We start from the raw sequence: 72,089 nt of genomic DNA on the forward strand, positions 1-72,089 counted from the left end.
TAATATCTGGGCTATCTCTGTATCTGCTCTTATTGTTTGTTTGTTTTTTGTTTGTTTGTTTTCCTTTCCTTTGTCTCATTATTTTTTATTTATGCTGAATAGACTGGGTAAGGGAAGAGTCGAGATCAAAGTTAGTAATATTTATCTCCAGAAATGGCATGCTCCTTCTTGTCAGGCTTCTAGTATTGGGTAAACAATTCATTTCGATAGTATTTTTCTACTTTGTGCCTTAGTTCATCTTCAGATGGATTTATTTTATATTGGCTTTCAGAAGTGTTTGGAATTGGAAGACTAGCAAGACTTTGGAAATCAGTCCCTCTCTCTTTCTTTCTTCTCCCCCCCACCCCCACCTTTTTTGCTTTTTTAACCCAATTGCCAGCAGTTTGGATCACAGATGAGTTTTCCTCACTATCTAATCTTATTCCAGGTTTTTTTTGGTTTTTTGTTTGTGTGTTTTTTTTGTGTTTTTTACCATAGAACATCTTATCATTGCTTGCTGTCTTGTCCCTAGCTATTAGAAACTGCTGACTTAAGCTTGGTTAGGGATACAACTACATTGATGGGATTTCTGAGAACTCTGTGTGGTATACACACAACTTTTACCAGCCCACTGTTGTGCACTTAAGCAACTTCTCACAAATTTCCAATGGTTTCTTTCAGCTCTTAGGCCCAGGACTTTCAGAACAAAAGTATAATTTTTTCAGAGCAAAAGTATAATTAGGTAGGTGCAGGATTGTTGTGTGACTTATTGCATTGAGTAAAAAAAACCCCAAAAAACACACAAAAAAACCCAAAACTGTAATAATGTAGCTGGTCCAGATTCTTTTTATGGTAAGACTAAAGTCTCTTGCAACATTACACATCCTAATTAAAATGGAAATCTAAATCATGTCATGTGTTTGAAAGTAATGAAAAATTTGCTTTCTAATTATACCTTTCAATAAGCATGCAGCTCTTTTCATTTTTGGTTGTCTGTGTATTTAACAAGAATAATTTGTATATGTGCATCATAGGTATTAAAATACCCACCATTTCACAAGTAAGGAAAACTGGGATCCAAGGATGCTGAGAATCTACTTCATTCTTAATATAGAACTTGTAACAAAGGTAATTTAGAAAATTTAGCTTTTGTCAAAGCTTTGAGATGGCTAAACAAAGAAAAGCAAGGCTTGAGCAGTGGAGGCATTGGAAATACATTCTAAATCATGATGCGGTGCCCCTACATGACAAATCATAATAATAATTTGATTGCAGTTGAGTACCTCTCTGGAGGGACAAATTGAATGGCAGAGCATATACAATCTACATTTTTTACTTCTATAATAGAAACGCATATTAGCTTAAATGTAAATTCTGTTTCCTTCTAAGTTATAGGTATAAAAGAATAATACTAAGGAATCCTGTTCTACAACCCACCAAATAGTTCAGAATATGGGGTAACAAAGTTGTGGGCATTGTCCTAGTCAAGGTCCTATAATACCTAAAGTGGAAGTGGACTTAACATGATTATTTATATTTTTATTAAACTCATTTGACTATTAAGATACTTTTTTTGAGAGACAGAGAGAGAGAGAGAGAGGCAAGAGAGCAAATGGGGGATACAGTCTGAGGGAGAGGGGCAGAGGGAGAATCTTAAGCAGGCTACACGCTCAGCACAGAGCCCTGTGTGAAGCTCCACCCTGCCCCCCTGGGACCATGACCTGAGCCCAAATGAAGAGCTGGACACTCAGCTGACTAAGCCACCTAGGCGCCCCTGCAGTCTTTCGTTGTAGTAGCTAATAGCAAATTTTTTTCTTGGTCACAGCCATTTTGTGTAAAAAAAAAAAAAATGAAAAAAAGCAATTTGAGGAAAATAAGATGTTTCAAAGAACAAATTAACTAAAAAACTGTAGAAAATATAACCTATTTTTTCTATATTGTCTATTATCAAAAGGTTCAGAGCAGTATGGTAAGCATTTTTTCAGCTTTTTAATCATTTTATTGTTACCTATTTTTCAGATATGTTTAGATGATTTTATTTTCTTATTTCTAAATTTTCATGTCATATTTTCCATTTTAAGACTTTATAAATGTGATATATGACCAGTTTTTTCAATCACTAGTTCATAATATTTTAAGGATGTATTTTATTATTATTCATTAATGTAAAGATATTCTCAACTAATTTTATGTTAATGAAATTTTTGACTTAAATTTTTTTTTATAAATTCATCTGATAGTAATTAAAGTGGGAAGTAAAGAGGTAGGTAATATTTCTTTAAAAAAATAAATATTTTCAAAATTCAAATGTTTTTTATTTCCATTTATAAGATATAAAATTAAAAAAAACAATGAAGAAAAATGAACTGTGATTAGTATAGCTTCTTTCAACCAAACAGGCAAATCAGTATTTAAAATAGAAACTGTGTTGTCACTTCTATCCACAAAGAAATTCTGACAGTTGGCATGTAGTATATACTGAATAAAAATGAAAATGAGGAAAGAAAAAAAATGAATACATAAACAAAGGCTCAAGCTGGGATACACTTTCCTGGCAAACACTAATTCTATTTTATTTACAGACAGTATGTAGATTAAAGGAGAACATCATGATCAAGCACTATTAATTAACAAACTAAACAAAATGTAGTGGATAAGAATAGATCTTTGGAAGTGTTTTCCGTCACAAAACTATCGGTGTTTCATTGATACTGAATAGAGAGAAACATCTATCTTGAAAAAGCATAGTATATCTTCCTTTTCATGATTACCATTTGAATTCTCAAAAATGCCCAGTTCTTTAAAATCTTATAAATAGTTTGAATACTGAGAGAAGTTTAGGAGAAAATTACAGGATAAACTCCTCACCCTAACATATACATCCAGGTTTCCAAATACTTCAATGAGATAAAAGAAGAAATAAAGAAAAATGTCTTTTACATTGTGTATCAGTATGAAAAATTTCCATGAAAGTTATTTTTTGATGTAAATACATGAGTAGGTTTAACCAATGTTTCTAGATCATAATTTAGTCTAACTATGAGGTAAATAAGTAAAATGCATCAATTTGAAATAGACAATCTCATTTTTCACCCATTTCCTATACTCAGCACAAATAAAGGTTTACTGTAAGTATAAAAGTGGATAAATAGTGTTATTTCAAAGTACCTTATAAGTTCATAAATTTTAAATTAGTGCACAGCTTTCAAAAATCTCACTTTAGTAAAATAGACACCTAAGTTTTACAGTTTTTTTTAATGTTTTAATGTTTATTTTTGAGGGAGGGATGGTGGGAGGGAGGAGAGAGAGAGAGAGAGAGAGAGAGAGAGAGAGAGAGAGAGACAGAATCCAAAGCAGATTCAACACTCTGAGCTGTCAGCACAGGGCCTGATGCAGGGCTAGAACCCATGAGCCATGGAATCATGACCCGAGCTGTAGTCAGACACTTAACCAACTGAGCCACCCGGGTGCCCCAAGCACCTAAGTTTTAAAGTGTTGTTACCTTGAATGTGTAGATAGCTTTGGGTAGTATTGACATTTTGACAATATTCATTCTTCCAACCATCGAGGAATTGACTGTAAAAAACCTAACTCACAGAATCTTCATCACTGAATTTGTTCAGAAAGTAACTAAACATAATAATTTTGTAACTATGTGCTCATTTACTGGTAAAACTGGATTCTTCTTAAATATCTGGGATTGCATACTCAGCTTAGAATCAATATTTGCTCTTTTTTGCTTCAGCCAAATGGAAACCATTTGAAAATTCAAAATAATCTGAAAGGAGGAATACATCAATCATTAAATGTTGTTTCTAATCAGCTCAATCTAACAAACAAAAACACAAACAAATGGAATCTAGATGAAGCAGAGCAAATTGGTTGGGAAGAATCTAAGAAAAGTAATGGAGCTACAGATTGTGCTACCATCACATATAAGCAACTGGTGAGTAAGTGAAAAGTAAGCCAGGCAGCTACATTTCAGGAACTCCGATCCTCCAGCTTTACTTGGCTACTCCAACCATAGCTGGGCCAGCTTCATGAACAGGTGAGTTATGCAGCACCACGGGGTCCTGGGCTCCGAAAGGTCCCACACTGAGTTTAATCCTCTACTTTCCCTACCTTTACATTCTTAATAATTTAATCTTTGAACTGCGTTTTGTCAGGGACGTCTGCTGGGACAATGAAACAAAAGCATGAGCAGAGGAGATGTGTACAGTAAATGTTTCATCCACATGAAAGACACCTTCTAGTTCCTTTTCCCTCCTGTCTTTCCTTACTCATTAGTATGCTGAAGGTAGAGAGTGTTGGTAGAATTTACATAACCAAAAGATGAAACATAAACAGCTGATTAAGGTCTGTAGGGCATTTTCATGATTCTGGTAAGAAAAAACACATGTGTAATCTTAGTACATGTACATAATAATTGGGCAATTTGGTTATTCCACATTATCAGCAAAATATTCTTACATTTGCATTTAAAATTGGAATTGCACAATATAAGATGAACAGTCAAAGTCATGGTAATTATCTAAAATTTTCATTTTTCTTTTCTTTGAATGACTTTCAATAGCAAGTAAAAAGCTCCATGACCATTTGAAAGGGGGAGGGGGAGGCACCTGGGTGGCTCAGTCAGATAAGCCTCTGACTTTTGATTTCAGCTCAGATCATAATCTCATGGTTCATGGTTTGTGAGCTCGAGCCCTGCCTGGGGCTCTGTGGTGACAGCGCAGGAGCCTGCTTGGGATTCTCTCTGCCCTTCCCCTACATGTCTGCAAGCATACTCGTGCATATGCACACACTCTCTCTCCCTCTCTCTCAAAATAAATGAATAAACTTAAGAAAAGTTTAAAAAAAAAAGGGAGAGAGACCATGGAAGAATGGGGAAAAAACCTTTATTATTATTATTATCATTAACAGTGTTTTTCTTGGATTTTAAAATAAGGGACCTATATTTTTATTTTGGACTGAGTCCTATAAATTGTATAGCCAGCCTTGAAACTTATCCATGGCTTGTGTTGAGTTTGGCTAAGCCACTTCATGGTATTAATGCCTCAGCGTTCATTTTGTTTGGCCAGAAAGCCTGCAGGGATCTTCACTGACATTAGCCCCTCACTCAAGAGCATGACCTACAGAAAAGACTGTAAAGTCATAAATACTCTTATGACTTCCCCAATAGCCTTTGATCAACAGTCTCTCTGCCTTCCAGGGCCTTCTCCGTTTGTACCCTTACAGAGTGCAAACTCCTTCTGGAGTTTACCAAAACTCTGCTCTTTTTAGTTTGAATTGACCAATCCAGTCTTAATCCAGGAACCCCCAAGAACTCCACCCAGAGACCTTAATAAAAGCATGTGCCCCAGATCCTGACTCTCTGCTGGCTCCCTGTCTTGATCTCTGTGAATGGTACCCTCAAGGGGTGCTGTGTATTTCCTCCGGGACTGAGAGTGATGAACTTGTCTATTTCACTTTCTCTTGTGGTCTGTTGTTGAAGTGCCTTTCACCATCCGGCACCCTGTGTTCCAAGTAATGAATGTTAATTTAACAAAGTCATAACAGCTTGTTTTAAGGTTTGTAATCCACCTCTGTTTATTATTCATTCTAGTCCCAGGGTAAAGTACGTCACCATTGTTTTAGTATCTCCATACTAATGCTGGTATTTCCTTAAGGACAATTTCAAGTTTTTATGGACAAGTTTCTGAACAAGTTTCTGAACAAGTTTCATTTTACTTCTTTTCTGACTTTCTTTCATGGCCCTTCTTCTACTGCCTGACACTTAAATAAATGTTTCTTTCATCATCCTGGCCTTGTGCTTTCTCTGATTTCCTAATATCCTCACAAATTTATTTTCCACTCCCTTGACCTCAACTAAATCTTGTTCCTCCATGTATCCTTATCACATATCTTTACTTCAAACTTATATTGTCTATTCAACACTCAAAGTTTTTGATTTACATTTTACTATTCCAGAATCATTATTACCAATATTTGTCTATCTCTTTATTTACCTTGTGTAAAAAAAATCTCCTGCATAATTCCGTGGGCAATAAAATATTAAAAGTTTAATTAAATACCCTTCCTTCAGTAATATAGTGATTTAATGCAATCCTTGTCAAAGTACCAGCAGGTGTTTTGTGTCAAGGAGATTCCAAAATTCATCTGGAAACAAATGGTCTAAACACAGCTAAAGCAATCAAGATTTATTATAAAATTAACATAATTAAGGCAGTGTGATATTTGTGTAAGGCTAAACAAAACAGACCAAAATAAGGAAAAGAAAAATTTCACTTCATTTATGGTAAGAAATAATAACACTGTATACCAGTGTCTTTTCCAAATGGAAAACATGAATTTTGACCATGAATTTTACTCCATGCACCACAATTGCAAATTGATGTTAGGTCCAAACGGACACATAATCAGCAAAGTTTCTAAAAGAAAACATTAGATGGCTACCATGATGCTGTTAATTTTCTTATACAAGTGAAACAAGGCAATAACCACAAAGGAAAGATAACCCTGTGTTAAAATTTAAAACTTCCAGTAAAAGACATGATGGACAGAGTGAAAATGAGCTTCAATGTGATAAATGTATTTGCAAGAGAATAAACATCAGAGGACATATATACTAAAGTATAAACAACTAATATTGATGAAAGAGACAGATAGAAAAATAATTTCTTTTTAATGCATAGTGGGTGATGGCCCATCCTAACTTATCAAAGAGTTAAACTGACACTGACTTAAAATGAGAGCAGGCAAGGTAATTACCAGAAATAAACAGATTCATAGGAGGAGAGAATAGTAGATAGGTAAGTACAAAAACAAAAGTCAATAGATAAGTATTGTATTAATAATCAGCTAGTAATAAAATTGGTAATTATTAATAAATAAAATTATTAGTTGTTTATAGCCATTACTTATTCTTGTATTATCAACCAAATTGTAATTAAAAATAAATAAAATGATTAATAATCTTAAGGTCATTACTTATTCATGTGCATTGTTGAAGTATATCTTCAACAAAACAAAAGTTTGAATATAATTTCTACATGTCAAACAAGTCATTTATTGTCTGATTTTCTAGTTCTACCTTGTACCTGTGTTACCAAATTAGTGGCATTGGATTTCTGATTATAGAATATTGGATATTTATTGGGAAGAACACATGCATTATTTTACCTTAGCCTAAATTTTAAAACTGCCAATACATAAACTGTTGTGAAATATTCTTCCTAGTGCTTCCCATGTTTACTGAAACTTAAAAAAATCATCAGACATCAAAATCACTAAAGAATCAGAAATTAGGAAATGTAGCAAAATGGAGAATATCAAGGCATGTATACAGATATTGAATTGCATGTAATACCTAATCCTTTTTGTCCATTGAACAGATTTTCTCTTAAAATTTTTTTAAGTTTATTTATTTATTTTTTTGGGGGGGAGGGGAGGGACAGGGAGAGAAGGAGAGAGAGAATCCCAAGCAGGCTCTGTACTATCTGCGTGGAGCCAATGTGGGGCTTGAACTCACAAACCACGAGATCATGACCTGAGTGGAAACCAAGTATTCAATGCTTAACCAACTGAGCCACCCAGGCACCCCTAACGTCTGATGATTTGATTCTTCCTGTTTCACTCCATTGATACTTATTGATGGTCCCAACACACAAAACTTCTGACTGAAAATCTCACTGCACCTTTGGGCTTATACTCTAAGATTAACTGCTTTCATATTGTCCTGAGCTCCCTCAAACAACCATGCTTATTTAGGAAGTATTGTATGCAGAGTCCTGCCCTAGATGCTATTAAAATCTACGTGGAACTGAAACTAACCTAGAAGATGACTCATGTTAGTTCACAAATAATACAAATACTATTCATCAATTGAGGCTTTAATTATTTAATGCTAAGAGCTTTTCCAGATGATGTCATAGATGTCATCCATTTTAAATTACCTATATTTGTTTACTTCAGGGAAGAATAAGCTTTCTAAATATAACTCCATAGTACATAATTATGTACTTTTTTGTGTTTTCAAATAGAGACATGCGACTTTAGACTCAGAAAAATTTTTTTTTTTCAACTTTTCCTTTCACACTCTTTTCAAAAGTTCTTTCAAGTGAGATTTTAAAAATTGAAATATAATTGACATCTACCATTATATTGCTTTTAGGTGTACAACATAATGATTTGACATTTGTACGTATTACAAAATGATCACACAGTAAGTCTAGTTGAACATCCATCAACACATAGGATTCAATTTTGTTTTTCCATCTGATAAGAACTTTTAAGGTCTCTCAGCAATTTTAAAATACACAATGTATTCATTATTAGCTATAGTCACCATACTGCACATGACATCCTGGAACTTATTTATTTTATAACTGGAAGTTTTTACCTTTTGACCCCCTGCACCCATGTCACCCACCCCTCATCCTCTGCCTCAGGCAACCACCAATCTGTTCACTGTATTTATGAGCTCCTATTTTTTTTTTTCTGTCTGTATTTTAGATACCACATATAAGTGAGATCATACAACAGTTGCCTTTCTCTGTCTGAGCATAATACTTTCAAGGTATATCCATGGTATCACCCGGCAAGATATCCTTCTTTTTATGGCTGAATAATATTCTATTCCATTGTAGACACTGTAGATATATACCACATTTTATTTTTATCTATTCCTCCACTGATGAATACTTAGGTTGCTTCTGTGTTTCAAGTATTGTACATAATACAGTAAACATGGGGGTTCAGATCTCTTTAATAGAACACATTCTTAGGTTTATCCTTTGCTTTACCTACTACCCTGTTTCCTCTGCTTTTCGATGATCTTATTCCTCGAATAACTATTAATAATTAAATGTCTTTTCTAAAAGAATAAAAATATCAAATGCTTTTTAGGTTCATAAAGAGCATCTTACATGTTATGCTTCATTCAATAATCCAGCACAGTTACTCAAGTGTAGAAAACCAGTCACTACAAAATTTCATTCTCCCTTAGCAATTAATATGAAAATAATGATTATGGAAAAATATTCCTTTATTTTCTTCCCTCTGTACACCAACTAGTCTATCTGACATTTTATATTTTACAATTTTGTTTTGGTGTAGCTGAAAAACAATTAAGGGGTTTTAAAAATCTTCTAAAATTGTAAAAACAAAGTTTATTATGCATAATTACACAATATATTTACCTTAACACATATGTTTATAACATTTAAGTATAATAAAAACTCATATGAGCTAATAATCTACTATACGATTTAATATTTAATATCCTTTATAATTTAATTTCATCTAAAAAGTCTAGTGATATCTCTAAAGCAAACTAAGTTTTCATTGTTTCATTTTGCTGCTAATCTATCTGTTTTGCTCTGGCTTCTGCTATACACATCTCTAGACTATAATGGCATTCAATTCTTAAAATTGCTAATATTTATTTACCTGTCATTCTCGACCTCTCCTCTATGAGACTCTTGAGAGCAAGAAACGAATGTTAGTTGGGTTTTCATAATTCACACAGCACTGCATATAATAAGTCTTCTGCTAAGTTTTGATTAATGAATGAATGAATGCATGAATGGGAATCAATATCTGTCCCCTGCCTATGGGGTTTGTGTAACATTTTTTATGCATTTTAAATTGAACTAAAAATGTCATAGGGGATTTAAGGAATTATCTTTTTGGAGTACAGTCTACATGAAAGCGTGCTGGATATAATTTCATATTTACCCAAATATATAGCATTCCAAGAATGCCAAATTGATTTTGTAGCCTTTAATTGTACCAAATGTATTCTTGCTCATATTTTTTTTAATACTTAAAATTCAATTTCTTTCTTAAATACACAAAAGCAATTCAGGCTATTTGCACTCAACGGAGTGTTTTTGGGAGTTGGAGGAGGACAGAAGCAGGGATGTGATGAGATATATAGGCATATCCTGGGATGCTGCTAATATTCTGGGTGCTGGTTATATACATACATATGTTCACTTTGTAAAATAAATCATTATGCAGTGTATACTTAGAGATTGGGGACTTTTCTGTAAATATATTTTAATAAAAATTATAAGAGAAAGTATTCCCTTTATTTCTTTAAAAAATACTACAAATCATTTGATGTTGAATTTTTTTGATACTGTTTTCATAATGTGGCTTCATCAGAAATAGAGAAAATGCTCTTAGGCAGAGAATAACTATTAGTAAATTCACTAATTAAGAATAATTATTATAATTGCAAATATGACCATAAAAATATGTTTCTTCAAACTGATGGCTACTAAACTTATGGCTAATAGCCTTTTAAAGATAATGCAATTTCGTCTCTCACATTCCCCATTTATACTATCTGCTTCTCAGTCTGCAATCAAGATTTTCAAATAATTTCTCAAAAACTTCAAAAAAGAATTTCTTATTTGTTTAAAAATTTTTTATGTTGGTAAGAACACTTACTCTTTACCAAATTAAAATTCTTAAAAATTTTGATTTTATGCTGGTAAGAACACTCTATCCTTACCAAAGACCTACCCTCTTAACCATTTTTTTTAATGTATAATATATGATGATTTTCTGTAGGTACAATTTTGTCTTGCAGTCCCTATGAAAAATCATACTGGGGTGCCTCAAAAAAAATAAAAATAGAACTATCATATGATCCAGCAATCCCTCTTTCTTTCTTTCTTTCTTTCTTTCTTTCTTTCTTTCTTTCTTTCTTTTTCTTTTATCCAAAGGAATTGAAATCAGGATCTCAAAGAGATATAAGCACCATCATGTTCACTGTAGTACTATTCACAATAGCAAAGGTGTGGAAGCAACCTAAATGTTCATTGACAGATAACGGGATAAAGAAAATATGATATGCACATACAGTGGAAAAATTTTCAGCCTTAAAAAAAGGAAAAAGGATTCTACAGTATGCCATAACATGGATGAGCCTTGAGGGTGCTGGTCACAGAAAGACAGGTGCTACATGATTCCACTTATGTGAAGTACCTAAAATAGTCAAATTCATAGAAACAAGAGTAGTATGGTGGTTCCAAGAGGCTGGGGAAAAGGAAAACTGGGTAGTTGCTAAGATATTAGGTTATTTTTAATCTTAATATATTTTATTTTTCTTATGTTCTTTATAATTAGTACTAGAATGAATCAATTTGCTCCTGGTTACCCCCTTTTTAGAAACAAATAACCAGTTTTCATTGTATGTTTCATCATCTTATCAGTAAATGAAAAAACAAATAAAATTCTAGTTCCAGTCCTATGCTTGTGTTATTTCAGTGATAAATGCATCACTGTTACTAATTTTAAATGTTCATCCTGGCACTAAACAAGGATAATACAAACCTAGAGACTATCACTTGTGAAATGAATGTTATTAACTAAAGTTTCTTTGTATAACCACTGATATATAATTGAGAGTATAATTTTACCTATGAAAATTGCTTTCTACAATTTGTCATAGTTTTACACACATATGGGATAATTACATATTTCTTTTCTATGAAAGGAAATTGTAAAAATGCAGGAATGAGTTCACTCTGGAAGTTATAATCACTTAGAATGATTTAGTCCAAAACATATGGATAAACTTATGCATGAAATGTTCCATTACATATGAATAAAGTGTTTATTTTGACAGTTCTGGGTACAGAGATTGTCCATAAACATAATTTCAAACACACACACACACACACACACACACACACACACACACACACAAATCCATAAGCATAAAGTAAATTGTTTAATGATAGAGACTGTATCTAATATTCTGCATTATTTTTTCACCTCTCTTTGTACATTGGTTTACTCTACTTGTCCAAATGGCCTTTGATGACTACAAATTTTCCTTCCAGATTCAGCTCCATTCTCTCATTTTCTGAGAATAAATCATCTATTTTTCTGCTTTGCTATTGCACCTTACACACACTTCTGTAATAGTGTGGAAATACAATAACGCCATATCAAGTGAAATTTATGCATCAGATTCCCCTCGATATTAGTTACAATCACTGCTAGGTTATACATCTCATTCCTGTTTATATTCCTAGCTCTAAGGACACAGCTTGGCCTATGCTTGTTCAACAAGTATTTACTGACTAGATTCATATTCACTCTAAATACACAAGGACATAACATTTAAAAAACAATAACTTTCCAAAATTGATTCTATATTCATGTCATATTCATATCACTTCAATTATTATTTTATCAACATTATGATGTGGTATAAGTACATACACATTAGAATGATACAAACTCAAGGCACACATGACACATATGCTAAATATTATATACAAATGTAATCAAACATGGGAAATGGGGCCACCATACAATATCATCACGGATGATATCAGTACTGGGAATGGTCAAAATAGCACAAAAAGAGAATCCACTCATCTGAGATTCATTTACAAAGCAAGACTATAAGTGCTTATTATGAAAGCACAGAGTTTTTATTTTCTTTAAATGAAAATAAATAACTCATAGATTCACCATCTTATTTTTTCTACTCTTTTAAAGTAAAAGTAATATACATCCATTGGTGAGAAATGCACAAAATATAAAACAGAATAAAGAAGCAATTTTAAAAATCAACTGTACTCCTACAATATAGAGATATACATTCTAATTAAACACTTGGTGTGTTTCAATGTAAACATTTATCTGTGCATAGGTATATGTGTGTTCGCATGTATTCACAAAATTGTTGGCATAATGTGACTCATATGGAAGAAAAGCTTTTTGTAGCCTATTCTCATTATCAAGCTCGTATCTCAAAGTAAAATTAAAAGTAATAATATCAATATAAAGCTAAATTTAAAATCTTTAAATATTTAAAAATTATGTCGTATTTTAATATCTGCATTATAATTTATTATATGTATGAAGTATAATTTAACCGACTCCTTTATTTAGAGTTTGCACATATATTGGTGTATGTAGGTTATACTCTAATTATTTTGGTGTATTTTGGTGTATGTAGGTTATACTCTAATAATTTTGCATTAATCTATGATGAGATTTCTAAGGTAATCCTTTATGCAACTCAGATGTAAGCCTATCTCCCTTTTTTTTTTTTAAGTTTTTATTTATTTTTGAGACAGAGAGAAACAGAGCATGAGCAGGGGAGGGGCAGAGAGAGAGGGAGACTAATCTGAAACAGGATCCAGGCTCTGAGCTGTCAGCACAGAGCCTGGTGCGGGGCTTGAACTCACAGACTGTGAGATCATGACCTGAGCCGAAGTCAGCCACTCAACTGACTGAACCACCCAGGTGCCCCGCCTATCTCCCTTTTAATATAAGGGTATCTTTAATTTAAGGGTATCTACTTCTGCAATTATAAGATTCAATGGTTTCACTATAAAGATCCATAAGCATGACTACGCATGTATTGTTGTGACGTATCTGAATCCTGCAATGAAACCTGAGTCCAAATGTTAATGAAAATGTTTTACGGATGCTCCAAATATTGTTAATCATAGACTAAATTAAATATATAGCATGTTTTCCAGAGTCCCAGTTTGATTTTCATCAGAAGTGATGGCTATGGAAATCAATGTCAGGCTTCTTTATGACGCAGGCAAGATGCAGTTCATTCTAAGAAAATCTATTCACCTTTATTTCCTTAAGCCTTAATGTAAATAGTGTGAACCACGCTAACAGCAAAAGACATGATAGGAAGTAACAAAAAATATACTAAGTATACAAGAATTGGGTATATCCTAACACTGTGTGAGACACATAATGTTAGCTGGTTTTCTTGTTTGTTTGATTTTCTTTTATTTCAGTTTTAGTGCCTCTTTTCTTATATGTTAGAAACTATTTCCAATAGCAGGAAATTGTAATGAAGGAATCTCTAGTTGAAATCTTCACAGTACATAATGACACAAATGGCACCCTCATTTTGTGATTTCCTGTTAGAAAGATTAAGTTCAAATTGTCTTAAATCCAAACCTAGCATATAATAAAATGAATGAGAAAAAATATTTTTGAGTGACTGGTAAGATTTACACTGTTTTTTTTTTTAATTTTTTTTTTAACGTTTATTTATTTTTGCGACAGCGAGAGACAGAGCATGAACGGGGGAGGGTCAGAAAGAGAGGGAGACACAGAATCTGAAACAAGCTCCAGGCTCTGAGCAGTCAGCACAGAGCCCGACACGGGGCTCGAACTCACATACCGCGAGATCGTGACCTGAGCCGAAGTCGGACGCTTAACCGACTGAGCCACCCAGGCGCCCCGATTTACACTGTTTTTAATAAAGAAACAGATTAATAATTGCATAATTCAATTGTATCTGTGCTAACTGAAAAACATCTTGTAACACAGATTACCTATTACTGTTTTTCTAGTACTTTTCATAAGAGATCATGGAACAAAATTTATCTCAGAGGCTTGTCTTTCTATACTCTACACCCACTGCATCTATTTCTTTATACAAAAAGAAAATGTGAAAGCGTCCTGAGTAACTGAGCACACGATGTGAAAATACAATTATACAAAAAAATGCATTTTTCTTCCAGTTTTAAAATTACTCTGGTGTTAAACTACTGGAGAGCAAGGGATGTAATATAGGTTCAATTGCACAGCTCTTTGACATCATGGAAAATAAACATTAAAATTAGATCCAAGCTGAACAAGGACAGGTCACTGGTGTGGAGTGAGAATTTTGATGCAAATGGACAGAGAAAGACTTCCTGTAATAGTGAAAGGAGCACTGAATCTGAGCAAAGAGTGACTGTCCATGAGAATCTTGAACTCACATAGAGAATACACAACCCCATCTCCTCTTCGGGTCTGTCCAAACTCATTAGAAACTAATTGCAACTGTCTGTTCAAATACTGGAGAACAGCAATTGCTTCCTCCCCCCTTTCCTTCCTATTCCATTCACAGATAATCTCTCTACTATGTCGGCTTCTGATAAGGGAAAAACATGTAAACCTTGAATTCCCTGTAACCATTGGGCTACTGGCTGCTAGAATGAAATAGAATCATTGTATTTAAAGTAGGTTTAATTTTTCAAGGCACCGTAATTCTTGGTGGGAGTTAGGGTATATTAACGGTAAAACTGTTGGGAGAGGATTACTTTTCTGTCTGAGAAGCCAAATCAATGCAAGTCATTTTTAAACAGTCTTGGCATTCACAGACTTAATCCTTTAAACATGCTCCATTGCAAACTTTTGCTTCTATCCCAGACATTTAACAGTGTATTATTCTTCACAGAGATTATGACTGTAACTTAACTGTCATCATCATGACAACTGTAGTTTTATTACTAACTTTCTAATATAATTATCATCATTACTAAGTCATTTTTATGTAGATAAAATGTGTGATATGGTAAGCATATTAAAATAGTATGTAAATGTAAGATAAAGGTGTGTTCCTTAATAAAAATTAAAAATGATATAGCAGAATAACAAGAGCTTTGGAGTTAGAGTCCTAGCTCTAATACCTTCTGTGTGACAGTTCATCACCTTTCAAATGGAAATAAGATACCAGCAACATAATATTATCTCAAATTAAATAAGGCATCTCCCACAACATCAGACATAGAGCAATTTCATATCATATATATTTTTATATTTTTACAATCTTGAAGCCCTTTCTCCAACTTCTCTTCCGTGCACCAAATGCTGTTTCCGTTATGATAGTCACTAGTCACATGAGGTTGTGGACCACTAGAGACACGGGAAATGTGACTGAGGGACTGATTTTGTAAAAATTGTACTTAATTTAATACTTAAACAGCTATATGTGTCTCATTTCTACTGCATTGGAAAGCTTAGGTAAAGCATTCTTAAAATAAAATACAGAATTCTAGATACAATGTGACTAGTCCTTATTCTAGACATATATTTATATTACTGTGCTACTAGTCAGTTCTCTGTAAGGAGACACTGAGGAGTTTGGCATTCTGGGTGTTCACTGGGAATTAACACCTGCAGAAGGAAGAGGAAATAAGTAGGATTGAGTAGCTAGGGTAGCCAACATGTGATGTAGGCTTGAGAAGTCCTAAGCCGAACCACTGAGGAGTTCTGGGCAGGCAATTTCCATTTCTGCTGCTCAGATACACTTTTTCATACACATATAGAGAAGAGCATCTACAACATTCTAGTTGGCCTTGCTCCCTGGGGGGAACTTAGAAGAAGAAGACTAGTGAGAAAAATCATAACCCTATCACTGAAACTAGTCTTGAGGTGTCAACTTAGATTACTTTCCTATCCTTTCCAGATTCCCCTTATCAGGTAACACTTTAATTGATTTTTATGACCTAACCAGTGGCACAGTTTAGACCCTCTAACCCAAGGAGTCTGTGCTCCTGGCCATCATGCCTATTTATGGCCAAGGTTGCTGTGCTGGTTCATTCACATTGAAATTGGCAATGAAATACCAGTGGATCACTTGAATACCACACATATATTTTCTTACCTTCTCCCATTGTATAACAGCAGGCCTGCCTCATCCTGACAATCTGATCCATTAGGCCAGCCAGGATAGTGAATTATTTACTTCCCTGCTTCCCACTGGATGTAAGGAACCCAAAGTACTCAGGAAGTAGGCATAATTTATAGATCAGTGGGACTTTTTCTGTTATCCTGGAGAAAGTGTGCCTGCTACAGGGACCAGGGGATCTAACCCTTCAAAAGCCAGATTCATGGGCACGAAACACCACAAAATACTCTAGTGGGTCATTGGGGGTGATGATAAGGGTAAGTGGGGACTTCTTCCACAGTTTCTACTCTTTGGTTCTGGAAATCACATATTCTTTCTGTTAAAAACTGGGTATTCAATATATATACTGAATCCTGGAAGACAGTGTGCCATTCTTATAGCTTATCTGTTCTGAACTGGCATTTCATGTGCACCTTTACAGACCATTCCAGCCACAGACCATCAGCCTGATGATTTTGGGGGGATAGTATGTGAAATGTCTAGTGGGATCCTTTTATCTTCCAGTTTCAGGATTTATTAGCCTCTATAAACTGATCAAAATAAATCCCCCATGGGGTCAGAGGAATGAGTTAAGGTGCAAAAGAAGGGTGGACAATAGGAGTCTGGATTACTTGCTCATACATTTTGCATGAAGGAAAACTCAGGTCATGCTTGTGCCCAATCCTGGATGTTCCACTCCAAATTTAAAGTGGATTGCCCCTGAATCCACTCAAAGTCATGACTGGATTGGTCTGACAGAACTGACTCATTTTAGGTAAGTTGGGCTGCATGGTCATTTGGTGTACTGTGGCCTTCTATCAGGGCTCAAAATCAAGCCAAGGAAACTTTTAAAAATGAATGTACTTTTGAACTCTTCCTAAATATCCCAGAAATTGACCTGAAGACTGACAGAACAAACTCCACAACTATAAAGAGAGAAGAGTCCATATCAAAGAAGGTAAGGAAGTGAAGAGACATAGTTTAGGGGAGAAATGGATCAGGAGGGCTGTGGAGGGGAGGGACCTGTGGTCATGGAGAAAGATATGACAGAGAGAGAGAGAGAGAGAGAGAGAGAGAGAAGCATACAGGGGAAAGCACAAGAATAGCCATCGGCTTAGAAAACAAGAGGGACTGAATTGTGACAGTTTTTGAACCACTGGGGTTTAAAGCCTGGAGTTTTAAAGGTCAGTGGGCTTGGCTGACATAGAGCCTGGAGGGCACTGCTCTACTCTGCCAGAAAAGGCAGGCAAACAATCTGGCGGAAGACAGCATGGAAACAACAATCTGAAGAAAATACCTAGGGTACACAGTGGGAAGATTATTGCTCCTTTTGGAAAGCATCTCTGAGAGGGAGAATTCACAGAGACATCTCTCAGGAGAAAAAGAACTGACTGGTGCCATTTCCCTTTCCCACCCCTCTCAGCACAGACAAAGAGCCACCTGAGGGAAGCAACTGAGTATGGACCTTGGCTGAAAGTCAGGCTGACACCAAGCACTCCCCACCCTGTGCTTTGGAGGACCTGCCCTTCTCAGTCAAGCTTGCCTCAGTCCCGGTATGCAGGGCCCCTCTGCCAAAAGACCAGCACAAACTTCTGCCCATACCATGTCTACCAACCAGAGAGCTGTGCAAGGCCTCAGTTCTGGTGGAGTTGGTGTCAGAGCAGAGCACAAGCAGACCAGAGGATACCTAGTTAAAACTTGCCACATTCATTTCAGGGCCCAAACACTGCTCATAGCAGACAAGGAAAGCCTCAGAAGAGGACTGGCCTGAAGGATAAAGCAGAAAACACAACAGCAGAGCTCTTGCAGCACACACTGGAGACATTCCCTGAAGCACCAGGCCCTGGGCACGACATGACCTCTTCTTCCTAAAGCCATTACTGTCAGGAGCAAGAGACATAACTGGCCTTTCTAATACACAGAAGGCAGAAACTTGGACAAAATGCCAAGATAAAGGAATTTATCCCAAATGAAAGAACAAGATATGGCTACGGTCAGAGATCTAAGTGAAGCAGATATAAGTAGTATGCCTGATGGAGAATTTAAAGCAACATTCATAAGAACACTCACTGGGCTCGAGAAAGGCATAGAAGACATAAGTGAGACCCTTACCCCAGAGACAAGGGTGTTAAAAAGAATCAATAAGAGATGAAGAATGCAATAAATGAGATTGGAAACAAGCTTAATGCAATGAAGAGCAGGCTATAAGAAGCAGAGGAACAAATTAGTGACCTAGAAGGCAAAATAATGGAAAATAATGGAGCTGAACAAAAGAGAGAAAGAAAAATTATGCAACACGAGAATAGATTTAATGAACACAGTGACTCCATCAAATATAATAACGTCTGTATTATAGGAGTTGCAGGAGAAGAAGAGAGATAAGGGGGGAAGGAAAACTTTAAGAAAAATTATTTTAAGAGAAAATTTCCAGATCTAGGAAAAGAAACAGACATCCAGATCCAGGAAGCACAGAGACTTTACATCAAAATCAACAAAAGCAGATTAACACCAAGATATATTGTCATTAAATTTGCAAAATAAAATGAAAAGGAAAAAAATTTTAAAGCAGCAAAACAAAAGAAGTCCTTAACTTACAAGGAATTTCCATAAAGCTGGCTTGAGATTCTCAACAGAAATTTGGCAAGCCAGAGGGGAGCAGCATGTTATATTCAAAGTGCTGAATGGGAAACATCTGCAGCCAAGAGGACTCTACCCAGCAAGGCTATCACTCAGAATAGGAGAGATAAAGACTTTCCAAGACAAAAACAAACAAACAGAGAAAACCACCACCACAACAATAACAACAACAAAAAACCCTAAAGGAGTTTGTAACCACAAAACTAGCCCTGCACAAAATATTACAGGAGTGCAAAGGAGAGTCCAAATGAGAGACCAAAAGTGACAAAGACAAGAAAGGATCAGAGACATCTCCAGAAACAATGACAAAACAAGTAATAAGATGGCACTAAATACATATCTGTTGATAATTACTTTGTTTTTAAATTTTTTTTTTACTGTTTATTTTTGAGAGAGAGAGAGAGTGTGAGTGCAGCAAGGGCAGAGATAAAGGGAGACACAGAATCTGAAGCAGGCTCCAGGCTCTGAGCTGTCAGTAGAGAGCCCCATATGGGGCTTCAACCCACAGACAGTGAGTTCATGACCTGGGCCAAAGTCAGATGCTCAACTGCTGAGCCACCCAGGCACCCTGAACTATCAATAATTACTTTGAATATAAACGGACTGAATGTTCCAATAAAAACAGAGTGTCAGAATGGATAAAAAAAGCAACACCCATCTATATGCTGCCTACCAGAGACTTATTTTAGATCTAAAGTGCCAATTCAAAGTGAGGGGATGAAAAAAAAATGTATAATCCAATTTGAAAAGGTCAGAAGACATGAATATGCATTTGTCTAAAGGAGACATATAGCTGGTCAATAGACATATGAAAATGTGTTCAACATCACTCATCATCAGGGAAAAACAAATCAAAACTACAATGAGATACCACCTCACATTTTCATAATGACTAAAGTCAACAACACATGAAACAACGGGTGTTGGTGAGGATGAAGAGAAAGGAGAATCTTCTTGCACTGTTGGTGGGAATGCAAACTGGTGCAGCAATTTTGGAAAACGGAATAGTTTCTTCAAAAAGTTAAAAATAGAACCACCCTATAGCAATTGCACCATAATTACTCAAAGAAAGCAAAAATACTACGTTAAAGTGATATATGCACCCCAACACTTACAGCAACATTATCTACAATAGCACAATCATGAAATCAGTCCAAGAGTCTATCACCTGATGAATGGATAAAGAAGTGGTGTGTGTGTGTGTGTGTGTGTGTGTGTGTGTGTGTATACATGTTACTCAGCCATTTAAAAGAATGAAATCTTGGGATCAAGGGGAAGATGGCAGTGTAGGAGGACGCTGGGCTCACCACGCATCCTGCTAATCACTTACATTCCACCTACACCTGCCTAAATAACCCAGAAAACCACCAGAAGACTAGCAGAACGGAGTCTCAGAGCCAAGCGCAAACGAGAGGCCCACGGAAGAGGGTAGGAAGGCCGGAGTGGCGGTGCGCGCTCCACGGACTGGCAGGAGGGAGGGAGACGGGGCGGAGGGCGGCCCGCCAGCCAAGCAGAGCCCCTGAGTCTGGCTTGCAAAAGCGGAGGGGCTGAACACAGTGTGTTCTGACAGCAAGCGCGATTTAGCATCTGGGAGGTCATAAGTTAACAGCTCTGCTGGGAAAGCGGGAAGGCTGGAGGACAAAGGGAGGGAGAATTGCTGAGCCCCCGGACGACAGAGCTCAGTTAGGCGGGGAACAAAGGCGCTCCCCAGCGCCATCTCCCTCGCCCATCCCCCAGCCAAAATCCAAAGGGAACCAGTTCTTGCCAGGGAACTTGCCTGCTCTGCGCAGACACCCAACTCTGTGCTTCTGTGGAGCCATCTCTCTGGCGGTGCGTCTGACTCCCTCCTGCTGCCACAGGGCCCCTCCTGAAGTGGATCACCTAAGGAGAAGCGAGCTAAGCCTGCCCCTCCTGCCCCCCTGCACCTTGCCTACCCACCCCAGCTAATACGCCAGATCCCCAGCATCACAAGCCTGGCAGGGTGCAAGTAGCCCAGTCAGGCCACGCCACCCCACAGTGAATCCCGCCCCTAGGAGAGGGGAAAAGAAGGCACACATGAGTCTGACTGTGGCCCCAGTGGTGGGCTGGGGGCAGACATCAGGTCTGACTGTGGCCCCGCCCACCAACTCCAGTTATACACCACAGCACAGGGGAAGTGCCCTGCAGGTCCTCACCACGCCAGGGACTATCCAAAATGACCAAACGGAAGAATTCCCCTCAGAAAAACGTCCAGGAAATAACAACAGCTAACAAACTGATCAAAAATGATTTAAACAATATAACAAAAAGTGAATTCAGAATAATAGTCATACAATTAATCGCTGGGCTTGAAAACAGTATAAAGGACAGCAGAGAATCTCTTGCTACAGAGATCAAGGGACTAAGGAAAAGCCAGGAGGAGCTAAAAAATGCTATCAACGAGTTGCAAAATAAAATGGAGACAACTACAGCTCGGATTAAAGAGGCAGAGGAGAGAATAGGTGAACTAGAAGATAAAATTATGGAAAAAGAAGAAGCTGAGAAAAAGAGAGATAAAAAAATCCAGGAGTATGAGGGGAAAATTAGAGAACTAAGTGATGCACTAAAGAGAAATAATCTATGCATAATTGGTATTCCAGAGAAGGAAGAGAGAGGGAAAGGTGCTGACTGTGTACTTGAAGAAATCATTGCTGAGAACTTCCTGGATCTGGGGAAGGAAAAAGGCATTGAAATCCAAGAGGCACAGAGAACTCCCTTCAGACGTAACTTGAATTGATCTTCTGCACGACATATCATAGTGAAACTGGCAAAATACAAGGATAAAGAGAAAATTCTGAAAGCAGCAAGGGATAAACGTGCCCTCACATATAAAGGGAGACCTATAAGACTCGTGACTGATCTCCCTACTGAAACTTGGCAGGCCAGAAAGGAATGGCAGGAGATCTTCAAAGTGATGAACAGAAAAAATATGCAGCCGAGAATCCTTTATCTAGCAAGTCTGTCATTTAGAATAGAAGGAGAGATAAAGGTCTTCCCAAACAAACAAAAACTGAAGGAATTTGTCACCACTAAACCAGCCCTACAAGAGATCCTAAAGGGGATCCTGAGAGACAAAGTACCAGAGACATCGCTACAAGCATAAAACATACAGACATCACAATGACTCTAAACCCATATCTTTCTATAATAACACTGAATGTAAATGGACTAAATGCACCAACCAAAAGACAGAGGGTATCAGAATGGATAAAAAAACAAGACCCATCTATTTGCTGTCTACAAGAGACAGCATTTTAGACCTCATTTTAGACCTGAGGACACCTTCAGATTGAGAGTGAGGGGAGGGAGAACTACTTGTCATGTCACTGGAAGTAAAAAAAAAGCTGGAGTAGCCATACTTATATCAGACAAACTAGATTTTAAATCAAAGGCTGTAACAAGAGATGAAGAAGGGCATTATATAATAATCACAGGGTCTATCCATCAGGAAGAGCTAACAATTATAACTGTCTATGCGCCGAATACCGGAGCCCCCAAATATATAAAACAATTACTCACAAACATAGGCAACCTTATTGATATGAATGTGGTAATTGTAGGGGACTTTAACACTCCACTTACAGAAATGGATAGATCATCTAGACACACGGTCAATAAAGAAACAAGGGCCCTGAATGAGACATTGGATCAGATGGACTTGACAGATATATTTAGAACTCTGCATCCCAAAGCAACAGAATATACTTTCTTCTCAAGTGCACATGGAACATTCTCCAAGATAGATCACATACTGGGTCACAAAACAGCCCTTCATAAATATACAAGAATTGAGATCATACCATGCATACTTTCAGACCACAATGCGATGAAGCTTGAAATCAACCACAGAAAAAAGTCTGGAAAACCTCCAAAAGCATGGAGGTTAAAGAACACCCTACTAAAGAATGAATGGGTCAACCAGGCAATTAGAGAAGAAATTAAAAATTATATGGAAACAAACGAAAATGAAAATACAACAATCCAAACGCTTTGGGATGCAGTGAAGGCAGTCCTGAGAGGAAAATACATTGCAATCCAGGCCTATCTCAAGAAACAAGAAGAATCCCAAATACAAAATCTAACAGCACACCTAAAGGAAATAGAAGCAGAACAGAAAATCTTCAGCCTAAATCCAGCAGAAGAAGAGAAATAATAAAGATCAGAGCAGAAATAAACAATATAGAATCTAAAAAAACTGTAGAGCAGATCAACGAAACCAAGAGTTGGTTTTCTGAAAAAATAAACAAAATTGATAAACCTCTAGCCAGGCTTCTTTTTTTTTTTTTTGAAGTAAAAATTTTATTTTATTCGGTGAAAATGTAAACAAATGGAATGTATACAATTAGAATAGTGGTGGCTTAAGAGTCCTGAGCTGTGGAGACAGGCAGCTGTGCTCCTATCTTGGCTAGCTCATTGCTATGCGACCCAGGGCACGTTACCAATTAGACCTCTTTCAGCCTCAGTTTCCCTCGGCTTTAAAATGGGTACCTAGGGGCGCCTGGGTGGCTCAGTCGGTTGAGTGTCCGACTTCAGCTCAGATCAGGATCTCGAGGTTCGTGGGTTCGAGCCCCGCGTCGGGCTCTGGGCTGACAGCTCAGAGCCTGGAGCCTGCTTCCGGTTCTGTGTCTCCCTCGCTCTACTCCTCCCCCCCCCCACTTCCTCTCTCTCTCCTTCAAAAACAAACGTTAAAAAAAATTAAAAGATAAAATGGGTACCTAGATTATAATGCGGTTGTTATGAAAATCAAAGGTAATTGCGTAGGGCACGCAGTAAGCTTGCAATACGAGGTTGCTCTTAATATAAACCCACTAGAGCCAAGCAAACTTACACACCCCGCCCCCCCAAAATGTGTTAGACACGGTGTATAGTCAAGAGTCAACCTGCAGTCACAAAAAGGGCTTGCAAGATCGATCTCTGACGAAGGCTCCGATCGCAAACAGTAATAGAGCTTCCTGGTTTACACTAAATCCTCAACATCTTTTTGAGGTCTCTCCATTTGGGAGATGACCCAAATAGATAAAATCAGGAATGGAAATGGAATTATTACAACCAACCCCTCAGAGATACAAGCAATTATCAGGAATACTATGAAAAATTATATGCCAACAAACTGGACAACCTGGAAGAAATGGACAAATTCCTAAACATCCACACACTTCCAAAACTCAAACTGGAGGAAATAGAAAGCTAGAACCGACACATAACCAGCAGAGAAATTGAATCAGTTATCAAAAATCTCCCAACAAATGAGAGTCCACGACCAGATGGCTTCCCAGGGGAGTTTTACCAGATGTTTAAAGTAGAGATAATACCTATTCTTCTCAAGCTATTCCAAAATATAGAAAGGGAAGGAAACTTCCAGACTCATTCTATGAAGCCAGTATTAATTTGATTCCTAAACCAGACAGAGACCCAGTAAAAAAAGAGAACTACAGGCCAATATCCCTGATGAATATGGATGCAAAAATTCTCAATAAGATACTAGCAAATGGAATTCAACAGCATATAAAAAGAATTATTCACCATGATCAGGTGGGATTAATTCCTGGGCTGCAGGGCTGGTTCAACATTCGCAAATCAATCAATGTGATACATCACATTAAGAAAAGAAAAGATAAGAACCATATGATCCTGTCAACTGATGCAGAAAAAGCATTTGACAAGATTCAGCACCCTTTCTGAATAAAAACCTCGAGAAAGTTGGGATGGAGGGAACATACTTAAACATCCTAAAAGCCATTTATGAAAAGCCCACAGCTAACATCATCCTCAATGGGGCAAAACTGAGAGCTTTTTCCCTGAGATCAGGAACACGACAGGGATCTCCACTCTCAATGCTGTTGTTTAACATATTGTTGGAAGTTCTAACATCAGCAATCTGACAACAAAAGGAAATCAAAGGCATCAAAATTGGCAAAGATGAAATTAAGCTTTCACTTTTTGCAGATGACATGATATTATACATGGAAAAACGATAGACTCCACCAAAAGTCTGCTAGAACTGATACATGAATTCAGCAAAGTCGCTGGATAAAAAATCAATGTACAGAAATCAGTTGCATTCTCATATACTAATAATGAAGCAACAGAAAGACGAATAAAGAAACTGATCCCATTCACAATTGCAGCAAGAAGCATAAAATACCTAGGGATAAATCTAACCAAAGATGTGAAAGATCTGTATGCTGAAAACTATAGAAAGCTTATGAAGGAAATTGAAGAAGATATAAAGAAATGGAAAAATATTCCATGCTCATGGATTGGAAGAATAAATATTGTCAAAATGTCAATACTACCCAAAGCTATCTATACATTCAATGCAATCCCAATCAAAATTGCACCAGCATTCTTCTCAAAACTAGAACAAGCAATCCTAAAATTCATATGGAACCACAAAAGGCCCCGAATAGCCAAAGGAATTTTGAAGAAGAAGACCAAAGCAGGAGGCATCACAATCCCAGACTTTAGCCTCTACTACAAAGCTGTCATCATCAAGACAGCATGGTATTGGCACAAAAACAGACACATGGACCAATAGAATAGAATAGAAACCCCAGAACTAGACCCACAAACGTATGGCCAACTCATCTTTGACAAAGCAGGAAAGAACATCCAATGGAAAAAAGACAGTCTCTTTAACAAATGGTGCTGGGAGAACTGGACAGCAACATGCAGAAGGTTGAAACTAGACCACTTTCTCACACCATTCACAAAAATAAACTCAAAATGGATAAAGGACCTGAATGTGAGACACGAAACCATCAAAACCCTAGAGGAGAAAGCAGGAAAAGACCTCCCTGACCTCAGCCGTAGCAATCTCTTACTTGACACATCCCCAAAGGCAAGGGAATTAAAAGCAAAAATGAACCTCTGGGACCTTATGAAGATAAAAATCTTCTGCAGAGCAAAGGAAACAACCAACAAAACTAAAAGGCAACCAACGGAATGGGAAAAGATATTTGCAAATGACATATCAGACAAAGGGCTAGTATCCAAAATCTATAAAGAGCTCACCAAACTCCACACCCGAAAAACAAATAACCCAGTGAAGAAATGGGCAGAAAACATGAATAGACACTTCTCTAAAGAAGACATCTGGATGGCCAACAGGCACATGAAAAGATGCTCAACGTCGCTCCTCTTCAGGGAAATACAAATCAAAACCACACTCAGATATCACCTCATGCCAGTCAGAGTGGCCAAAATGAGCAAATCAGGAGACTATAGATGCTGTCAAGGATGTGGAGAAATGGGAACCCTCTTGCACTGTTGGTGGGAATGCAAATTGGTGCAGCCACTCTGGAAAACAGTGTGGAGGTTCCTCAGAAAATTAAAAATATACCTACCCTATGACCTAGTAATAGCACTGCTAGGAATTTATCCAAGGGATACATGAGTGCTGATGCATAGGGGCACTTGTACCCCAATGTTTATAGCAGCACTCTCAACAATAGCCAAATTATGGAAAGAGCCTAAATGTCCATCAACTGATGAATGGATAAAAAAATTGTGGTTTTTATACACAATGGAGCACTACGTGGCAATGAGAAAGAATGAAATATGGCCTTTTGTAACAACGTGATGGAACAGGAGAGTGTGATGCTAAGTGAAATAAGCCATACAGAGAAAGACAGATACCATATGTTTTCACTCTTATGTGGATCCTGAGAAACTTAACAGAAACCCATGGGGGAGGGGAAGGAAAAAAAAAAAAAAGAGGTTAGAGTGGGAGAGAGCCAAAGCATAAGAGACTCTTAAAAACTGAGAACAAACTGAGGGTTGATGGGGGGTGGGAGGGAGGGGAGGGTGGGTGATGGGTATTGAGGAGGGCACCTTTTGGGATGAGCACTGGGTGTTGTATGGAAACCAATTTGACAATAAACTTCATATATTGAAAAAAATATATAGAAACATTAAATGTAGATAATCTTATTTAAAAAAGAATGGATCAAGTTTCGAGAAGGTAATTAAAGAAATTTATGAAAGTGCAAAAAAAAAAGAATGAAATCTTGTCATTTGCAACAACTTGGATAGAGCTAGATAGTATTAGGCTAAGCAAAGTAAGTCAGAGGAAGACAAATCCCACATGATTTCATTCATGTGTAATTAAGAAACAGAACATATGAGCAAAGGGAAAGAAAAAGAAAGAGGGGAAAACCAAGAAATAGGATCTTAACTGTAGAGAACAAACTGATCTTTACCAGAAGGGAGGTGGGCAGGGTGGGAGGGGGAATGGGGTAAACAGGTGATGAAGATTAAGGAGTGCATTTGTTGTGATGAGCACACACAAGGAGTGCACTTGTTGTGATGAGTGTTGTATGCAAGCCCTGAATCACTTTATTGTGCACCTGAAACTAATATTACACTGTATGTTAACCACCCGGAATTTATTTATTTATTTATTTATTTATTTATTTAACCACCCAGAAATTAAATAAACACTTTAAATAAATAAATAAATAAAGTAAGTAAGTAAGTAAAATCCAAAAACATTAGATCATGTAAAAAAGTGTATTTATAACAGGGTTCAATTTTTTAAAGTATGAAGTTAAAAAATAGTTGATTAATTATTGAAAAAATAAATAAAATGAATATAGCTTTTAGCAGCAAACTAGAATCTCAGGGGCCAATCCCATGATTCTATGACTGTGGCTTGCCAAGAGCCTCACATGGCATCTTTTCTAAACACTGGTAGCTCAAATACCATCAGGTCTTCCTAGTTTAATGGCTGAAGCAACAGGGATGCTTGTACCTCAGCCTGGATGTGCTGTAAAGCACTTTCAAGACCCATCCAAGTGGTAGTCTGTCATGTCATCCAGTATATGAATGGAAATAGTATTTCAATGTTTGGGATGTGCCACTTCCAGTATTTGAAAAGCCTTAATGGATATATTTAATATACTTCTATCTTCATGGTCAGAAATTCAAGGTATAATAGATTAACTCCTACTTTGAAAGGGATGTTTTGCACGTATGTGATCATCGGACCCTTACAAATTTTACTGGTGTGGCAAGCTACTGAATCTTCATAAGGGTTATTTTCCATTTCTGAAGCATATATGCCTTATCCAGGTCTCTACAGTGCTAGCCACTCCTTTTCATCTAACCAAATGAGCATAATATCATGAAGGAGGTTGGGCAACATAATATCTGATAGAATATTTAGGTAGGTCAGATCTCTTCAGACTATATTATTACATACAGTTGGATAATTAACGTACCTCTGCAGTAAAACCATAAATGTACATTTTTGTCTATACCATGTGATTGCAAAATTTCTCACCCCTTTTCTGATCTGAATAAAAAATAATGCATTTGACAAATCAATGGCCACATATCATGTGCCTGAGGCATTTTCAATCTACTGTAATGAAGATATGCATCTAGCAGAGTGGCTTCAACTGTGGGGGAGGTATGGTGAGTTTGTAGCCTGCTGTCATACTACAGTAATCATCTGATTTTGAAGGACCAAAATTGTTAATAAAATGAGGACATAATGAGGATAACCATCATGCATCATTAGATCTTTAAAGGTGACCCTCATTTCCAGAATCCCCTGAAGATACAGTATTAGTTTTGATTTAATTTAATGAACAGAGGTAGCAGTTTCAGAGGCTTTCACAGGCTCTCTCCTACTATAATAGCCCTTATCTTGAAGGCCAAGAACCCAATGGGTGGCTTGTGCCAACCACCAGGTATGCACATTTCAATCACACTTTTGGAAATGGGTATGCAATCACCAAATGAAAGTGGAGATATAGTAGATTCAACGTAAACCAGATCTGATCTAGAAACCAAATCTTGTCTATTACACAGCTCTAGTTTGTCCCTACTTTGAGAAGGGCCATCAATATCAATGTCAACTCAGACCTATGTCTCATAATCCTCAAAACCTTTTGGTACTTTATATTACTTGTGTACAATTACTTGAGTAAATGTTTTAACATCTCTTCAGGAAGGGCTGGGACATAATTATAGCATATTCCCGCTATATGTTATAAGATCCTTCTTCCTGGGACTCTGTTTCCTTTTGTCCAAATGGGTTTGGGAAGTGAAAATTGGCTCAGAACTAGAAACTGGGTAATGGATCACCACTTCTTATTTTGGTGACTGTTTTCAGGTTATGCATCCTGTGTCTTCTACTAACAAAGTTGAGTTGTACTCTTTTGGGATGACTATATATTTTGGTCCCAGGGATTTTGTGTTCTTTTAACCATGTCCTGAATGTTCTACTGTTCTTGATCCTTTGGCTGTCACGCTATTTCATTTATGGTTGTATCCCCTTGACTTTTTGGGTTAACAAAATGGCCTCTGTAATGTTAGAGTTTTATCATCATCATTGCTTTCAGTGAGCCTTGTTTTTGTAATGACCTCTTCTACCTATAATCCTGGCACAGAGAAAAAAGCAACCCTACATTTTTTACCAACACATACCTTACATAATTTGTAAATGAAGAATCCTTTAGGCAATCTGGTGTGTCTTCTAGACTTACATAATTTATCTATTCTACAATGGCTACTTCTCAAAGCTTTCAAATCCCTTCCTCTACATTTGCCACAGTGATCCTGGTATTTCAACTTTTCTGAAATGGTGCCATCACTTTTTATATATTCTAGGACTTTTCCAAGTAGCAAGTTCATATTACATCTTGCATACCACTAGATTTTCCAATCCTGTATCTTCAGAGAATTATATTCCCTATTCCATGTTTGGGCTCCCTTGATTAGGCAAGTTCAGATCCTGCCATACATGTACCCTCCTGCTTCTTCAAGTACATGATGCCAAGGTTTTGAAGTTCCTACAGAGTAAGGTTCCTTTCTTCTGTTATTCAATCAAGCACATCCAAGGCTGGGTTGGTTACCCTACAACTTGACCCTCATTATTAGCCTAGTGAATGTTATCAGAAATAAAAACAAATACTGTGAGGGAATGAAGAATAATTTTAAAGAAGTTTTAATAAAAATAAACTCTTTATCTTGTTATTTTCAACACTGGCATAACTAATTTGGCAGAGAACTCATTCTAAAAACGTTTATGAGTGAGAAATGAAAAAAAAAAAGCAAGTGCACTAAAAATAGATTAAGTTGTGAAAATAGAAACATTTTCCAAGTTTAGCAAAGTGAAAGTTAACAGGCTTCTCACAGCAAAGGAAATCACTAACAAGAGTGAAAAGACAGGAGTGCATGGGTGGCTCAGTCAGTTAAACATCTGACTTTGGCTCAGGTCATGATCTCGAGGTTCGTGTGTTCGAACCCCATGTCATGCTCTGTGTTGACAGCTCGGAGTCTGGAGCCTGCTTTGGATTCTGTGTCCCCTTCTCTCTCTGCCACTCCCCTACTCGCTCTCTGTATCTTTGTCTCTCAAAAATAAATAAACATTGGGAAAGAAAAGAGTGAAAAGACAACCTATAGCACGGGGAAAAAATTGCAAACCATAGATCTGATACCAGGTTTCAAAAACACAAAAAGAACACACAAAAACTTATAACACAATTAAAACTGGCTAAAGGACATATCTTCAAAGAAAACACATGAAAGTCCAACAGATAAATAAAAAAATACTCAACAGCAATAATCATCAGGGAAATGCAAATCAAAACTGTAATGAGATATTACCTCCTATCTGACTGGATGTCTACTATCACAAATAAAAATAAAATAAAATAAAATAAAATAAAATAAAATAAAATAAAATAAAATAAAATAAAATAAGTGTTGGCGAGGATGTGTAAAAATTGGAACCGTTGCACATTGTAGAACTACAAGCCAGCACATCTTCTATGGAAAATACAGCAAGGGAGTCCTTCAAAAAATTAAAAATAGAACTATTACATGATCCAATAATCCCATCTCTATGTACTAACCCAAAAGAATTTAAATTAGAATCTTGAAGAGATATTATCATGCCAATGTTCACTGCAGCAGCATTTACCATAGCCAAGGAATGGAAACAAATACCCACTGACAAATGAATAAATAAAGATAATGTGGTATATACGTACAATGGAACAGTGTACAGTCTTGGAAAAGAAGAAGATTCTGCAATAAGCCACAACATAATGAATCTTGAGGACGTTATGCTAACTGAAATAAGCCAGCCAAAGAAAGACAAACACTACATGATTCCACTTATGTGAAGTATCTAAAATGGTCACATTTATACAATCAAGAGTGGAATGGTCATTTCTAAGGGGGAGAGGGAAGTGAGAAATGACAAGTTATTAATCAATGGGCATAAAGTTTCAGTTGAGCAAGATAAATACCACTAGGGATATACTGTACAACACTTACCTATGGCCAACAATAATATATTTTACATTTAAAAACATTTAAGAGGATAGACACCATGTTAAGTGTCCTTTCCAACACAAAATAATAAAAGGAAAGTTAATAAAAACAAGTATTAAATACAAAAATTGAATACAGAAATAGTAAATTTGCAAGTGAAATATGCAGGTACGTGAATATGAAATACTGAGTCAAATCATACTGTTGTATCCGTATAGGGATAGGCATCTCTTTGTTTTCCATTATACAGAACTTCTTTTTCTCTCATTGGTAAATAGGATAAGTAGATGCCTAGTGCTGAAAATGTTGATTAGTCTCCTTCCTTTTAAATTCTGAACTTTACCTACTATATGGGGATATTATCTAATATCCTTAAAGGCATAGATATTAGTTATAAACTGTCACCCAATTATAGCTTTCTGTTCCTGTATAAACTGGACTATTTTCATTCAAATTACTTATAAGAGAGGATTAAAGCTATAATATTTCATAACTTATTTATAGAAATAGCTATTGTTTGGGGCGCCTGGGTGGCGCAGTCGGTTAAGCGTCCGACTTCAGCCAGGTCACGATCTCGCGGTCCGTGAGTTCGAGCCCCGCGTCAGGCTCTGGGCTGATGGCTCAGAGCCTGGAGCCTGTTTCCGATTCTATGTCTCCCTCTCTCTCTGCCCCTCCCCCGTTCATGCTCTGTCTCTCTCTGTCCCAAAAATAAATAAACGTTGAAAAAAAAAATTAAAAAAAAAAAAGAAATAGCTATTGTCTTAGTTTGCTCAGGCTGCTTTAATAAAGTACACTGGGTAACTTAAACAACAGACATTTGTTTTTCACAGTTCTGGAGCCTGGGAAGTATAAGGCAATTTTCCAGCAGATTAAGTTCCTTGTGAGGGCCCTATTTCTGATTTGTAGATGGATAACCTTCTCACTGAGTCTTACGTGGAAGAGTCAGTGAGCTCTGGTCTCTCTTATTCTTCTTAGAGGGACATAAATTCCATCATGAGAGCCCTATCCTTATGATCTCTTTTAACTTAATTATTTCTGAGTCGTCACCTCCAAAGATAATCACCCTGGGGATTAAGGCTTCAACATATAAAAAGAAATTCAGTACATGATAGCTATTACTTAAAAAAACAATGAGGAGGAGCGATATCAGTACCATGGCTAAATAAGGCATCCTTTGTTCATGTTCCTCATCTTAGCTATAAAAAACTGGCCAGCATCCATGGACAAAAGTGCCTATGTGTGAGATGTGAGAGCCAGCATCTTATGTCAAAGTACCCAACAGGAGTCCTGCCTACCTGTGTGTCAATTAGTAAGCATACAGATTTTGGCTGTGGCAGTAGACTCTACAGTGGCCCATGAACTGGCTTCAACCCCTCTCAGCTATAGTCTAAGAGTCCCTGGCAAACACTATCTTAGACAGTTACCCATGAATGAGAGAGCCTTTGTTCCAGAGGAGTTCTACCATACCACTGGAATACAAAAATATAAGCTTGTTTGCATTAGAGAGGATTAAGAGGAATGGTTTGACTTTACCCAATCACCACTACCCCAAGGTGGCAAAACTCAGGGCTTAGAATCTTTCTGGCCTTAATTTTTTCCTTTGGAGGAAAGAGAGGGTGTGAGTGAGCATCAGACTTCCTCAACTGTGTGAAATGCTCCCAAAGGGGCTCATTTCTCTCTCACTCCCTCAAAAGTCTTGAATCACTGGCTATAAAACGGAAGGACAGGAAGGCTGGAAGAGTGTCAGGACTCTCAAAAGGCATGAAAGGCATAGAGACACTATAACGTGTGTTACACATTCTATCAAAAAACATTTGTTCAGTCCATACCTATCGATATTTACTCTAAGTTGTACACAGATTGAATTCCCTGCTTAAATGGCATAAGATGGCTGGCTGGAGTAAAAACAAAACAACAATGACCACAAAAAACCAGATCCAATGACAGACTCACATCAGCTTTAAGAACACACTTAGGCTCAAAGTTAAGACATGGGAAAAGATATTCTAAGCAAGTGGAAACCAAAAGAGTTTCCTGTATCAAGAAAAATAGTCTTTAAGGCAAAAACTATAAGAAGATACTATAACATTTGCTATATAAGGGTAAAGGAGTCAATCCATCAAGAAGATATAACAATCATAAATATATATCTAGGTAACATCAAAACATTCAACAATATTATGCAATACTAACAGATATGAATGGAGATGTGCACAACAATATAATAATATTAGGGACTTCAATAGTGCACTTTCAAAAAGTTATAGATAATACAGACAGAAAATCAATGAATAAATGGACATGAACTATATATTAGACCAAATAGACCAAAGAGATATATACAGACCATTTTATCCAATAGCAGAGGAATATTCTTCTCTAGTGTACATGGAACATCCCCCAGGACAGGTCATATAATAGGTCACAAAACAAGTCTTCGCAAATTTAAGAAGACTGATATCATACCAAGTATCTTTTCTCACCATAATGATATGAAACTAAATATTAATAGGGAAGGAAAGAGGTGAAATTCCAAGCATGTGAAAATTGAACAAAGCACTCCTGAATAACCAATGTATCAAAAAATCAATAAGAAGAAAAAAATATATCATGAAACAAACAAAACTGGAAACATAATATACTAAATTCTATGAGATGTAGTAAAAGCAGTTCTAAGAGGGAAATTTAAAGTGATAAATACCTACCATAAGAAAAAAGAAAGATCTCAAATAAGCTAACTTTATGCCTCAACAATCTCGAAAAAGAACAAACTAATTCCAAAGTTAACATGAGGAAAGACATAACAAAGAATAGCAAAAATAAGTGTAGTAGACACCAGAGAAACAATAGAAAAGATATAAAACTAAGAGCTGGTTTTTTGAACAGATAAAATTGACAACCTTTTAACTAGACTAAGAAAAAAAGAAGACTCAAATGAATATCACTAGAAATGAAAGAGGAGACATTACAAATGATACCACAAATACACAAATAATCATAAAAGATTACAATGAACAATAGTAGGTTAACAAATTGGATGGTTAAACTGCTACATACAACCTACCAAGGCTGAATAATGAAGAAGTAGGAGATCTCTAATAATGAGTAAGGAGATTACTCAATAATCCAAAACCTCCCAACAAAGTAAAGGACTAGATTACTTACCTGGTGAACCCAGCAAACATTTAAAGAATAAACACCAATCCTTCTCAAATTCTTACAAAAAATGAGAAGTGAACACTTGTGAATTCATTTTATAAAGCCAAATTACACTGATACAAAAGCCAGGTAAGTATACTATGAGAAAAGAGACTATAGGCCAATATTTCTGTTAAATAGATACAAATAGTCGGTATGAAATATTAGCAAACAAATTCAACAGCACATTAAAAGGATCATACACCATGATAAAGCAGGATTTATCCCTAAGAGGTAAAGATGATTTAACATAAGCAAATTGATAAGTGTCATATACCTAGTAATAGAATGAAAGGGAAAAAAATCATATGATCCTCTTAACTAATACAGGGGAAAAAATTGACAAAAATGACCATCTTTTCATGATAAAAACTTTCAACAAATTGAGTGCAAAAGAAATGTATCTGAACATAATAAAGGTCATATTTAACAAGTCCAGAATTCATATCATCCCAAATGGTGAAAGGTTGGAAATTTTTCCTGCAAGATCAAGACAAGGGTGCCCATTTAACACAGTGTGGGAGTCCTAGCCAGAGCAATCAGGCAAGAAAATAAATAAATAAATTACATTTAAAACAGAAAAAAAAGAAGTAAAACTATTTTTGTTTGCAAATTATATTATCACATATATATAAAATCCTAAAGAGTCACCACAAAAAACCCTATTAGAACTAATAAAAAAATTCAGAATAGTTGCAGGATACAAAAATCTACGTATAAAAGTCAGTTGCCTTTCAACGCATAAAAATTAAATGTATGAAAAAGAAATATAGAAAAACAATCCTATTTATAATAGCACCAAAAAATGAAATGCCTAGAGATAAATTTAACCAAGGAAGTAAAACTTCCATACATTGAAAACTCTAAGACTCAGATGAAAGAAACTAATGAAGATACAAATAAATGGAAGGATATTCCATGCTCATGGATTAGAAGAGTTAATCTTATTAAAATGCCAAAATTACCCAAAGCCATCTATAGATTTACTGCAATCCCTATCAAGTACCAACAGCATTTTCACACAAAAAGAACACATGATCTTAAAATCTGTATGGAACAACAGAAGGTTCTGAATAGACACAGCAATCCTGAGGAAGAAAAATAAAGCTTGTGGCATCACATGTCCTGATTTCAAACAGTACCACAAAGCTAGAGTCATTAAAACAATATGATACTGGCATAAACATAGACACCTCAGTGCAACAGAATAGAGAGCCCAGAATTGAAACCCCACATATACAGTCAACAATTATTTGACAAGGCATCCAAGAATACTCAACAGGGAAATAGTCTTTTCAAGAAATGAGACTGGAAAAGTTGGATAACCATGTGCAAAACAATGAAATTGGACTTCTATCTCTCTTTACTCACAAAATTTAACTTGAAATAGATTAAAGACTCAAACATAAGAACTGAAACTGTAAATATCCTATTAAAAAACACAGGGAAAATTTCCTCGACATAGGTCTTAGCAACAATTTTTTGGATACTACACCAAAAGTACAAGCAACAAAAACAAAAATAAGTAAGTGGGACTACATCAAACTAAAAGGCTTCTTCATAGCAATAAGCAATCTACAAAATGAAAGGTAAGTCACAGAAGAAACTATTTGCAAATCATGTGTCTGATAAAGGGTTAATATCCAAAATACATAAAAAAAAAAACCAAACCTCATACAACTCAATAGCAAAGACAATGATTAGAAAATGGGCAGAGGAACTGAACAGACGTTTTTAAAGAAAGAATACAAATGGCCAACACTTACATGAAGAGATACTCAAGAGATACACTAATCATCAGGTAAATGCAAATCAAAATCACAATGAGATATTACTTCACACCAGGTAGAATGGATATCAAAAAAGAAAAAAAAAAGATAAAGGGAAAGTGTTGGCTGGATGTGGAGAAAAGGGAAGCCCTGTGCACTGTTGGTGGGAATGTGAATTGGTGCAGCCACTATGGAAAACAGTCCAGAGGTTCTTCAAAATAAAAACAGAATTACCATATGATCTAGCAGTCCTACGTCTGGGCATATAGCCAAAGGAAATAAAATCACTATCTCAAGGAGATATCATATTCCCATGTTTGTTGCAGCATAATCCACAATAGCCAACATATGGAAATTCTACAGATGAATGGATAAAGAAATGTGAGATATATCTCTATCTCTATCTCTATCTCTATCTCTATCTCTATCTCTATCTATATATCTGTATCTACATCTATATCTACATCTATATCTGTATCTGTGTCTACATCTATATCTATATCTACATCTATATCTATCTACATCTATCTCAATTATTCAGCCATAAGAAGAAGGAAATCTTGCCATTTGCAACAACATGGATGGACCCTGAGCACTAAGGTAAATGAAATAAATCAGTCAGAGGATTAACATTGTATGATCTCACATATATAAGTGGAATTTTAAAAAGCTGAACTCATAGAATGATAAAGTAGAATGGGGATTGCTGGGTTAGAGGCTGGGTGAAATGTTGGTCAAAGGGTACAAACTGAGTTATAAGACAAATAAGTTCTGGGAGCTAATATATAACGTAGTGATTATAGTTTATAATACCATGTTATATACTTGAAAGCTGTTAAGAGAGGAGATCTTGAATTTTATTACCACAAAAAAGAAATGGTAATTATATGAGATTATGGAAATATTAACTAATGTTACTCTGGTAATTTCACAGTATCAATCAACACGTTGTATACCTTAAACTTACACAATATTATGTGTGAATTATATCTCAAAAATCTGGAAAAATATTAATGCTATATTGAAATATTAATGATGCAAATAACAGTTAATGACTGGAGACAATTTTATCAGAGTACCATGCGTCCAAATATGACATATTGATATCCTATAATATTTATAATATAAAGTTTACACATTACTATACTGAGGGCATTAGAATATTTGGAATGCACACCCAGTACTTTATTGCCTTCACTCTGTTGAGATCTTATTCATCCATCCCAATTTTCCACCGCCCTATAATCACTTCAAATCATGGAAAAAAATGAAATATAACACATAAGAGGCCATGTGTATAGAAACACAGGGAATTTTGCACAATTGACCATGTGTACATCTAATTATCTCTTTAAGTGAATATTCAGGCCAGATTAAAAAAGTGTAGCAAAATGTCTGGACGAAAAGATGCCCTGGGCTTTGGTTCAAACAGGAGGATAAAAATAGTAATAGGTCCAGATGCCTGCTGAAAGATTTGTTATTTTCTTCTGTGGAAACATAAACAACCCGCCCATAAATAATTGTATAGGCAAGCTGTAAACCTTTACTCTTCGGTCTTTTATTTAGCAGGGTTTGCAGAATTGATTTACACTTACATTTTACCCATCACTATGTCAAGACAGTTTACCAGGGATCTCCATTATTAACTGGTTATTTTAATACAAAACTGAATGGGCTGAGATACATATTTTATATATGCCTTAAAAATGCCTATTCAAGAACTAAAGCCTGTAACATCATTTACTACTTTACTGATGTGATTATATTATAAAAAGTAATATAAAATATAAATGTATTTCTAACTGCTATAGTGGAAAATGAATCTTTTTTTTGGTGTAGGGTTTATTTCCCTCGTCTTATTCAATTAAAATAAGGCACATTATTTTATCTGTTATCTGCTACATTACACGTTAGAACTCCAAAAGTAGTTTTAATAGTCTATTGTGCACATCTGCCATCTCTGGTATTTTGACATTCATATGCAGCGTATTTATTCATATGTTTTTGCTTTGTTGCTCAAAAAATTACTTTTATACTTGAGAGTTCTGCATCATGACTCTCAAGTGGCCTTGGACAAGCATGGGTAAATCATTGCATTGGGTGCTATCATGAAGATTAGTGTTTTCTACACACAGACTGAAAGATCCTATCAAAACAATTACCTACCTGTGTTGGGAAAGAGAGAAAGAAATATTATGATGAAATCTTAACAGTAGGTGCCAAGCTAATCCCTGTCAGTTTTCCTATGGGAGGAGTAGTGGTGAGGTGTTTATATCATTTTTCTCTTTGTCAGACTGTCTCCCTTCACTCTCAGCCTTATCACTTACTACCTATGTCCTTCCATATATTAATCAATATCCTTGAGTCTCAGGTTTTCAATAAAAATACTCTACTACTCCTCTCATCTCATCTTGTCTGACATACACAAACAAATAACATTTGGGAAAATGTGCTTTTGTTCTGATGGATAAAATCCAATGTCAGAAGCTAAATATTCATGATCATTAACCTAGATTGCCTATAAATTCTACTATGCTTGTTTGGGCCCTGAACTACAAAATGCAATGCCTATTACACTCTTCTGTTCACTTTCCTTTAAATCTCCAGGTATCCATCCAGATCCCCACTGCATGTCTCTTACCAGCATTGAATTATCTAACATTGTATTTTCTACAGATATCCAGAGCTGTTAGATAGGAACCCTCTCAATCATCAAACCTATAAGTATACCGACATCTGCATGTAAATTATCCCATTTGTTTAAACATAGGAGTGTTTATCAGTTAAATAAAGGTTTGTAAATTGTATTAGTATTTTCTTAGTAACATTGTTTTGTTAAAATATTTACTGTTTTTCTATTCTATTTCATTATTTTTGTTTACTTTGTTTTTTTAACTTTAAATTGAGAGAGAGAGGGAACACACACACATGCGAGCAGGGGAAGAACAGAGGGAGAGAGGGAATCCCAAGCAGACTCCATGCTCAGTGCAGAGCCTGAGGTGGAACTGGTTACACAATCCTGGGATCATGGCCTGAGCCAAAATCAAGGGTCAGAAGCTCAACCAACTGAGCCACCTAGGCACCCTATTCAATTTTATTATTTCCTTATTTCCATTTATTGTGGGTGTGGTTTGCTTTTCTTTTTCTAGTTTCTTAACATGGACTTTCAGTTTTTGGTTGTTGTTGTTGTTGTTGTATTGGCTGAAAGATAATGAACACATATCCTATTATTTTCAGCTGTGAATTAGAGTAATTAGATATTATAATACACTATGAAATTATTCCCATAATTCTAGATACCATGTCAACAAAGTTGCTAAAATCTTATTGACTATATTACCTATGTTGTACATTATATCACCATCACTTATTTATTTCATACCTGGAAATTGGTAGCTCTTAATCCCCTTCACTCATTTTGCCTACCCTCCCAAACCCTTCACCTCTGGTAACAATAGTTTGTTTCCCGTGTCTGTAAAGTCTGTTTCTGTTTTCCCTTGTTTCTGTTTTTTTTTAGATTCCACATAAATGAAATGATATTTTCCTTTCTCTGATTTATTTCACTTACAATAATACCCTTCAGATCCATCCATCTTGTCACGTGACAATACTTCATTACTTTTAATGATGGAGTAACATTCCATTGTTTATATATACCACATCTTCTTTATTCATTCCTCTATTAATGGACATTAGGTTGCTTGCAATTCCTGCTTATTGTATATAATGTGGCAATGAACACAGGGGTGTACGTATTTCTTCATTTTGGTGCCTTTGTCTTTTTTTTTTTCAGATTTACTCAAGACGTAGAACTGCTGGATCACATGGTAGTTCTATTTTTAAGTTTTTTGAAGAACCTCCTTAATGTAATCCATAGTGGCTGCACCAATTCAATTAGTAATTTGAAGTATCTCTTTTCTTTAACATAGCTAGTTACAGATAATTATCCCTATTAGTACTGCTTCAGCTGAAGTCCGTGGAGTTTTAGTATGCTGTTTTGTTTTCATTTCTCACAAGGTATTTTTTTTTCTCAAAGGGCTCTTTTTGTTTTGTTTTGTTTTGTTTTGTTTTGCAAGAGAGAGACAAAGAGAGATTGAGTAGAGGAGGGGCAGAACAGAGAGAGGGAGGAGGACAGATGATCTGAAGCAGACTCTGTGCTGACAGCAGAGAGCCTGACATGAGGCTCAAACTCAAAAACCCTGAGATCATGACCTGAGCTGTTCAGATGCCTAATCGACTGAGCCACCCAGGCGCCCCCGTCACAAGGTATTTTCTAATTTCTGTCCTGATTTTCTCTTTAACCCATTGTTTTTATGATTGTTGTTTTCAACATCCACAAAATTGTGAATTTCTCAAATGTCTTTGTTATTTTCTAACTCCTTTGCATTGAGGTCTAAGAACATATATTGTATGGTTTTGATCTTTTTAAACTTGAAATGTTTTATGATCTCATATGTAGTCTATCCTGAAAAAAGTTTCATGTACATTTGACAAGCATATATATCCTGCATATGTTGTGAGGGTATTCTATATGTGCCTGGTGTTTCTAGTTGTGTTATACTACTGTGTTATTTAAGTCTTCTACTTTGTATTTGATCTATGTATTCTATTATCAAATGTGGTGTGCTGAATTCTCTTGTGTTGTCTATTTCTCTATTGTCTATTTCAAATTCTGTACTTTTGTTCCATACATTTTAGGACTCTGGTGTTAACTGTATTTATATAGTTTATAGATGGTATATATTCTTGGCTGACATCTTTCTCATTTAAAAGTGTACTCTCATTATGTATTAACAACTTTGCTTTGATGTCTATTTGTCTAACATTACTATCATTACTCCAGCTCTTTGTTTTGTTTGATTACTGTTTGTATGGTATGTTTTTTTATCACCCCTTTTCAAACCATTTGTCTTTGAATCTAAGTTTGTCTCTTATAGACAACATAAACCTGCATCATTTCTTAAATCCCTTCTTTCAATCTCTTTTTAATGTTTATTTATTTTTGAGAGGGGGTGGGCCGAGAGAGATGGAGACGCAGAATCCCAAGCAGGCTCCAGACTCTGAGCTGTCAGCGCAGATCCCGATGCGTGGCTGAAATTCACTGAAACCATGAGATATGACCTAAGCCAAAGTCAGACACTTAACCGACTGAGCCACCCAGGCTGCCCTTCAGATAAGGTAGAATTCTGCCACTATGTTGTTTTCCTCATATTTCCTCTTCTTTTCTTTTCTTCTTACATTACTCCATCATTGCCTTCTTTGTCACTGAAGATATATTTTACAACGTACCCATTTTAATTCTTTTTTTTTTTAACGTTTATTTATTTTTGGGACAGAGAGAGAGCATGAACGGGGGAGGGGCAGAGAGAGAGGGAGACACAGAATCGGAAACAGGCTCCAGGCTCTGAGCCATCAGCCCAGAGCCTGACGCGGGGCTCGAACTCACGGACCGCGAGATCGTGACCTGGCTGAAGTCAGATGCTTAACCGACTGCGCCACCCAGGTGCCCCTTAATTTCTTTTTTAACAATAGTTTTCAGTTATTGTCTTAGAAATATACATGGATTTCAATTACATTTTAACTTATAACAATCTAGTTCAGATATATACCAACTTAATTTCAGTGGTAAACAAACACTTTGCTCCTGTGTGAACTTCTTCCTGTACTCTCCCCTTTAAACAATTACAATGACATAAATTACATCTTTATACTATGTATGTCTAGTAACACATACTTAGAATCACTGCTTTATGCACTTCTCCTTTCAACTAGTTAGGGAGGAATAAAACAGCTAGAAACAAAAAATACATTTATATTCTCTTTTATATTTACCTATCTAGTTACCTTTAACTGTGCTCCATATTTCTTTACATAATTTTGAGTTATGGCTCAGCCTCTTTTCATGTCATTTCCAAAGACTTGCATTAGTATTTCCTGTAAGGGTAGATATGGTACCAATAGTCTGTCTCACTTTTTGTTCTTCTTGGAATGTCTCAATTTATCCTACAATTTTCAAAGTTTGTTTTGGTGGATATAGAATTCTTGGTCGATACTGTTTTACTTATAGCATCTGAATACACCAGCCCACTATTTTCTGGCATCCATGGTTCCTGAGGAGAAGTTTGCCATTACTCTTCATGATCCCCTTTAAATGATCAGATACTGTACTCTTGCTGCCTTTAAATATTCTCTTTGTTCTTGATATTTGAAATTCTTTATTTTTTAATTTTATTAAAAAATTGATTCTGGGGTGTGTGGGTGGCTCAGTCAGTTGAGTATCCAGCCCTTGATTTTGGCTCAGGTCATGATCCCAAGACAATGGGATTGAGCCCTGTGTTGGGCTCCACACTGGGTGTGGAGCCTGCTTAAGAGTCTTCCTCTCTCTCTTTCTCTCTCTTTCCATCTGCCCCTCTCTCATATTCATGCTCTCTTTCTCTAAAAAAATTAAAAAAATGATTCCAGTATAGCTAACATACTGTGTTATGTTATATTTAGGTATAAAATATAGTGATATAAAAATTCTATATGTTACTCAGTACTTATCAAGGTGAGTGTACTCTTAATCCCCTTCAGCTATTTCACCCACACCCTCCACCTCCCTTCTAGTAATCATGTGCTTATACACTATAAAGTCTATTTCTTGAGTTCTGTTTCTCTCTCTCTCTCTCCTTTCCCTTTGTTCATTTGTTTTGTGTCTTAAATTCTACATATGAGTAAGATCAAATGGTATTTGTTTTTCTCTGACTTACTTCACTCAGCATTATACTCTGTAGCTCTATCCATGTTGTTACAAATGGCAAGATTTCTTTCTTTCTTTTTACGGCTGAATAATATTCCATTGCTTATATATTTCACATCTTCTTTATCCATTCATCAATTGATGGACATTTAGGTTGCTTTTACATCTTGGCTATTGCAAATAATGTTGCATTCAGCATAGAGGTACATGTATTTCCCTGAATTACTGTTTTTGTATTTTGGAGGTAAATACCCTGTAGTGTTATTAGTAGATTGTAGGGTAATTCTATTTTTAATTTTTTGAAGAACCTGCAGATAGTTTTACATAGTGGCTGAACCAGTTTGCATTCCCACCAACAGTGCACATGAGTTGTTGTTTTTTTTTTTCTCATACCTTTGCCAACACTTGTTTCTTGTGTTTTTGATTTTAGTCATCTGACAGGTATGAAGTGTTATCTCATTGTCATTTTGAGGTGTATTTATTTCCTTGATGATGAGTAATGTTGAACATCTTTTCATGTATCAGCCATCTGTATGTCTTCTTTAGAAAAATGTCTGTTCATGTCTTTGGCCCATTTTTTAATTTCATTATTTGTGGAGGTTTTTGGTTTTCAATTGTATAAGTTCTTTATATATTTTGCATAGTAACCTTTTAATGGGTATGTCTTTTGCAAAAATCTTCTCCAATTCAGTAGGTTGTCTTTAATTTTGTTGATTGTTTCCTTTGCTGTGAACAAGTTTTGAGTTCTTCAAATCCATTTTGAGTTTATTTTTGTGTATGGTGTAGGAAAGTGTTCCAGTTTCATTCCTGCGCATGAAGTTGTCCAGTTTTCCCAACACCATTTGTTGAAGAGACTATCTTTTCCCACTGCATATATTCTTGCCTCCTTTTTTGAAGATAAATTGACCATTGACTATAAAATTGTGGGTTTATTTCTGGTCTCTCTATTCTATTTCCTTGATCTATGTGTCTTTTGTTGTGCCAGGACCATACTGTTTGGATTACTACAGCTTTGTAGTATAATTTAAAACATGGGATTGTGATGCCTCCAGTTTTGTTTTCTTTTCAAGTTTGCTTTGGCTATTCAGGGTCTTTTTTTGTCTCATACAAATTTTAGGATTGTTTATTCTAGTTCTGTGAAAATTCTGTCAGTATTTTGAGAGAGATCACATTAAATGTGTACATTTCTTTGGGTAGTATAAATATTTTAACAATATTTGGTCTCCCACTCCATGAGCATGGAATGTCTTTACATTTGTTTGTATTGTTTTCAATTTCTTTCATCAATGTTTTATAGCTTTCAGAGTACAGATTTTTCATCTGGTTAAGTTCATATGTTTTGGCTTTTGAGTTTGATTATGGTATGTCTAAGTATGGCTCTTTGAGTTTATTCTACTTGGGTATAATTGAGCTTCTTGATTATGTACATTAATGATTTTCAGGGGCGCCTGGGTGGCACAGTCGGTTAAGCGTCCGACTTCAGCCAGGTCACGAACTCACGGTCCGTGAGTTCCAGCCCCTTGTCAGGGTCTGGGCTGATGGCTCAGAGCCTGGAGCCTGTTTCCGATTCTGTGTCTCCCTCTCTCTCTGCCCCTCCCCTGTTCATGCTCTGTCTCTCTCTGTCCCAAAAATAAATAAAAATGTTGGAAAAAAAAGAAAAAAATGATTTTCATCATATTTGGGACTTTTTAAGCTGTTATTTCTTCAAATTTTCTTTTAGTTACTTTCTCCCTCTCTTGTTCTTCTGAGAGTCCATCATGCCTACATTTATATGGTAGTTAGTGCTAGTTATTAGGTCTCTGAGGTGTTTTTGCTTTTTTTTCCCTCAGTTTCTGAGACAGAGTAACATAAATTGACCTATCTTCAAGGTCACCAATTATTTCTTCTGTTATCACAAATCTGTTGAGGACTCAGTATATTTTTCAGTTTAGCCATTGTGCTTTCCAACCTGATAATTTCTACTATTTGGTTTTCTTTTATAATTTCTGATCATTATTGATATTTTCTATTTGATATATCATATATATGATATGATATCTAGCTCTCTAGAATGGTTTCTATGTTTTTAAAAACATATTTAAAACAGGAAAGTTAATTTTTTTGTTTAGTAAGTCCCATATTTGGGCTGACTCTAGAATGGTTTCTTTTTTTTTTTTTTAATTTTTTTTTTAATGTTTATTTATTTTTGAGACAGAGAGAGACAGAGCATGAACGGGGGAGGGTCAGAGAGAGGGAGACACAGAATCTGAAACAGGCTCCAGGCTTTGAGCTGTCAGCACAGAGCCCGACACGGGGCTGGAACTCACGGACCGCAAGATCATGACCTGAGCCGAAGTCGGCCGCTTAACCGATTGAGCCACCCAGGCGCCCCAAGAATGTTTTTCTTTTTTAACGTTTATTTTTTTTTTGAGACAGAGAGAGACAGAGCATGAACGGGGGAGGGTCATAGAGAGGGAGACACAGAATCCGAAACAGGTTCCAGGCTCTGAGCTGTCAGCACAGAGCCCGACGCAGGGCTTGAACTCATGGACCCCAAGATCATGATCTGAGCTGAAGTTGGACGCCTAACCGTCTGAGCCACCCAGGTGCCCCATAGAATGGTTTCTAATGACTGCTTCTTTTCCCTGTGTATGGGCCATAATTTCATGTCTCATATATTTTTAAAAGAAAATTTGAAATTTTACTTTTTAAAAAAAATTTAATGTTTATTTTTGAGAGAGAGAGAGTGTGATTAGGGTAGGCCCAGAGAGAAACGGAGACAGAATCTGAAGTAGGCTCCAGGCTCTGAGCTGTCAGCACAGAGCCCGATGTGGGGCTCGAACCATGAACCGTGAGATTGTGTCCTGAGCCAAAGTCAGACACCTAAACGACTGAGCCACCCAGGCACCCTGAAATTTTAAATTTTAAATAATATAATGTGATAGCTCTGGAAATCAGATTCTCCCTCCTCCACAGGACTTCTTATTCCTTTTTATTTAATTTGCTTTTCTGAACTTATTCTGTAAAGTCTATATTATTTTTTAGCAGTAGCTACTGAAATCCCAGGTCAATTACCTTAGTGGACAGATAATGACAGGACAGAAATTACCTTAAATGTCTCAAATAAATAAATCTTCTTGCATTTGCCAAGGGACTCTATGTGCACTTAAGGCATACCTTTATTGCTCAGGCAGGCAGTTTAGAGCTCTGATTAGATTTCATTTTTGACTACATAGAGACTCAAAGTCAGCTAGCAGTGAGAGCTAAGGGCCTTCTCAGCTTTTTTCAGGATACACCCATCTCATGCACAGTCCTACACTTGCGTGTAGCCTTCTAGAGTCCCAGGAATATGTTGAAGCTTTTCAAAGTCCCCTATGAACATCTTCTTCCCTAGTTTTTCCTTTTAAATAAGTGTCAGTCTGACATTTTCCCTAACTTTTATTACTGTTGCAGGCAGCTTTCATTGTTAATCAACCAATTGTTACTGATTGTTTCTGAAAATGCACCCAAAGTAAATGTTATTTGTTAGCTCAGGAATATCTCTGATTGCAATCAAATAAAGGCAAGCCTGGTGAGTAGGGTTTTTCCAAGAAAATTCTATACAGGTACAGTAATGACCACTCTCAGGATATATGGCTTTAGAGGAACTTCAATTCCATTATGTTATATCCTAGGCTTCTAGGGCTACTGGTTTACAACATCATCTCAGCCCTTTTGCTTTCAAAGCTATCTCAGAGCAGAAGAAAAAAAGGATTAAAGTAGAAAAAGTTACAATGCCACAAACCTCACTATTCTTACTTGAATTTAACCATTTTTTGAGTAAATGCTCCCAGGATTGTTGCAGTTATGACTGACTTCATAAGTTCTGAAAATGTTGGAAATGACAATTTTTGCAAATGCATGGATTGCTTTCATTGAGAAGAGGAATTTTGGAAGTACTTACTCCATCACCTCCACTAATATCCTTCTTTTATTTCTCTCTCTCTCTCTCTCTCTATGTGTGTGTGTGTGTGTGTGTGTGTGTGTGTGTATACACATATATATTTATTTATAAATATAAAGTTTATATATGTTTATATATATAAATATAAAGCTTATATATATAGCTTATATATACACATACTATATAGATAGACGGATAGATACACTAACCATATATATATCATTGTATGTATATATATTGTGTTGGTTTAGGGGTTTTTTAGTTCCGTTTTCTTTATTCTTCAGGAATATGAGTTGTATACTTATTTTGTAGTCTTCCACATCTATTATCCACACCATAATTACTGTATAGGCTTCTCTTTTCCAGTATGAAATCTTACAATTTCCTGACTCTATTTGCAGTCATATTTGCTTTATTATTTCCTGATTCCCCATTTAACTCTTTTTTATCAGTGTGGTCCTGGAAAAGCTTCTTATAACCATGAGCACTTGATGATATTTGCCATTGCTCCCCCCTCTCTTCTTTCTTCAATTTGAGAAAGTGTGGAAGTCTGAGCAAGAGACTCAAACATGGTATTATCTCCCATCCACAGTCATGTACTCATATAGATCTAGGTCTCTGCATTGGGTTATCCATGCCCCTTGATCTCACTGTTTTAATAAATAATTTTGAGATAGATCAATATCTACATCTGGTGGGTGATATTTAATTCTATAATAATTGGCTTTACTGCCTAATGTTTAAGACAATATTGTTCTATTTCAATATCCCCTTCATTTTGATCCATCCCTTCCAGTACATGGCACATACTAATAACATTTCACAATTATGGATAACAGATCCTTTCCTGTTTTTTAAGACATGAAAATTGTTCCCCCCTTCTTTTTTGTTTCTCTCCTTCCTTCCTTCTTAAAAATTTTTAATGTTTTATTTATTTTTGAGACAAAGCACGAGCAGGGGAGGAGCAGAGAGAGAAGGAGATACAGAATCCGAAGCAGGCTCCAGGATCTGAGCTGTCAACACAGAGGCCACGCGGGGCTCGAACCCACAAACCGTGGGATCATGACCTGAGCCGAGAGGGACGCTTAACCAACTGAGCCACCCAGGCGCTCCTCTCCTTCCTTCCTTCTTTATTTCTTCGTTTATTTGTTGCGGTAAGTTCCAAAAAGAGGCTTAAGGAAATAGTATCAGTATTAACTTATCTCTAACAAGAAGTTTCCTTCATAACAACAAAAAATATTAAAGAAAAGGAAAATAATAATTTTCTGTACATCAGTTATCTTTGCTAAATTCATGTGCTCAACCTTCCCCTAAAACCTAAGTATTAAAATTTCCATTAACTAGGGCACCTGGGTGGCTCAGTCAGTTGAGCGTCCGACTTCAGCTCAGGTCATGATCTCACAGTCTGTGAGTTCGAGCCCCGTGTTGGGCTGTGTGCTGACAGCTCAGAGCCTGGAGCCTGCTTTGGATTCTGTGTCTCCCTCTCTCTCTGCCCCTCCTCTGCTCATGCTCTGTTTCTGTCTCAAAAATAAATAAAAATATTTAAAAAAAACTTCTATTAAGTATTGCCATTTCTATTACTTCTCATCTTTCACTCCTCAACACACCCCACACTCAGCATCATTCTACTGAAATAGATCTTAAATTTGATTGTTTTCTACACTATTATAGCATGCAAGCTTATTTATTTGTTTGTTTGTTTGTTTGTTTGTTTGTTTGTTGTTTCACCTGGCACTTTAGCAGCATTAAAAAGTATTTGGTTTTTCCTTTCTCTTGAAATGTTATCTTTAGTAGACTTCAAGAGATTAAGTGTTATAGTTGCTGTTCTTGTTGTTTTTCTATTCAAGTATGTCATTCTCTCAGTGTTTTCACCTTGTCATATTTCTCTTACTTTTGGTCATCTTAATAATTCTGATCAAAGTCCTCTTTTTCTCTTATTCTGAGCACTTTTCTTACCTAATTTAAACCACATCCATTTTAGATAAATCATTTCTATAATGACATATCATAATTATATACCTATTTCAAGCTTCTTTGCTGAGTTCTACATCTCTAATATCCAGACTACTTGCTTCTTTTCACAGGTACCTCTGGTTTAGCATGACCCAACAAATCCAATACCTTCTGAAATTGTTTTTGTCAGTTCATATAATGAAAAACAATTCATTTTTGAGAGTTGAATGCATCTTGCATTCCTAGAGTAATCCTGACTGATTATAACATATGATCTTTCTCATAAATTTCTAGAATTGATTTACTAATACCTCATTAAGGATATTTATATTTATGTTCATGAGGGATATCTGTCTGCAATTTTCTTTGCTTATAATACTTTTGCCTAGTTTTGATATCAAGATGAAGTGAATCTATAAGATGATTTTAAAAAGTGTCCTTTTTTATTTATGGAAATTTTTGTGTAGACTTATTTTCTCAAATATTTGGTAGAATTCAAAAACGAAGCAATCTGGGCAGTAGTTTTATTTTTGGGAATATTTTGAGTTATGTATTTAAATTTTTAAAAACATATAGGAGTATATGGGTTATCAGTGTTTTTCTTCATTGAGATTTGGTAGTATCTTTCTAGGAAATTGTCCATTTAAGTTATCTAATGTATTGGTATTAAGTCATTCACAATATTACTTTGTTGGTTTTTTTTTAATATCTTTGGGATCAATAGTTGTAAGTCATCTTTGTTTCCTGATACTGGAAAAACATTTTTCTTTTATTTTATAGTTTATCCGTTTTAAATTAACAAATTATAATCTGCTCCAAGGTTTTAAACATGGCTTTCCACAACCTCTTTATATTTTCAGCAGTTTGTTGATTAATTTTTGTTATTGTTCTGATACTGAACTGATTTGAAATTTATATCTGTGAATGCAATGATTGACAGTTATTCTCTCACCCTCCCTAATAAAATAGATAGCTAATTGCTATAAAACTGCATTTTTTCATAATCCATCTCATTGATTTGAAGAGCTGCATTCATCATATACTACATGTTGATTTTGGATTTGATCCTTGGAAGTCTGATTCCAGATTCCATGCTTTTGACAATACTGGTTGTTGTATACAAAGTTGGGAAGGAAAATTGAATCAGCTCTTTTTTTTTTAATTTTTTTTTTCAACGTTTATTTATTTATTTTTTGGGGGGGACAGAGAGAGACAGAGCATGAACAGGGGAGGGGCAGAGAGAGAGGGAGACACAGAATCGGAAACAGGCTCCAGGCTCTGAGCCATCAGCCCAGAGCCTGACGCAGGGCTCGAACTCACGGACCGCGAGATCGTGACCTGGTTGAAGTTGGACGCTTAACCGACTGCACCACCCAGGCACCCCCTTGAATCAGCTCTTAAATTACCAAGTGTTGTTATAAGAAGCTAATTTTATGGTATAAGAGCGAATCATCAGGTACAGAGCCAGTAACTATATTTGTCTATTGAGCAATTGAAGTATAGCCACTATGATGGAGGAACAGAATTATTAATTTTAGTTTACTTAAAATAAATTTAAAAACTGAAGGCAATTTTTTATTAAGTAAATAGAAGTTTACAGTTTTGCTAGAAATGCATTTCCCTTTACTTGCTGAATCATGTAAGAAATTATTGTTATATTACGGTGGACCTGCATTGTTTCTCTCATTACATACAAATCTATCACAAAAGCAGTCAATGTGAAGAAATTCAGGTCACATGATATTTTTCTATACAAAGATATACCACCATAATGTGTTTGTGTGTTGGGGCATCTGGGTGGCTCAGTTGGTTAACGTCTGACTTTGGCTCAGGTCATGATCTCATGGTTTGTGGGTTTGAGCCCCGTGTCGGCCTCTGTGCTGACAGCTCAGAGCCTGGAGCCTTCTTCAGATTCTGTGTCTCCTTCTCTCTCTGCCCCTCCCCCCCTCAAAAATAAACATTAAAAAATATTGTCAAGTGTTTATGTGTATATTTTACAAATATAGCATAAGCTACAATGATACCATTGTAAATTAGAATTGGCAATTAAATGGGAAATATGTATTATTTTGGTTAAAATATGTTTAAGTTATTCTTTTAACAAAATAGACCAGCTGTAGGATGCAGGGTCAAGTGGTGCTGTTGAAGCTACTAAAATTCTATAAAACTGTAAAAGTTAAGAAAATAAATGGGAGTAGGTATGTATGAACTTTGGTATAGTTGACAATAAAAATTGGCTGCAATAGAACAAAAGAGGTTTATGATTATTGTTTAAATATTTAAGTGCGTAATGGAGGAAAATATTGAGACTTTACCAAACGTATAGCAAATTTGACAGAAGATTCTTTTCTACAGACATAAAGCATTGACAAACTTATCTCTAAAATCAAAATTAAATATCCAACAAGTAATTTTAAAATATTTGTTAACTATATCTGAGCCTGTAAATTGGTCCAGCTACAAAATGGTTTGAATTCTTACATAAAATTAAAAACATTCCTATGCTATATTAGTCATGGGTCAACTAGAGAAAGAGGAGATGTATATGTGTGTGTGTGTGTGTGTGTGTGTGTGTGTCTGTATATCTGTATATCTATATCTACATCTATATCTGAGAGATATAGAGACTATACATATACAATGTGCTTACATGTGTACTTGTGTATATGGATATAGCTATAGATAGATATATACATATATGCATAAAGAGGAAGAGAGGAAAGAGGGGGAGGGAGAGAGAGAAAAAAGAAGAGAGAGAAAAAAAGGGGGGGGGAGAATGAGAATAAGAGAGGGAGAGATTGAGAGACAGAAAAGTAAAAGAATTTCCTTACATAAATGTGAGAGCTGGCTAAGCAAGTCTAAATCCCAATGGCAGGCCAATCAAGAAGGGAAGACCAGAAGACTAGAACTTATAATTACCGGTACAGGTAAAAGGTGTCTACAGGTGGACTTTCTGTCTCTTTCTGTTCTTCTCTGTCTGCCTTAGGGGAATTTCAGACATGTTTTAAGGCCTTTCAACTGAATGATTCAGGTCCAGCAAGATTAAAAAGGATAACTTCCCTCAAACTCAACTGATCAGTGACATTAATTACATTACATCTGCAAAATACATCCACAACAACAACCAGATTAATGTTTGATTGAATAGCTTGGGGATCTGGCTTAGCTAACTTGTCACATGTAAAAGACCATTGTCTCTATGAATGTAGAGATGGTAAAAAAAAAATGCTATTTCAGTTATGAAAATTTTGTTTGAAAATTATAAAGACTTTTTAAAAGTAAAATTTCTTCAGGTAGCCACCAAGCTATTTCTCAGAATATGAGTTTTCTGATAGTTTCAAAATACAACACATTCCCAATGTGAAAAATAGCAAGTTATTTTTTTTTCACTTTAAAGTTAAATGAGTTATGTGATAGGACATATATTGCTTCATTAATCCTTTGGATACATTTTGTTTTAAAGAACTTCCATATTTATGAAAAAATGTCATGAATTTATAACCAATAATTTAATTCGTGTCACAGATATGTCCTAATTTTTTGCATGTATCAAAAATAATTCCAGCCTCATGTGAAAAAAAGGAAGGAAGGAAGGAAGGAAGGAAGGAAGGAAGGAAGGAAGGAAGGAAAGAAAGAAAGAAAGAAAGAAAGAAAGAAAGAAAGAAAGAAAGAAAGAAACTATATCACAATGTTTCAGCTACATTAGGTAGAAAATCTGGATAAATGGAATTTATAAACAAGAGACTAATGTTTCCATTTTTGCTACATGGTATATATTGAAAACTAAAATTTGTATTTACTCTTTGAATGAGACTATGAAAAGTGAAATGGATACAGTTGTTTAAATTGTTTAGTATGTACATGCAAATGTAAGAAATAATGTCCAGTTAATCAAATTGTAGAAATAAAGAAAAGTTTAAAATACTTTGGTAAGCTGTGAAAGAGTTTTGTAAAGAGCAACTGTACTGTTAAGTCCATTTAAGATTTTTTGAAGTCAGGAGAGCCCGGGTGGCTCAGTGGGTTTGGCATCCAATTTCCACTCAGGTTATGATCTCACTACTTGTGGGTTTGGGCCCCACATTGGGCTCTGTGCTGACAGCTGGGAGCCTGGAGCCTGCTTCAGATTCTGTGTCTCCCTCTCCCTCTACCCCTCCCCCTCTCGCACTCTGTCTCTCTTTCTCAAAAAACAAATAAACATTAAAAAATTATAAAAATAAATAAAATAAGCATTGAAAAATTTAAAAAAGGTTTTGTTGAAGTCAAATAATGCTTGAAAAATATTTAATGATCAAATAAATAATCTAATGGTAATGCAGCTTATATTTTTCACTACTATCACACTGCTTATGAACAAGCTAAATTTGAATATCCAAGGAAAGGAAAAACTTATTTGTGACCAAGCTAGAAAAGTTCAGACATTTCTGTTGACCTTAATATTTTTTACAATATAAATCAACAATAAAGTCCTTATATATTACGCAGAAGACCAAACTGCAGACGATTTCACTGTAATAATAGAATTATATAAATTGACTATGTATCTAAAGGAAAAAAGATGAAGAATACTTTTTTGACACTAATAAATTTAATTTTTTTCAATTCATGATATATTTTTATTTTTATATACTTATTTATTTTTAGAAAAATTTTTCATGTTTATTTATTTTTGAGAGAGAGAGACAGAGACAGAGACAGAGCACAAGCAGGGAACTGACAGACAGAGAGGGAGACACAGAATCCTAAGCAGGCTCCAGGCTCTGAGCTGTCAGCACAGGGCCCGACATGAGGCTCGAACCTGCAAACTGTGAGATCATGGCCTGAGATGAAGTGGATGCTTAACCAAGTGAGCCACTCACATGCCCCTCAATTCATGATATATTTTTATATTTAATATTAGTAATACCAAGTTGAAACAAGAGTTCATGAATTTACTTATAAAGATATCTAGTTTTGAAAGTGGTATAATTTTGCTTCAAATTTCAATCTCTTCTTCTACATATGATATACTATTTCTATGAGTGGAGCAAATATCAGAGAATAATTTCATATACTTAATTCAGTTATTGGAAAATATATATTTTTTCAAAACAACTTGGGTATGTAGCTATTTTTCAAATATAAATTTTATGAAATTTAAATACAACCACAGTTTTTCTATTGACTGTTTAATGTTCAAATTAAGATGGGCTATAAGTATACAATACATACTTTAAAGATTTAGTATGAAATGTAATGTAAACAACTTAGTAGCTTTTGTATGGATTATATGTTGAAATTATAATATTTGGATATACTGGCTTAAATAAAATCTATTATTAAAACAAATTGAACCTGATTTTTTTAACATTTTTAATGTAGTTACTAAAACACTTAAAATTATATGTGTAGCTTATATTTCTACCAGGTAACACTGCCCTAGGCAACTATGACCCACAAAGAAATTTCATATCTCTGTTTGGGGAGGCAAAGAATTATTGTGAGCGGAAGGCGAAGAGAGGCTCATGAATGTCCCTCTGCATCTCTGTTCAATTTTGTCCTTAAAACTATGTAACTTCACTTTAATTTCAAACATCACTCTTAGGTCCCTGTAATTATCAAGTACTGAGCCATAAATGTAGCGGGGGGGGGAAAGCAACCAAAACCACAAATAAAAAAGACACCACCCTACACTGAGGAACTTTATAATCTTGTAAAAGGAGGTACAAAATGAAAGACAGACACACACACATTTAAAAAGAACTAAAAATCATGTCTCTTGACAATGAAATACTCTTTGAAATGAGTTACCTAAAAGAAAACCTGATACCTCACGAGTATGCCTTTGGTTGAAAGTTTAGATTTTTAAGAGTTTGGTGTTCTCTCCAGAACAGTTTGGGAGCGTGGTTCAAAATAAACAGCCTAATTAAGCCCTCACTGTATGTATGCTTTACTAATGTGGTACCATTTCATAAAAGCAGATGCCTTTCTGAGGAAAGAAAACACAATTAAGGGCAGACCTTCTAACTCAAAGGCATAAAGCTATGAAGACAATATTGTACTCACAAAAACAAAATTGTACTTGTAAATACACATGGGGCCATAAAATGAGGTTTTAACACAGTGGGGATTAAGTAGGAGCGCAGTGTGAACTGGCACTCTCCTTGTTTGCTTCCGAAAATGCCTGCTAGTGCGTCAAAATGTCATTAGACATGAAGTTTCACAGGATCGCATTCTTCCAAGTGACTCAAAGATCAGATATAACTTCTCCTTTTAAAATGTTTTACAGATTTTAGGAAAAATATCCATTATATATACAAAGATTGTAAAAGCCAATGAAGAATTTAGAACATTATACTGAAAGGGAAATTTTGATAATAAAACCCTCCCTTTAATACCCTGTATATAACTTTACTAAGCTTTACGTGTGACTACTATTTCAGGTCACTTGGTAATCTTTCCCTTAGTTTTCTTTTTACTTAAATGATTTGTGAATGTTTTTTCTAGATCACATTGTGTGCTTTGCCTTGTTTTGAACATTTTATGAACAAAATCGTACTATTTTACTTTTGACTCCCTGGTTCAAATTTATGTTGATGAGATTCATGTAATGTTCTTGTAGGTAGCTGTTATTTCATTCATTCTTTTTACTTATGGCACTCCACTGGAAATTGCACCACAATTTGTTAATTTTGTCATGATTGAATATTTAGATTTACTGAACTTCATTGGCATTCCTTGCCACTTCAGTTTAAGTGTGCTGTTCAAATGTTTTTTATTGAACTTCTTTTTGTTTTCTCTGTATTTCCAGCTATAATTAATAATATTATTTTCTCAGACTCATATTTTTTTGTAAATTAATAAATAATTTTACCATGTGGTAGTTATAAAAAAATGAGATGTTGGGTTCAAAATAGACTATACTCCGTAGCTCATAGCCAGTAATTCATAACTTCTCACTAGAAAAAAAGCTCACAATGATGCTGAAAATCTAGATTCACAAATTAATAGCCAAATCCAGGAGTAACTGAAATTACTTAAAGAGAGATGGAGAACATTCTACCAATGTTTTTTTAAATATCCTAAATTTAATTTATGAAATAAGGTGATCTAAAACAAGAAGAAAATTCATGTTTTCTTAAATTCTTTCCCTTTTAGATACAGAGAATAAGTGACTGTATCCATAAGATAATGGAGTATCCTATATTTGTATCTAAGGACATCTGACCTGGGAAGTGGCTGAAGTAATATTTGTCTCTCTTGTTTTGCACACACAGATACTCACATAATGTAGTTTTTTAAAATTCCTCTAAGCATAAATTGTGCTACAGTATTAATTAGCAAAGAAATGAGGGAATTTCTCATAATTAATTAATTCTCTCCACACATACTTATCATAAAGTTTTATGTGAGAGATGCGTTGTCATTCAAAGGAGCACTAATGACTATTTCCCCAAAGAATGTGTAACCTAAAAAGAAATGAAAATCTTATCACAAAACCAGCAATTAATCTCTCAGGTGGTGGAGGATCCATATCTAGAATGGGGAGGTCCATGGACTCAAATCTGAGTGAAAGAGATATAACTGGAAAAACTTAATTGAAAAAAGTGAAGTCTCTGGAAATAGTCCTAGAGGCATAGAACAAACGAATAAACATTTATTCGCGATAGTCTAGTAAATCTTTTTAAGTACAGTGAGATCTGTGGCATTGGAGCTGTGAGTTGTTCTCACTCACCCTCACCCACAAACAAGTGGCAAAGAAGCTCCATTCCAAGCAAATGTTGGCACAAAGACGGGCTTACAATTTCCCCAGCTCCAATTCATGGCTATGGAATCTCCATGGGAGGGACAAGCTGTCAACATTTCTCAATGCCCTTCTTTGAGGGTTGGAGAATCTATATTCTTGATAATTATACCTGAAAGGTAGGAATTACATTCTATCACTTATTCCTAAGGTGAAAGTCTACCTCAGGCACAGCAGGTCAAGAATACTGAACCATTGATTTCCCTCAGCTTAGTTCATTCATAGGGCAGAGGTCCCAAACTTGGGGAAGCCATCTAAGAAGACCAGAGGCTACTATCCTCGCCAGCGTTCTGTTTGTCAAGTTGAGGTATCAGTATGAGAGAAGCAAACCACCATTGACATACCCAATTCCAGAGCACTGACTCAGAGATTTAGCTCAGGGAGAGAGTCAGATTGACTTTAAATAGAACAGAGTGTAGGAAATTGAAGCCTAAGAGTGCCATTAGAAACAATGGCAATGTTGGTGGTAAGTAAATAATAGGAAAGCTCAATGAAAGCAAGGAGCTAAACTAGGCTATTAGTTTATTTATTAGCTATTAGAGATAGCCAAATAGATAGCCCAAAGAGCCATACAGAAAATACATTTATGTAAATACATATAAATGTGTGTTTGTGTGCATGTACATTTATGTACATGTATATACGTATATATGTACACACACATATATACATACACATCACACACAAAATGAAATATTATTCAGCTGTGTAAAAGAAAGAATCCCGATTTTTGCGACAACATGGATGGACTCTGAGCACATTATGCAGAGTGAAGTAAGTCAGACAGAAAAAACAAATACTGTATGTTCTCATTTACACTGGGATCTGAAAAAACTGAACTCAGAAGTAGAGAATAGAGAATAGAATGGTGGTTGCCAGAGGCTGTGGTTAGGGGAAATGGGGAGATGTTGGTTAAAAGTTTCAAAAGCTAACTATAAGATTAATAGATTCTGGGTATCTAATGCACAGTCTAGTAACTATACTTAATAGTACTGTATCGTATATTTGAAAGTGTTTAAGAGTAAATGTTAAGGTTATCACAACACACACAAACACAAATGGTCATTATGTGACATGACAAATTTTTAATTTGTATACTTCTCTCTTGGAAACCTTTACTATTATAATCTGGAGATCAGTAAATTTAGGACTACCTTCACCTGCCCCCTGTGTTGGGTCTAGTTCTTACAGACCTGATGACTGCACACTTTCTTATTTTTCCCCTCACTTTGCTAAATCAAATCTCCTATTAGCAACTAAGAAATGATTGAGTGCAAGGACATTTTTGAACTCAAGTTTCAGAAACTATCCCTATTTTACTCTGAAAGTGTATAAAGTGTGGGGCTTGAAATAGGAATTCTGGGGTAAAAATAATTTTCCTTAGAATTTTAAAGGCACAATCCACATCATCAATCTTCTAAAACTACTACTCAGAGAACTGATGTGATTGTAGTTCTGTTCCATTGTATGTGATTATGTTTAACACTCCAGGAAATTTTAGACTCGTGTTTTCTGTATTCCTAAAAGTTCCTTTTTTTTCCAGGAAGACAATCAATGCTTTTGAGAAATTCTTGCATTCTAGAAATTTTTCTGATACTATTCATTTATTTTTTGTTTGTTTCCTACTTTCTGCTTTTTGTCTCATGTTGAAATCATCATTAACAAGATCTCTAAACTAAAAAATGTATTCTCAAATGTTTTGATCCCTTTTCACCTAATTGTTGGTCTTTTTGTTTTGCGTGTTTCTTTCAGAGAGATGTCTTTCATTTTATTTTGTAGCACTGAAATTATTATTATATTTAATTTTGCTAATATACTTTCCCAAAGATAGGTGTTACTCCTTAGCATTTCTTTTTATCTTAATTACCTTAATAATAGCCTCTCAGATGTCTTTGAAAATACTGATTTTATTTGACTTGTTAAGTGTTTATTTGCACACAGTTTAATAAGAAAAATAGTTCTGAATGATGTCACGTAACAAGAGCAATCTTTATTTTTTTTATATATATGAAATTTATTGTCAAATTGGTTTCCATACAACACCCAGTGCTCATCCCAAAAGGTGCCCTCCTCAATACCCATCACCCACCCTCTCCTCCCTCCCACCCCCCATCAACCCTCAGTTTGTTCTCAGTTTTTAACAGTCTCTTATGCTTTGGCTCTCTCCCACTCTAACCTCTTTTTTTTTTTCCTTCCCTTCCCCCATGGGTTCCTGTTATGTTTCTCAGGATCCACATAAGCATGAAACCATATGGTATCTGTCTTTCTCTGTATGGCTTATTTCACTTAGCATCACACTCTCCAGTTCCATCCACGTTGCTACAAAAGGCCATATTTCATTTTTTCTCATTGCCACGTAGTATTCCATTGTGTATATAAACCACAATTTCTTTATCCATTCATCAGTTGATGGACATTTAGGCTCTTTCCATAATTTGGCTATTGTTGAGAGTGCTGCTATGAACATTGGGGTACAAGTGCCCCTATGCAACAGCACTCATGTATCCCTTAGATAAATTCCTAGCAATGCTATTGCTGGGTCATAGGGTAGGTCTATTTTTAATTTTCTGAGGAACCTCCACACTGCTTTCCAGAGCGGCTGCACCAGTTTTCATTCCCACCAACAGTGCAAGAGGGTTCCCGTTTCTCCACATCCTCGCCAGCATCTATAGTCTCCTGATTTGTTCATTTTGGCCACTCTGGCTGGCGTGAGGTGATACCTGAGTGTGGTTTTGATTTGTATTTCCCTGATAAGGAGCGACGCTGAACATCTTTTCATGTGCCTGTTGGCCATCCGGATGTCTTCTTTAGAGAAGTGTCTATTCATGTTTTCTGCCCATTTCTTCACTGGGTTATTTGTTTTTCGGGTGTGGAGTTTGGTGAGCTCTTTATAGATTTTGGATACTAGCCCTTTGTCCGATATGTCATTTGCGAATATCTTTTCCCATTCCGTTGGTTGCCTTTTAGTTTTGTTGGTTGTTTCCTTTGCTGTGCAGAAGCTTTTGATCTTCATAAGGTCCCAGTAATTCACTTTTGCTTTTAATTCCCTTGCCTTTGGGGATGTGTCGAGTAAGAGATTGCTACGGCTGAGGTCAGAGAGGTCTTTTCCTGCTTTCTCCTCTAAGGTTTTGATGGTTTCCTGTCTCACATTTAGGTCCTTTATCCATTTTGAGTTTATTTTTGTGAATGGTGTGAGAAAGTGGTCTAGTTTCAACCTTCTGCATGTTGCTGTCCAGTTCTCCCAGCACCATTTGTTAAAGAGGCTGTCTTTTTTCCATTGGATGTTCTTTCCTGCTTTGTCAAAGATGAGTTGGCCATACGTTTGTGGGTCTAGTTCTGGGGTTTCTATTCTATTCCATTGGTCTATGTGTCTGTTTTGGTGCCAATACCATGCTGTCTTGATGATGACAGCTTTGTAGTAGAGGCTAAAGTCTGGGATTGTGATGCCTCCTGCTTTGGTCTTCTTCTTCAAAATTCCTTTGGCTATTCGGGGCCTTTTGTGGTTCCATATGAATTTTAGGATTGCTTCTTCTAGTTTCGAGAAGAATGCTGGTGCAATTTTGATTGGGATTGCATTGAATGTGTAGATAGCTTTGGGTAGTATTGACATTTTGACAATATTTATTTTTCCAATCCATGAGCAGGGAATGTCTTTCCATTTCTTTAAATCTTCTTCAATTTCCTTCAGAAGCTTTCTATAGTTTTCAGCATACAGATCCTTTACATCTTTGGTTAGATTTATTCCTAGGTATTTTATGCTTCTTGGTGCAATTGTGAATGGGATCAGTTTCTTTATTTGTCTTTCTGTTGCTTCATTGTTAGTGTATAAGAATGCAACTGATTTCTGTACATTGATTTTGTATCCTGCAACTTTGCTGAATTCCTGTATCAGTTCTAGCAGACTTTTGGTGGAGTCTATCGGATTTTCCGTGTATAATATCATGTCATCTGCAAAAAGCGAAAGCTTGACTTCATCTTTGCCAATTTTGATGCCTTTGATTTCCTTTTGTTGTCTGATTGCTGATGCTAGAACTTCCAGCACTATGTTAAACAACAGCGGTGAGAGTGGGCATCCCTGTCATGTTCCTGATCTCAGGGAAAAAGCTCTCAGTTTTTCCCCATTGAGGATGATGTTAGCTGTGGGCTTTTCATAAATGGCTTTTATGATCTTTAAGTATGTTCCTTCTATCCCGACTTTCTCAAGGGTTTTTATTAAGAAAGGGTGCTGGATTTTGTCAAAGGCCTTTTCTGCATCGATTGACAGGATCATATGGTTCTTCTCTTTTTTTTTTTTGTTAATGTGATGTATCACGTTGATTGATTTGCGAATGTTGAACCAGCCCTGCATCCCAGGAATGAATCCCACTTGATCATGGTGAATAATTCTTTTTATATGCCGTTGAATTCGATTTGCTAGTATCTTATTGAGAATTTTTGCATCCATATTCATCAGGGATATTGGCCTGTAGTTCTCTTTTTTTACTGGGTCTCTGTCTGGTTTAGGAATCAAAGTCATACTGGCTTCATAGAATGAGTCTGGAAGTTTTCCTTCCCTTTCTATTTCTTGGAATAGCTTGAGAAGGATTGGTATTATCTCTGCTTTAAACGTCTGGTAGAACTCCCCTGGGAAGCCATCTGGTCCTGGACTCTTATTTGTTGGGAGATTTTTGATAACCGATTCAATTTCTTCGCTGGTTATGGGTACAAGAGCAATCTTTAGACAGGGCCATTCTATCGTCACTTTAACTCAACAAGAGCTATATTCCCCTGAACTCCCTTCCATGTATTAGCCCAAGCAAAATTTGGTCAAAGTAACTAGCTGGAGATTTGGAAGTCAGACAAAAAGCAGGAGATTGTACTCTCTGAATGTTCACAGTGTTATACAAATAGATGCAGAAAAGCCCAAGAGATTCAAGCTTGTCCTTAATCATTACTGTGTGTATAGATCTTCTTGCCACTAAGCCTACTGAAAAAGTGTTCTCTTGCTGAACACAAGACATTCAGCTGTGCATCCTCAGACGCAACAACTTCTAGACTGCTCTTCCAGGTCTCCCTTTCTGGCTCTTCTTTGTGATTCCATTTTCTGGTCTTCTCAGATAGACACATTATTGATATCTTTAATCTTCCAGTTTCCATCTTTCAGACCTTCACATTTATAGTTCTTCCCACTGATGTACAGGTCTAATTCCTATATTAAATAATTTATTTCATAATTCATAATAGAATCTGTGATAAAATATTTACATACTAGGTATCCTTGTTTTGCACCAGACCTCACAAGGCAAGTAAATGTATTTCAACAGTGAGTGTGATGTAGGTGTTTTGTAAATGTCATTTATCAGAACAACAGTGTTTCTATTTGCAGTCTGCTGTCTTTTAATAAATGACAGTTTAATCACATAAACATTTTTTGAGATAATTAACATGTTTTCTACATCTTATTTTGTACTTAACAGATAATCACACTGGTTTTCAAATAAACTAAACTTACATTTTTGGAATAAATTTATTATATTCAATTTGACAATTCAGTTTGCTAACATTATATGAATTTTTGCATTTATGTTTGTGGGGTATATTGCTCCCTTTAGTTTTCATATATGTGTAATGTATCAGAATTACACCGATCTCACAAATATAACTAAGGTTGGTATTATATCTTCTTTCAATGTTTATAGTTTTTCTTCATGGAGAATGTTTTTTTTTTTAACGTTTATTTATTTTTGAGACAGAGAGAGACAGAGCATGAACAGGGGAGGGGCAGAGAGAGAGGGAGACACAGAATCTGAAACAGGCTCCAGGCTCTGAGCTGTCAGCACAGAGCCTGACCCGGGGCTTGAACTCACGGACCGTGAGATCATGACCTGAGCCGAAGTCGGACACTCAACCGACCGAGCCACCCAGGCGCCCCTGAGAATGTTTTTAATTAACATTTTATCACCTATGAGATTACCCATACTCTTCATTTCTTCTTCTGTCAGTTTTGATAAAATATCTTCTTCAAAAATGTATCTATTTTGTCTGAATTTGGGGATGTATTTACATAAATTTCTTTATTTAATTCTCTTATCTTTTTAGTGTGGGGAGGACTTGAAATGGTATTGTATTGTTGGTTTTTTAATTTATGTTTTCAAATTTTTGAATCAATCTGAAGATTTCTCAATTTATTATTCTTTTAAGAAACAATTTTTGTCTATTGATTTTATCTTTTTACGTTTTGTTTCCAATCTTTTTTTTCTTTAACATTTATATATTATTGCGGGACAGAGAGACACAGAGCATGAGCAGGGGAGGGGTAGAGAGAGAGGGAGACACAGAATCTGAAGTAGGCCCCAGGCTCTGAGCTGTCAGCACAGAGCCCGACGTGGGGCTCAAACTCACAAACTGCGAGATCATGACCTGAGCTGAAGTCAGTCGCTTAACCAGCTGAGCCACCCAGGTGCCCCTGTTTGTTTCCAATTTTAATTTACATATATATGTATACATATATGTGTATATATATATATATTTATTTATATTTAATTTATATATTTAATTTAATATATATTTAATATATATAATATATATTTTAATGTTTTTCCTGCTTTCTTTGGTTTTAATAGCTGTAGTTATTCTATCTTATTGACACAACAGCTTAAAATCGTATTTTTATACATTTTTTCTAACATACACAATTAAAGTTCTAAGTTTCTCTCAAGTCACTAATTGAGTTGTATCCCACACTTCTTTTAAGATGCATTTTTAGAGCAGTTTTAGGTTCATGGAAAAATTGAGGGGAAGATACAGATATCTCTCATGCCCTGACATATTCATGGCCTGTCCCATTATCAACATCCCCCACCAGTGTGGTACATTTGTTAAAATTGAGGAAGATCATAAACACTGAAGTCCACAGTTTACATTATGGGTCACTCTAGATGCTGTACATTCTGTGCATTTGTGTAAACATATAATAGGTATTGTCATTATAATACTATAAAGGCTATTTCACTGCTCTAAAAATCCTCTGTGTTCTGCCTGTTTTCCCCTCTCCCTTGTGATTACTGATTTTTTTAAATCATCTCCATCATTTTTCCTTTCCCTGAATGTCATTTATTTGGAATGACATAGGATATAACGTTTTTAGATTGGCTTCTTTTACTAAATAATATTCATCTAAGTTTCCTCCATGACTTTCCATGACTTGAAAGTTCATTTTTTTTTAGTGAATAATTTCAATTTTCTGGATAGACCACAGTATATTTATCCATTCACTTACCAGTGGAAATTGTGGTTACTTTGAAGTCTGGCAATAATGAATAATACTATTATAAATACATGTGTGCAAGTTTCTGTGTGAGTATGTTTTCAACTCCTTTGGTAAACACTAAGAAGCATGATTGCTGGATGGTATGGTAACACAGCATGGCTACTGTAATAAACTGCCAAACTGTCTGCTAAAGCAGCTATATCATTTTATGTTTCCACCAGCAATGAATAAAAGCTTCTATTTCTCCACATCCTTATGAGAATTTGGTGCTATCAGCGGGTCGGATTTTGGCCATTCTAATAGATGTACAGTGGTATCTTGTTTTAATTTGCATTTCTTGATGACATGCAATGTGGAACATCTTATATGCTTATTTGCCATCTATATATTCTATTGGGTGAGATGTCTATTCAGGCCTTTGGCTCTTTTTTTAAATTAAATTGTTTCCTTATTGTTGAGTTTGACAAGTTCTTTGTATATGTTAGATGACAGCCTTTTACAAATATTTCTCCTGGTCTGTGGCTGGTCTTCTAATTCTCTTGACATAGTCTTTTGCAGAGCAGATTTAAATGGTCATGAAGACCAGCTTATCCATTACTTCTTTGATTGTGCCTTTGGTGTTATACCTAAAAAGTCATCATCAATCCCAAGGTCATCTAGGTTTTCTAGTATGTCATTCTCTAGGAGTTTTATAGTTTTGTGTTTTACATTTAGGTCTGTAATCCATTTTTCAAATTTGTCTTTTTCTCTGTAATCCATGTTTTAAAATTTTAACTCTTTTTTTAAGTTCATTTGTTGGGGAGGGGGGATGTCAAAGAGAGAGGGAGAGAATCTCAAGCAGGCTTTGTGCTGACAGAGAGAAGTCCCAGTGGGTCTTGATTCCATGAACCATGAGATCATGACTCGATCCATAATCAAGAGTCAAACCCTTAATCAACTGAGCCCCCAGGTACCCCTATTATCCATTTTGAGTTCATTTTTTGAAAGGTGTAAGGTCCATGTCATGATTTTTAATTTTTTTGGCATGTGGCTATATAGTTGTTTCAGTATCCCGCTCATTTTGATGTTCTGTACTCCTATTTGGTGCCAAAGACTTTCTAATTTTCTTTGTGCATTATTTAAACTTTAACTAATGGACTATTTAAAGAAAATTTTTAAAATTTTCCAAATATTATATGTGGAAAATGTAATATTTTTCTTCCATTTGGTATCATCTCATTTTATCTTGAGTATTAAGATAATACAAAATCGAACTGTAATCCCGGGATGTGCTTGCTTACTACTAGTTCACATATACTTCAAAAGTATGGCTACAGAGGGTTCAGTAAGATTTTTTTAATATAATTTATTGTCAAATTGGCTTCCATACAACACCCAGTGCTCATCCTAACAAGTGCCCTTCTCAAAGCCCATCACCCACTTTCCCTTCTCCCCCACCTCCCATCAACCCTCATTTTGTTCTCCGTATTTGAGAGTCTCTTACGGTTTGCCTCCCTCCCTCTCTGTTTGTAATTTTTTTTCGCCTTACCCTCTCCCATGGTCTTCTTACCATTTGCAGCAATGTGGATAGAACTGGAGGGTATTATGCTAAGTTAAATAAGTCAGTCAGAGAAAGAAAGACACTGTATGTGTTCGCTCATATGCAGATCTTGAGAAACTTAGCAGTAAGATTTTATAAACTACATTTAGGAAAAGTTTTTTAGGTGAGGGATAACTGTAGGGTTTTCTACCAAATACACCAAAAAATACAAAACTTGGCCGAGACTTGTGATCCAGTGTGATATATCAGTCAAAGAAGAATTGCCATCAAGATCTGTGTTTAGAAGTGACTCACTTTGAAGAACATAGATATCCAGAAGATAGTTATCATCTAAGAAGCTGAATATTCTTTAGTGTGAAAGTATGCGCTCAGAGGAGATATTGGGAAGCTCCTCTATAGAGATTTAAAGAATATCAATAAACATGTCCTTGAAAATCAGTTTCCACGTTTAAGGGTGGGATCTTTCTTAAAGATGAAACATTTTTCTATTTAATTAATGCTGTCAAAGTTTTGCTGTGATAACTAGTCTTCAAAACAAAATTGTTCATTGAAATATGGTTTTGGATACTGGCTAGAAGGCAGAGAGGATTTGTACAAGAGTCCTAGATATGGTAAAACTGCTGTTTACTTCTATTTTTTTTTCTTTTAGTGTTTGGTTTTGAAAAGATAAAGGGAGAACAAAAGAATGCCTTACTACAGCATCTGTGGCAACATACTGAAGCATCTACAGAACCTTGAAAAATAAGAATTTTATAATATTCAGAAGAGACTTGCACCATAAGCTTAAATAGTTCTTGTTCTCAATATTCTGAGATTAAGGAGAGAAAAATTGAGCAAATAATTAAAAATGAGTCATCAAGATTAAAGTAAAACACAAATAAAACTGCCTATTTGCTTGATTTTACTAGATGTAGGACACATAATACAGACAATATTATCTCTTCTCTCAATGAAATTTTGGACTTGACACTCAGGCAACTGCCAATTACAAACAAATTAGAAAATATGGGAGGATACAAAATGTAATCCTCCATGTTTACTGTAATTTGTGAAATAGAGTACAGACCTATAGGGGCACTTGTTATGGTTTCAAAGTTCAGAGGGATAAGCCTGATATTTTATTAGTCTGAGATGGATGATATGACTTATATTCTATTGAAAGAAATCTTGGGCATTTTTATTCTGTTGAACTGAATACAGTTGAAGTATCTCAACATGACTCTTTTTTTAATTGGAATTGGTAATACAAATGGATACTATTTATGAGTGCAAATGGACACATTGAAATATAAATAGTGATTATATTTCAGAATATATTATGTTCACAAATGTTAAATGTGTGATTACATTAGCCTTAGCAAAGAGTAAAAAGGAAAATATTTTTGTGACAGAAGGCTGAATATTATAATATTCAATATTATTTGAAAGTATTATTAGCTATTGATTTAACATATTTTTGTTTATATTTAGGTTTACTACAACAGTTTAAATACCTTCAAGAGGTTCCTCTCTAGCAAGCATATAAATGCTGAAGAGATATAACTCATTGAACATAACTTGTTTAATATTTTAACAGAGAAATAAAAAGAGATGAAGTTTTAACGTTATTTTGAATTTCCTATACTTTTCTCACCATATTTTATCAACTGCAGCATTAATGCTGTAGGATGTCTATTTATGAGACATAAATTGCTTGTAAATAGCTAAATTCAATCACTCCCAGATAATCTATTTGAATAAAGTCAAACATAATTCTGTAGCCAACTAATTTTAATATACTTATACAAACTATGGAACTACATTTAATTAAAAGTATAACAGTCTGATGTCAGGTGAAATTGTCAGGTGAAATTTTTTCCATTTATAATTTCCCCTTAATTTAAAAATTTCTATGTAAAAAGTATTTCCAAATACAACATAGTACATGATACTAAAGCATGGTATGTCAATTTTAAAGGTGTGAAAAATGTTCTCTTTGTTGTGCTTTCAGATTGGAAATATTAACCCAATTGCCAAACCGTACGTTGCAAGTGTATTAGAAAAGGGTAGGACATGCGCAAGAGAAGCATAAAATATATGAGAGTAAACAAATGAGTTTTCTCTCAGTCATGTACCAAATCCTAGTTACTGACTGGCTCTTCTCCATGTGGTGATTCATGGAACAGTGTCCCTTTATGTGTAGGACCTGAGGCCCATCTGTGTATATTAAGTCACCAGAAAAGAAAATGAGAAGATGGAGAAGACATAATTTTTTTTTAAGTCCAATCCCAAATTGATAAGCCCTCCACACTTCCATGGTATCTTCTGCATATACACAGAGGAGAGATCATAGAGAGCTCAAACTATCCACAAAACAGTAATTAACTGAAGACCTTAAAATTGGTTAAATCAAAGTAATCTCTCCAACCTACTCATAATCCATCAGAAAAGACTGAAACACTAATTGGCTCAAAATGTTTGATCACAAACTCTAATAAATTGTTGGTTGACAACTAAGCAATGTAGACTAAGAACACTAAAACTCGTCCTAGTCTACTCCTAAAACCCCAAAGTTTCAAAGTTTAAATAAGGTTAACAACAACAGCAACCACAACCTGAACAGACACATCAGTGGCCACACATAACAAAGAGAGATTGGATAGATTTAGACGAGTAGTTACTAAAAACATAAACAAATTAAGGAGCATAAAAACAATGAAGCAAACACAGAGAATTTAATTCAGAATTGTTTCTCTAAAATGCCTAGTTTTCAACAACTAGAATTAATATGAATTATCCAGGGAAACAGAAAAGTGTGACCAGTACTCTGAAAATATGGCAGTCAAAAACACTGTTGCTGAAGTACCCAGATATTGTATTCAGCAGATAAATACTTAATAGGCATTAGGGATTAGGAGTTTTCTCTATAGTCAAATGCATACAAATCTGAATACTACTAGTTTTCACACCCTAAAGATTACTGGTGATAATAACTTGTCAATCCTCCACATTTAGATAGATAGACAGATAAGATAGATAGATAGATAGATAGATAAAATTTTAACATGGAAATTTAGTATGTATACAATATATTCAAATAATTTCTAATTCTTGGCTATTTCAATTATTAAAGTTTTAAGAAAGCAATTCTATAAACAAAATTCTTGTAATACATATTTCAATATCTACTATCATTTTAGACATGATACCAAGCATACAATAAAAATTAAACTCACATTAGTAGGAAAATAAGATGCATAGGTAAGGGAAAAAAACCACTACACATATTGATAATTTGGATACTGAACAGTTGGGTTATATTTTTCCTCCAGTTTTCGAATATTATGAATAAAGCTTTGGTGAGAATTCTTATACTGGGGTAGTAGCATAAAAGTACTGTTATGGATGCATGTTTGTGTCCCCTCAAAATTCCTATGTTGAAACCTCATCTCTCATCATGATCATGTGTTTAGAGGTAGAGCCTTTGAGTGGGTTAGATTTAGATGAGGTCATGAGAATGGAGCCCTGATTATGGGATCAATGACGTTCTAAGAAGAAGAGACCAGAGCTCTCTCTCTCTCTCTCTCCTTATCATGTAAGGATACAATGAGAAGACAGCTTCCTGCAAACTAGGAAGAGTCTCTCACCAGAACCCAACCATAGCACCATCTTGATCTCAGACTTCCCAGCCTCTAGAACTCTGAGAAATAAATGTTTATTTTTTAAGCCACCCAGTCTATGGTATTGTTGTTGTAGCATAACAAATTAACTAAAATAAGTATCTTTTGAGGTGGTAAAAATGTTCTATACCTTGATTCTGGTTTTAGTTACCCAGACGCATAATTTTGTCGCTTATTCAAAGCAGGAAAAAAAGACCAATAATAAAATGGAAAATTGGACAAAGAAATGAAATAGAAAAATGTTTAAACCTATGAAAATACACTATACATTTAACCTTTTTTTACTCAAAAGTTTAGCAAAGAACAAATGATCCATAACATCACTGAGGAGAGGCTACGATGCTTACACTTGCATTTACAGTACAAATAAAATTGCCTCAACCTCTAAGTAGGGGAATTTGGCAATATTTATTGAAATATAAAATGTGTATGCCCTTTGTTTACCAGTAAAGGAATTGATAAAATTCATGTCCTCATGCCTCTTAAAAATGGAGAAGCAGCTAAGAGGGAAAAATAAGAAAAATGAAAAAAATATATATTATAACTACTTACATATTTTTTCATATAACTCTAACATATATAATTACATGAAGAATTGAAAACCAAGATAAGAGAACTAAGAATGCTGGGTAGAGGGGCAGCTTCTTGAGATAAAATGATAAAAGAAGTCTTATCTGAGGAGGAGATTTCTAAGCAGTGATACAAGTGAAGTCAGGAATGAGTTTCTAGGTCAATGGGAATAGAATGTCATGAAGATAGAATGAGGTTCACTTATTCAAGAATCAATAAGAATTTCAGTGTGTTGGACACCACAAACCAAGACATAAAAGGGCAGGAGATGAAATTAGATATATTATCTGTGGATTAGTTCATGTTGGGACTAATAGGGACTGGTGAGGATTACATTTTTAATGTGACAAAAACATTTTGGAGGGAGGACTTTGAATGAGATAGTGATTTTAAATGGGTCACTCCAGTGGCGCCTGGGTGGCGCAGTCGGTTAAGCGTCCGACTTCAGCCAGGTCATGATCTCGCGGTCCGTGAGTTCGAGCCCCGCGTCAGGCTCTGGGCTGACAGCTCAGAGCCTGGAGCCTGTTTGCGATTCTGTGTCTCCCTCTCTCTCTGCCCCTCCCCCGTTCACGCTCTGTCTCTCTCTGTCCCCCCAAAAATAAATAAACGTTGAAAAAAAAATTTTTTAAATGGGTCACTCCAGCTTGTGGAGAAAAACAATTAAAGGAAGCCAAGAGTGGAGGCAAGAAGACGGGTTAGAAGGTTATTGCATTATTCTAGAAAAATAAACATTTGGCTGAGGATGGGATGTTACCAATAGAAGAAGTGAAATGTGGTTGGATTTGGAATACATTATAAAAGCGCTGCAGACCTGACATAGTGATATGGGTTTATGAGAGTAAGAGAGGACCTTAAAATATTACCAACAGTTTTTCTAGAAAAACCTGTGGCTCTACTTGCTGCATGGGCTTTGTAGGGGGAAACAGGAGTTCAATTTTATGCCTGGTAATTTTAAGATGCTTTTTATATAGGTCCAAGCAATGATGTACAATTCATGGCTCGATATACGAGTGCTGAATTCAGGGGAGTGGTTAAGCTAGATGGTTCATCCAGTGAAAATGTGCACCTGAGAGGAGAAACATTTCAATGGCAAAAGCCTGGGACACTAACATTTAGAGGAAGAAAAAGATAGAATTAGGCAAAAGAGACTGAGAAGGAGTGGGCCAAAGTTGAGAAAAAATATGAGAATATGGTATTCTCACAGCTGAGATTTGACAAAGTTTTTAAAATTTATTCGTCTTTTTGTTTTCACATAGGGCATTGTAGCCATGTACTGAAGAAAAAGTTCTCAGACACTTAGCGGATGTGCAGGGTTGCCTCTGCCAATGAAACAGCAGCAGCAGCAGCAGCAAACTGCACATAGTCTTTATTTCATGTCGCCAGGTATAAACATCAAAGAATGTCAAAGCATGTGAGGCAAACACAAAGAGTCTCCAGACATAGGCCACACACACCCCTGGTGTTTATGGGAAAGCATGCAGGGAAGATGTGCAGTTTCAAGGACTGCTAAGCAATTACAGTGGGTCTGTTCCCTAACTGGCTCCTGGGAGATCATGGGGCTCTGTTCTCACAGTACTATCACATTGACAGCCTTGAGCCCAGAGCATCACTGACGTTTCAGCAATCACTCCATTCACTTTCCCAGAGCTTATTACAATACACACTCTAGAAATAACTCCACGGGGCATGATCAACTGTCTCTGAACACTACTGAAGAGTTGACTGAGATCAGACCATGGGTATTTCACAATGGGAAGGTTACTCTTGACTTGCATGAGCTGTTTGAGTCTAGTGATAGCCTCCTGACTGAGAAAATGAGAACTGAAACATTAGAATTAGAAATATGGATTAGTCTTCAGTAAATTTAACTTTCAATAATGTCAAACAATAGTAGAGAAATGGCACAGGGGTCAAAGAGTGATTTGGTGTTGACAAATACTTTCTAAATTTGTATTCTGATTAGAATGACCCAATAGAGAGGGGAAATTGGTGCTGCAGAAAGAGGAGAGAAATATTCCCAGAGAAGAACTAAGTCACTGAATGGGAAAAGTGGATGGGATTTATAGGACAAGGAAAGGAGGTAGTCTTTTCTCATAGCTTAGACTGCCATAACAAAACACCATAGAGTAGGTGGCTTAAAAAACAGAAATTTATTTTCTCACAGTTCTGGCAGTTGAAAGTCTGAGGCCAGGACGGCATATGGTAGGTTTTTGGTGATTGTTTGTTTGTTTCCTAGATTGCAGACAATAACCTTTTCACTGTACTCTTTTTTAAAAAAAAAATTTTTTTTAACGTTTATTTTATTTTTGAGACAGAGACGGAGCATGAACGGGGGAGGGGCAGAGAGAGA

Source organism: Prionailurus bengalensis, chromosome D4 (genome assembly GCF_016509475.1).
Source record: "Prionailurus bengalensis isolate Pbe53 chromosome D4, Fcat_Pben_1.1_paternal_pri, whole genome shotgun sequence".
Classification (NCBI taxonomy): Eukaryota; Metazoa; Chordata; class Mammalia; order Carnivora; family Felidae; genus Prionailurus; species Prionailurus bengalensis.